Source organism: Aquila chrysaetos, chromosome 12 (genome assembly GCF_900496995.4).
Source record: "Aquila chrysaetos chrysaetos chromosome 12, bAquChr1.4, whole genome shotgun sequence".
NCBI classification, from domain to species: domain Eukaryota; kingdom Metazoa; phylum Chordata; class Aves; order Accipitriformes; family Accipitridae; genus Aquila; species Aquila chrysaetos.
In genome coordinates this window covers 14438523-14510611 of record NC_044015.1, presented here as the reverse complement: position 1 = coordinate 14510611, position 72089 = coordinate 14438523, and the positions used below count along the sequence as shown (strand labels likewise).

Genomic DNA, 72089 nt, shown 5'->3' with positions numbered 1-72089 from the left:
GTGTGTTGTGAAATCAGGGATTTAATTTGATGGATAGGATGTAATCTGAACATGTAACAGCTTAACTGCTATTGAGTTTTACCAACGTTGTGCCAAAAGATTTTTTTCTTTTTTTTAGAGGGATTAAAAGAAGAAATATGAGGCTGCTTTGGATGTATTTATTCTTAATTCCTCTCCAGTATGAGGGACAACTGAAGAAATGTGATTTGTGATCTAAAATTGATACAACAGAAGGAATGACAGAATCACAGAATCATGGAATTGTTGAGATTGGAAGAGACTTACAAAGTTCATCTGGTCCAACCTCCCTGCTCAAGTAGGGTCATTTAGAGACAGTCGCTCAGGAAATTTTTATGAATAAATAAAAATAAATTAAAAAAAGAAGCGAGAAAAGGATTTTCTATCTATTACCTTTTAAGTTCTTTTTGGCAAATTACTTAAAAGTTTGTTTAAATTTGCAATGATAATATGACAAAATGGATTAACTCATTAAGGTGAGGTTTACTTTCGTGCTTGACTTCTCAACCATCCCTGTGATCTCAGGGTAGGTGTTAAGCTTTTGTGATTTTGCAAAGCATTTTAATCTGCAAAATCTAAAGAGGAGACCAGACCTGAATACCTATATTTTCTTAAATAGAATCCTGAAGAAAAATCTGAAATGCGATCTTTGATATTACTGCTACCAGCATCCCTTTTCCTCTGTCCCCTTTCTTTTTCCTTGTTTAAAAATATACCACCTAACAACTGAAAAATATACCAAAAACCTGGGCAAGTTAGATAAAGTGAGCAAGGCATTTCTTTTTGCAATATTGCTCATGTACCTAACACCAGAAATGCAATTAAAATTGATGTCTTGCCGAGTAGGTGACAAAGCACTTGAACAAGTGTGTCCTTCTCCAGAGGCAAGTAACAAGAATGCCAGAAAAAGGAGCTGCATGTTCCGTCTTCACTTCCATTTTCTCTATGTTAATTTTGCTTTGTCTTCAAAATATTAGGATCTGACCTGAATTTCTGACGCCCACAGAAAAATCTCAGGTTTATTTCTATTCTTCAAAGGGACAGTATTTACCATGTTTACAATCTTAGTAAAGACCTCCAGACTTTATACAAAAACTTTTAATCTAAAAATAAGAAAGTAAGTATATTACTAGAAAGCTTCAATATCTTGCAACTCAAATACCTCAACTTCCCTGTCTCTCCCCCAAATATTTTTAAATAGTTAGAAATTGTTTTAATTATTTTGTTAATTTGTTAATAACAAAATATACCATAATCTCTTCCTTGTTATTGTTTATGGCAGATTTCAATACCAACAAAATAAACACTGATAATAAAAAAAACACAAAAAAATGAAAACCAAAACAAACAGATAGTGACAATTAAGGATCTTTACAGAGATACTCCACAGCATCAGTGAAATAGGAGGAAACCTGATAAGGACAGACCCATGGAAGCCCAGAAAAGACAAAATGTCAAGGAAAGAAAATCAGCTGCATGAAAGCCAGACAGCAGGGCGAGGAGGAAGAAAGGACACTACTTTTGAGATAAGCTAGGAAGAGGTATACATGTTTAAGTGATTTCAATTCTGTTATTGGATAGGAGAGGATTTAAGAGAATATTCTAGAAGAGGAACTCAGGACCCTTGTCATAAAGGATTGCCTTAAAATCAGGCACAGCAGACTTTAGGGCTAACATATGGTTTGCTTTGCACATCTGCAGTTCTCTGAACCTCTGGGATACAATTTTCATGGCTTCTAAATTCTTTTTTCACAAGCTGGAAGAGTGGAAATCTTGAACCCATGGCACCCAGATTCAGAAGAGGAAACTAAAAAGGCCCAAGAGTCCTTTTCAGCTTCGTGGTTCATTCTTGACAGCAGGAAGCCTGGAGACTTGAGCTTTTTTCAAGTTTTATTTTATCAAAATTCTTTTTTTATTGAATATATTTTACTTATGGATGTAATGAATAAATCTTCTGTATTAAAACTACAGAGGACCTCCTTTTCCCACTATTTTAGACATGAGAGATAAGATTTAGTAATCACTGCCTAGATCTACAGTAGCAAGTAATTTACTACAACCGGAGGAGACCTGCAGAGTAACGGAAAGGACCCTATGTCCAACAGCATACACACTTCAGGAGATTTTACTTCAGACATCTAGTCTGTGTACACTCACTAGTGGTTGGATCACACTGAGTGCAGTACTGGACTGTACTTCTCTGTTTAGCTCCATCTGAATGAATCCAACTCTAAGACTGCTCTGCAACATGACAGTGAGCAATGCTGATCAGTAGATTTGTGTTAAAAGCATATTCCTTACCCAAACTAAAGTAGTAACGTAGATGCACTTATTGCCAAATTACCTGACTATCAGAATGATTTTAAGATACTTGAAACTTCTATCCATTGCTACGTAGTACACCATTAAGCTTCCTTATATGCAGGTGATCAAAACAGCATGCAACACACAGATTTTTTGATGGATGACAGACTTTCTGAAGCTGAAGTAGAAACATCTAAATGTCATTAAGATATATTTTGTAGAACAAAGGCATTTATAACAAACTGAACTATGCTCCAGTAAAATGAAATGGGTTTTTAAAATAATTTCAATGTTAACATGTAATTATCCTTAAAAGTTTAATGGTTTTAAATAATGGTGTGACACTGCCTGAGAGATGACCATTCAACAGATGTAAATTGGCCCTGTTAAAGAGATTGGCTGGCTCTTACAAATTGACTAAGGATTTTCCTTATTAAGGTGTTATGTTTTCCCCAACAGTAAAGTTAAAATCTACAAAGGGGCAGAAACTGACCTTTGTTTCTTACTGATGCTTTGTTCTATGCTTCCTTGGTCTTGTGAAACACACAACTCTACAGATCCTTTCTCAGACATCATAATTCTGTCCTAAATATCTTGCATTTGCTCAATGCCCTTAAACCTTCCGAAGGGAAGGCACAGAGCACAGACATCATGCTAAAGGCCTAGACCTCAATTTCATTTTCAAGGCTTTTCACAAGGATCTGTTCTTATTTCAAAGTCCATACTTTTGAAATGTTTAACCACATACTTAAGCACACAAAAGATGCTTATAGCTTTCAAAGAATTTAAAAATATGGTTAAACATGAAAATAATTGATGTCTTAAGAAAATACCAATGGGACTTTGCTTGGGATAAATACACTTTTCCAGTTTGTCATTTTTAAGAAACATGATAGATTGGTGTCCTTAAAGAAGAGTTTTCTTGAGAATAAAGTAGAGTTTTCTTGAATCTGTCTGAGCTATTTATGATGTGTTCTGTCATTGAGAAGATTGTATTCACCATTATTAACTTTTATTTTGATAAGCATAAAGTAGTTGTTAATCCCTACCTATATCCTTACCATTTTCTCACTTTTGCCAGTACAGTTTTTGTGGAACTATGTTTTGAATTGACTTGGTGAACTTTTTCAAATCATTAATAATTCATCAAAAAGCAGTTATAAATTATTGTCACTATGAATTTCATTCTCTCATGGTAAATGTTAAATTTCCTTTGAAGAGAAGCAGAATTCATGATGAAAGGACTAAAATCTTGGTCATTGAAACTCCTATTGTTTTCATCTACTTCATTTATTATTCAAATTGTTTAACCTTAAAGAAAGTACTGAGAATGCATTAGGTTTATCTTACTATTCACAAGATTTCAGAAATATAATGGCATATAGCTCTTTCTGTGAAGTAAGAAATGAACAAAGTAAATATTTGATAGTAGAGACTAGAATAGTGATTTCAGCTGAGAGTCAGCTGTGAATAACTAATCCCAGGATCAATCCAGAAATAAAGATGGGGATGTTCAGCAGAGTGAGAGTAGACAAATTAGTGACCGGAGTAATGATTCAGCTGCTACACACTTTCATTGTAATCAGGGATTCTTGCATGGTTGAAAAAATAGCAATCTAGAGAGCAGCACAGGAAATTCAAAATTAATTGAATATAGGTCAGAAATAGGTGCAAAAACTCAAACTACTGAGGGCAGAAAATACAAATAGCATGAATGGAAATAGCATAACAGGAAAAATGAGCTCAAAAGGGAAAATTCAGTATATGAGAGATTACAATGAAAAGAATGAAATGCACTGAGAAATATAAAAGAACATTGGAATTTACACTGTTGCTGATTTGCTGGTTCTGTGGTACAATTAAATGCTTTTTCTGATAAGATCAATAATTTAATACAGGCAACAACTGACAAGACACGAAAAAAATAAGGGAAAAAAAAAAAGGTCACAGCAACAGGAGTTCATATCCTAAGAGTCCTTCTATAAGTAGCTGGAATAAGTTTCTTCATTTACAGGTGAGGAGTTCAATGAAGTCCTCCCAGCTAAAAATATCTAACAAGATTTTTTACTTTATTGATTCCCCAGCTGAGCAGCCTAAAAAATGTAAGACATTGCTTAACAGAAGAAAAACTATCTTATTTTTTTCAGAAAGGAAAATGAAAAAATAAAGTCGATAGATGAATTCTTAGCAGTCCAATTTCACTGGGCTTACTTGCTTACTTAGAGATGATCTTACGGAAATTCATGAGGTTAATTGTATGAATAATATAAAATATGTTGTTACCACTCAGTAGTTTGTTTCTATTTATATGTATGTGTGTATATATATGTGCAATCAGCTGCAATAATTATGAACAAGAACTTGCAAGGTGGTGTTTTGAAGAGATATTGGATTTAGCATTTCAGTCAGTTTCTGAAATCTGTTCACTTCTATCTACTGCTGCCAGCCATTCATTTTTGCCCTGTACTGCAGTTACTTCCCTCATTATAACTCATTAGTTAAATATGAAAAGAAGGAAAAAAATCAAACCAAACAACAAACCCAAAACAAACCACACAGAAAAGAAGCAATCCAGATTAAAAATAACATTTTGGATAAACAGTTATTTTTAACCTTAATCAGTTTGGTAATCTGGTATAGTGTGGTTTCTCAAAATTGCAATAACACATTGAGGCAGCAAGCAGTGATATGAGAAAAAGATCAGACTTAAGTTTGCTTTACTGCTAGAGACTGGATTTCATCAAAGTGCTTTTTCAGAAGAAAGCCTTTTATTAATATCCTTCAAAACAGCTGTCATATTGGTGAGAGTAAATATTTTTTCTGTAAATCAACTGACTGTACTGTCTGACAGAATAGAAAAAGAATTTGATCCCCTCAAGTAATGATAATTTTTTTGTTAAAAGGTAGGGAAAAAATCACTCAAAGATACACATAAAGAAGGTATCAATTTTAAATCCCTAAAAAGTAAGCAGCCTTCAAACAGGCAATCTGTTTCCTGAATCTAAGAAGGTTCTAAGACTTGGTAGGCTCTAAATCACAGAAACCGGTACTTTTCTAAAAAATATTTTAAAGGACCCTTAATGTCACTCTTGTGAACATGTCACTGTAACAAACTCACCTCTCAAGTTCTACTCCATAAGTCCACATCCAGTATTTCTTGTCTCTACTAAACCATGTTAACTCTCTTTCCAAGTGTGTTATAGCTTGTAGTGATCTGAAATTCTTTATTCTCCTCTGAACCATTAATCTGTGTCTTGCTTTCTAAGGATACAGCAGAACACATTTTATAGCCATAATATGTAACATGCCATGATTATCTTACCTATTCCAAAATGAAGGAGAGTAAATGCAATATCACTACATTTATTGGCAAGTCTTTTTCTTTTTTTATGTGTTACCATCTTTATATGTGTACGTCATCAATAAATGAGATTTAATTCCAAATGTGAATTTAATTCCAGAGACTGAGAAATAGAATTTGTGTTCAGGAGACATTTGTTTGTGAGCTACTTAATGCAAATGTTCACTAGATACAGAAATATATGTGAGGATAAGTTAATTATACTTAGGTGATTAGTTTTCTTTTGGAAAATTTGGCTGGTTGTATTTTAACTTTAATATTTCTTCAAAATTATGATAGTTGAGAAAATATCAAACATTTTTCCAGATGGAGATCAGTGACAAGTGATGTCCCTCAGGGTCCATATTGGGACCAGTACTGTTTAATATCTTCATCAATGATACAGACAGTGGGATCAAGTGCACCCTCAGCAAGTTTGTAGATGACACCAAGCTGAGTGGTGCAGCTGACATGCCTAAGGGATGGGATGCCATCCAGAGGGACCTGGACAAGCTTGAGAAGGGGGCCTGTGTGAACCTCATGAGGTTCAACAATGCCAAGTGCAAAGTCCTACACCTGGGTCAGGGTAACCCCCAGTATCACTACAGGCCTGGGGATGAAGGGACTGAGAGGAGCCCTGTGGAGAAGGACTTGGGGGTACTGGTGCATGAAAAGCTGGACGTGAGCAGGCAAAGTGCGCTTGTAGCCCAGAAAGCCAACTGTATCCCAGGCTGCATCAAAAGAAGCATGGCCAGCAGGTCGAGGGAAGTGATCCTGACCCTCTACTCCACTCTGGTGAGATCCCACCTGCAGTACTGCATCCAGCTCTGGGGTCCTCAGTACAAGAAAGACATACACCTGTGGGAGCGGGTCCAGAGGAGGGACACGAAAATAATCAGAGGGATGGAACACCTCTTCTATGAGGAAAGGCTGAGAGAGTTGGGGTTGTTCAGCCTGGAGAAGAGAAGGCTCCAGGGAGACCTTATTGTGGCCTTTCAATACTTAAAGGGGGCTTATAGAAAGATGAGGACAGACTTTTTAGTAGGTCCTGTTCCGACAGGACAAGGGGTAATGGTTTTAAACTGAAGGAGGGTAGATTTAGACTAGATATAAGAAATTTTCTACAATGAGGATTGTGAAACACTGGAACAGGTTGCCCAGAATGGTGGTAGATGCCCCATCCCTGGAAACATTCAAGGACAGGTTGGATGGGGCTCTGAGCAACCTGATTTAGTTGAAGATGTCCCTGCTTATTGCAGGTTGGACTAGATGACATTTAAAGGTCCCTTCCAACCCAAACTATTCTATGATTCTATGATTTCTATTCTCTGCCAGGTAATATAACACTAAATGGCAGTCCGTTTACCTTTAATTAACAAATTATTTCCTTCATCTTTGAAGTCTATAACATACGGATGAAAAGATTAATTCTTATTTTTAGATTCTATATTATATACATATTACATGGTAGCTGTCATAGTCTCAGGTATTCTTTAAAATTCATTAATATAATATTATTGCTGTCTCCTGGAGACAGTAGGTTTCACAGATTAATTATACACTATAAAAAATCACCCTTTCTAAAACTATTGTTAATTAATATTGTTATGTTTAAATTTCTTATCACATTTCTTAGAATGGAAAAAAAGGTGATGACATTTTTGGTAGACATGACATAATTCTGAACACAAATGAGGATAAGCAATTTTGTCCTTCCTAATTTTTCATCTTACACTGTTGTCATCTTACACTAATTGTAAATGTTGTTTTCTTTTTGTTTGTTTGTTTTAAATCTTTTTATCCTTCCCAGTCAGTTTAATTCCTCACTTCCTTTTTCTCTTATTGTTGTTACACATTGCCAAGGAATCCCCCCAGTCTTAATATCTAATTTTTTATATGTGCTCATGAAGACTGAAACCTTCCTTATAATGAATTATTATAGCGAATTTATACAAAGAAGGCATACCACACAGACTGGTAATAGTTAATAGGATAGAAAGCAATCAGACTGGCATGCAGCTGCTTATACTAGTACAGCTTATGTCCCCAGTGGAAAAAAGGATGAACTAAAACCTTTGTGAGGCTGTTACACAGTTATGTCTCTTGAGCATGCCAAGAGTTATACTTGAAGGTCTACTGCAATAAACACCTGCCCCTCAAACCAAATGGAATCAGACTGGAATAAATATTTTCCCATAGCCAGTCCAAACTGTCTTGGCAGTGCAAAATTCATTCCTGACAAAAGAAAGGAAGTAATAGAAAGACTTTAAATTGTCAGTGTGGCTTAAGGGAAATAACAGAGTTGGAGTGCTACAAAATATAATAGGGGATATCCCTTTTCTATTATTTCATCCTTTTCTCTCTCTCCTCTTAAGCATTCAGCACAGAAGAAACCAACCAAGGAACCATCCTTTCTTTAGTCCCTATACACAGTCACTCATCATTCCCCATGGAAATATCTAAGAAGTATTTCATGTAAACCAGCTCTTTGTACTGCTGGCATCTTCTGCCTCTGCAACCAACACCTCCTGTGGAGCTGGATCAGTCAAGAAATAGAGGTGGATTACACTTACTAGAGGACCTTCAGAAGGAAAAGAGAGGCTTCAAGGACTGGAGGTTGTGTAGGATGGAAGCAGGAGAGGGGAAGGGTAACTTCATCCTATCAAGGAACAGCAGCTGCTGTCCTCAGATATTGTTGTCCCTTCCATGACAGCATACAAATTTGTGCTAGAAGAGTTGATCTTCATCTTCCTCCATGAGATGCACAACAGATATGCTGCTGAATTCACTTTTGCTTACTACCTTGAGATAGTTCTGTAACTGCCATATAGAGGCAATACCCAAAGAAATCAGTTCTGAATTTCCACTGCACTGAAAGTTGCACAGCTGCTTGTATCAGTGCTAAGCAAATCTAAAAATGTTGTAAATCAGAACAGTATTAATACCTGGAATTGACAGTAAGAATACCTATTCCTATACCCCAGGTGCAAAAATTAAACAAAAAACCATCATGCGCCTGAAAATTACAAATTCCTGACAAGAGAGAAATGAAAAAAAACATCCTTGAAATGAGCTAACCCCCTCCTGCTCACTCCCACAATTTTTGATAAATTTGAAATGGATTATAACTGGACAAGGTATCCAAATTAAGAAAACTGATGAATATTTATTATATATAGAACTGGTTCCATGTTAAGTTTTGCTAGCAATTGCTGTCACCATGCTCAAAATCTATTAATGACATCAGTACCATGTACAACTATCCCTCTTATTTCAGAAGCAAAATATGTTTGCAGAACTTTATTTCACATTTTTTCAATTCTATGCAATATAGTTTCACACTTTTTTCATTCTCTGTGCTATATGAGATTTTACACTATGATGAGTAAACCTTGCTACATTTTTCAAGAAACTGTCCTGAGCTGTGAAATCTTAAGCTGGCTTTGACAGTAATTTCAAGGAGTTTCTGGCATCCAATCATCCATAACTGCCATGTCACAAATCACACATCACATAGAATAAATAATAATCTTAACTAGATACCTTTAAACCAACCAGGTCTAAAAAAAAAAAAAAAATCTACTCTATTATTCTATCATAACTTAAAAGTAAAGAAGTTATTTTATTTATAAGAAAACTTATTAGAATTAATGATTTTAAAATTCTGACTTTTCAAAAATAGCATGATTGTTTTTTTAACCTGCTAAACTGAGAAATGTCCCAGAAAAGGCTCCTCCATTACACTTTGTACCTATTTCTCTTGTGAGTTGGAAACAGACAGGGTAGCAATGGGGGAAACTTAGATTCACAATTTGGATTTGAAAGACAAGTAGTTACATTAAAATATTTTTCCCTTATATTAGGCCAGATCTTATACCAATTAACATCATAAGAAAAACTCCCAGTAACATTCTGCTTAAAAGGATTTTTTTAAAAGCTGGATTTTTGTAAATCAATGGGTATCTTTGATTTATTTTAAAGAAAAACCATGGTATTAATGTGTTAATCTTTAGCCTCATTATAACTAACCTGTACTTGAAAGACACACAGATCCCCAAAAGTATAAATATGACATCTATTTTAGTATTCATTCAGCAACCTCTGCATTTTAGTAGCTATGCCAGTGAAGCATCATTATCAAAAACAGGTAAAAAACCCAAACATTGTCTCCCTGACAAAATATGTCTCTCCCCCCCTCTCTTCCTATCTTCCTCTTTCCCTCTCCCTTTCTCCCTCTTCCCCGCTCCCCCCCCGGCACCGCCCTCCCCCCCGCCCAACAAGTCCTACTATTTGTAATACAAGTGCATCACTCACTGCATGTCAACCCCATGAACTAATTAATTTGGGGATGTTATCAAAGAGTGATTCAGAGCTTCTGGGAAGGAAGCAATTGGCCTTGGCCAGGTGCTTAGCTAGTTCAGCTAAGCCCAGTTAAGTTAGAGGTTATCACTCCACAGGGAATAACGAGTGATTATAAATTTGCGGATGTTGGAGGCTGCTGAATCCAGTAGCCTAACAGATGTGAGGCTACTGTCCCCAGGTCCTGCCGGCAGTGAGGCTGAGCACACACTTCTAACAGGCACACACACACACACACACACACAGAGCCAGACAGATACAACCTTTCCTTTACCGTTTCAGCACAAAGTGAAAATGTTGGCATGAGGAATGGAGGAAAATGGCTCTGAGGGAAATCTGAGGTTATTCAGTAATACATTTGAGGCAAAGAAGGGGAATGAGAAACACATCACTTCAGTGCCTTCTGGCCAACAGACGAAGTATGCTGAGAAGCACTTCCAAGCAGCTTGCAGATGAGGATGCAGGAGCTACACTCCACTATGTTTACTTCATGATTCATCATCACAGAATATGCACCTTATAAACTTTGAGACAGAATTTATGAACGATAAGGTTTTTCACCTTCTTGATTCATTGTATCATCTGTGGACCACCAACGGAAACAAGGGATTTTAATGAATCACAGAGAAAAATATGTTTTCACTGCCCTAGTACAATAAACCAGACATAACTATGTATTTGCAATGTACCCATTAGGTTATATGAGAATCCTCCTCACATTACACAAAGTTGATAGAACAGACTTCTCTTTTTGTTGATAAGGCTGGTAAGATAAAAAGAAAGCACAGTCTTTTATGCCATAAAGACTTACTTCCTGTCAATATTTTTCAAACAGTTCATTACTGTTTATGATAGCGCAATTTGCATAAAACACTGAATGTACACACATGTAAGACAACCCAAATAATTCCTCTCCCAAAGGAACTGGGATCCAGCTGATAATACAAATGAAAGTAACTGAAACAAATGTGGAAATTAATCGTAAAATTGAAATACATTAAAATATAACAATATCTACATAATACACAGAGCTGATTTTTTAAATGTATTTATTTTACAAATGACCAAAGTGTCAAACGACTTTGTTTAAGTGTCTTATTTCAATGGATCTTTCACTGCCAGCTCTGGATGGCATTTCTGATAAGAAGGCTTTTCAGTGGAAACCTACTAGGAATATGGAGCATTTATGTGGGATGTGGAGGCTCTGAATGGAGGTATTTGCTCCAAAGCAAACGTGTCAGACACCTGAACCCAGGTTGCAGATGCATGCTCTAATTATTAGACTATTGGCTGTTCTGAGAGCTTGTGTAAGGTTTAGGATTTTTTTTTTCTTCGTGAAAAGGTCCAAGACCTGATTTAATGCAGACTGAAGTTGTTTTCAAACATCACTTTGCTTCTGCATCTCTGTTCTTTTCCAGCCAGCTCAACTAATAACTTCTAAAATTATAGCAAATGCTCTTGTAGTTCAGCCAAATTAATGTTTATTCACCAGAGAGAAGAACATTCTGCAGAGACAAGGACAGTAAACATACAGCTTCTTCCCTGTCTTTATCAGAGAAGCTGCAGAGTTTCTTTCACTAACCCGTCCTAAAGGTCTGCATATTTTTTAAAATTTTTTACAGCTATACACATTTACATAGATAGCCTTCCATACTTATAGCTGAATTCTTGGGGGAGAATACAAAAAATAAAAATTGATACTATTAAGCACATAAAGCTTGAAATTGAATGTTTTCTCTCTTAACTCTCCTGAATAGTTGAATTGCTTTTGTATTCTAATGAAATAGAAAGAATCCCCAAACTCTGTCACTTAGATCATTTATCTAAAACATTAGCTGTCAGGATCTGACATGTCTTAGGATTTTTATATTCCTTTTCATGGGGCTATGAGGATCAAAATGAAGGTCATAGAAACATAAGCTAGACAGCTTGTATATGGATGGGGCATGGGAAGAGTAAGGCAGTCTCTTAGTCAGAGGAAACAGAATGCACTCAAGTTGAAAATAAAAATAACATCCCCACATGCTCTGTCAACACCTTATCATACTCATTAGTCCTGCTTTTATCACCACTGATCTAGCACAAATGCAACAAGAATTATGAAGACCTCAAATACCATGCAGCATCCAGGTATTCAGATGAAAACAGAAAAAAACCAGATCTCAACATTCAGCTTACCTTTAAAATAATATAATTTATCATCCTTTCATTAGAACTAGATTTACCTTTTTTTATTTCTTTTTCCCAAATACAGTCTTGAGGAAAGGAATACAAACTTTGTAATTTAATATCTTTACTACTTTGTTTCTATGTATTTCTTGTAAGATTACAAGTTGCATGTTTTCTATGTCTTCTTTGAGCCACATTTAAGCAGTCTCTGTAATAAATCTTTTCATCTGCATCTTCATAGAAATGGAAGAATTTAACTGCACAACTGCCACAATAAAATGTGTGTGACTAAATTTCCAGGCAGTTTTCAAAGACTCAACATTCATCCATTTATTCCTTTCAATCTTCTGAACAGTATAGCCCAACAAGGAAGCAGTTTAATTCCCTTCCCTAAAACACTTGGCTTTGGACTTCAGTGAACATCAAGAATGAATCAACTTAACGATTACAAGAATTTAAAACTAAAATGTTTGAAGTTCTTGTAGTGATTTTTACTATAGAAAGCTAATACTTCAAGTTTTTTTTTTCCATAAATAGTTTTAAAGAATAAGAAAGGTAAGATTTGTCCATATTTTAGCAACCAGCAATGAAGTTATTTATTCCAGAAGGATACTATTTATTTTTTATAATTCTGACTGAAGTTTAACCTCCCATTATCTAAAAGACAAATTTAGCTCATTAAGAAGATTTCAAAGAATTAGGCTTAAATTATATGTGATCTCACTTATCACTGTTTTCTAATTTTCCCATTACCTTACTACTGGCACAGTAAAAGTACTGTTTTAACACGACCTTACAGTACCTGGTATTTGTTAGCTCTTCAACAATAGTCTGCATTGTTTGTGTAATTATAAAATGAGCATTTTTATTTTATTAAGTTGAAAAAAACCCGGTTTCATTCCTACTGTTTGAATATGCAGTAGGATTTTTATCTTTTGTACAAATTTTTATTTTATCCTTTTTAAATAAAATTTCTATTTATACATTATTTCATGTAATATGCCAATGGGGAAGAAATACAGCTTTAAACTTATGTTCTGAAACTTCCAAAATACTGATTTTCTATAATGTTAAAAAGACTGTGCAATGTCATTCACTTTGTTTTGTGACAGCTATCTAGAAGGATGTTTTTTACTTTCTGATTTGTGACTCTTGAAATTTACTCAAAAGCCACAAATTACTGTAAACTAAGCTATAAATAATCTAACTCATAGTTCATGTCTTCTAGTCTTAAGTCATGATTTCGTTAACTGGTTACAAACTATTCTTTGCATTTCCTCTCCAGCGTATTTGTCTGCAAATGCATCATGACAGACATAATTGTACCCCGAACAGATCTGTCATCTTCATTATTAAAAAATTCAAGCATGTATGAGGTAAGGTAAAAGAAACTGAGATACAGTAAAACAATTCAGGGAAAAGAAAAATAGCTTTTTGCTCACTAACTATTATCATTTTAGGGCTTGAACCAAAGATCATGAAAAAATGTGCCTAAATTGAGTTCAGTAGAGTTTGGGTCAGGTCTCTACAGGAACATTAATACTCACACATAAAAAACCAACAAAACAAACAAAAAAAAAGATAAAAGGAATCTTCCAAAAATGTTCATAGTCATTCAGCCTTTTTGTTTGATAATGTAATCAAACTAAGATCCAAATAACCATATTAAATTATTGTACGTTTACACTTCTGAGACCCATGTTATTCTCATTGTCACTGTAATTTGTTGTGATAGACAGTAGAGAGCACGTAGGTTATTCCAACAAAAGGATTTGAGTTTTGCCACTGGCAATTTCAGTTCTGCTCTTGGTGAACATGCACATGAACAGAAAGCCATTAATAATTTCAGTTATTGCATTCCTGCCAAGAAATAAATGTAAAGATTCAACCCTATCCTTCAGAAATAGCCTGTACCGAATTCCCAACAAGGTTGGGTAATGAAGCTTGAATACAGTTGTTTACTCGTTTGGTGGCTACTTACTTCACTTCACACTGCAGACCTTTAAAGTCTAATATTTGTTTGAATAATAAATGGATTAAATGTGTTGTTTCAAACCATTTTTTTTCCTGTGCTCTAGCTGCTTCTTATACACAGATAAGGTATTTTCTAATCATGCTTTTTATATATTAGTATAGTTATATATATTGTATATATCAGTACATAGGTTTTGTCTTGAAGTTCAGACATGAATATCCTAGACAGTAGTCATAAACTCAATATGTTGTGTTGTGTTGGTTTTTTTTTCCCTTTTTTAATATAGTCTACTACTGCATTTAGAAAGCCAGCAAGGTAATAAATATATATAGAAAAGAATAAAAAAGACCAAATCAAGTGCTGTGAGAAGAACCTCCAGCTGGGCTGTGAATTTCATTTACCCTGTTCTCTAACCAACCACTGTAAGAGAACTGAAATGTAATCAGAAAATAGTGGTAGCAGGTAGGAATCCATTACAGTCTTGTGGGATCTTTGAAGTCAAAAGTATTCATAAGCAGTATATAGCTGTGTAGCTCATATTTAAAAAACTTTTTTCATGTTTTTATAACGCTACAAGAAAAAAAAAGGGAAAATCCTTCTCAGTTTTAGCATGGGGAAAAGGACTGGTAATTCTTCTACATGGACAATCGCAGTGAGGTAAAGCACTAAGAGTGGTTTCTAGATTGTCATTTAGATTAATGTTTTCAAATATTCCTGGTTGATAATTTCTTTTCTTTTTCCTTCCTATGTAAGATATGTACCTAAATTTCCCTAACTGCTTCACTTTTCACAACAGTGGTTTGACTAACGTGGCAGAAAACCTTTTAAGATTTTCATAAGAAATGAGAAATAATTTTTTCCAAAAGTTTACATTCAAATGCAGACACAAACTAATATAACGTGGACATTAACCGTCTTTATATGATTCTTGCTGACTCTTTTTTTTCTGTTATTGTTGTTCTGATATTGATTTTTCTTCATACCATATGGACATTATAATAAAAGATGAACCAATAAAATTTGTTTATTGTATATAGCAGAAAGGAAATAAGAGCTCCTGACTATAGCTTACAAAGGGGATGGGAGGATATTAAATTCTATAGAAAGTTGTAGTTGCTCTGCCACTATTGTTAAATGTGTTGCTAATTATCATGGAATATTAAATCTTGGTGTCTATCAGCTTTTCACATGAATCCTCCCCATTTTTAAATAGCTTTGAGATTCATCACAGCATTTTAATGAAATACTGTACCATAGCTTTTTGTTAGCATTCACCAGTAACTTTGCTCTCAAATGGGATTTAAAATACACCAACATGATTCTTTACCCTACCCTGGATGGAAGACACTGGTTACAGATTTTCTTTCCTTGGTTTCACATTCACCTAAGAAAGAAGAGAAAACAAATTCTTGCAGTGAACTATACTTGATGCATAATTAACAAAATAAGACCCTCCACAGCAGTTAGAATGAACACAATGATGAATGTACCAGAAAGCAAATATTTGGAACTATGTACATAGTCTTGAAAAACATAATGATTGCCATCATCTTTCTTGACTGTTGCAGCATATGTTATAGGATGCAAATCCATTTACAATAAGGAGGACACTATTCTCAGGGGGATAATGAAGATGTAAGAAATAGAGCTCATGATGGCTTGTGAGTCTATGGGAGGGTTTACAGGAGCCTTGCTGTAACTGGGAGGCCACAGCCAGGGCTGACCCTTTCCTGTGAGGTCTGCTTTCAGATGAGCCTCTAGTGTCTGGTCCAGCTGAGGTACAGTCATGCTGTGTCATGCCGTGCCTATGGTCTTTCCATGCCACATAAATTCCTGTAAGAATTAAGTTTTCTTCTAAAGCAGAATAAAAAACTACCCAGTAGAAAAAAAATTCAGAAAAAAGACTTCCCAAATATGTCACACATAATAACACTATGACAAAGTAATTGTTTTTTGTCTTCATCTGTAATTTAATAAATAACATAGTTTATCAAAAGTGCTGAAAAGTAAGCAGTAGACTAGACTGTTCCTCAACAATTGATTTTTTTCTCCAGTAACTGATTTTAGACTTGTTTGAAGCAGACTATTTCAGGCTTTCAAGTCCCATTAAAATCCCTGGCAGGCATATGGCTGGTATGTTTGACACTATTCACAAAACACATGAGCAGGTTTTCTGACAGTCCTTCAGAAGTTTCTCACCAAACAAGTACAGTTAGAAAACAAGAGAAACCATACAGTCAAATTGTCTTTTGTTAGGACTGTATGGTGTGTGTAGTGATGACATGAGAAAGGTGCCCAGTGCACTGTAGGGCTCTAAGTGGGGATTTTTCTGCTTTGTTTTCTCACTGACATGGAAGGAACTGTTAGAGTCACAGAGAATTCTGCATTCATACAGCTGGAGGAAATATTAATTGTATAAAAACAATGAATAATTCAACTGAGAGAAATTTATCTAATATTTTTTTGATGAATACAGTCCACTTAGTTTTCATTTGTGGAAGTTAGCAAACAAACCCTGTTTCTTGACCGGGACTGTTCAAATTTATATTAGCATTAGTGGTATACACAAGTCCACCCTTGGTATAACTTTTTTCTGTCAGAAAAAAAAAACAGTGCTAGCAGAGTCCAAAAGACAAATGAAGTTGAAAAACTACGCACATGGAGATACACAGTTGTCAAGAGTACATGGGGAATGGCTCTCTTCCATCAAACACTGGGGGTTTAATTTTTTTTTTTTTAACCGTTCATCAGAGGAGCAGTCTCACAGATTTTTGTCCAAATACTGTTGTGCACATCAGTAAAAATTATGAGCAGTATCATCTGTGTATTGAAGTCATGTAGTACGACTGTCCAGATTCATAACACACTCTTATTAACTTAGTTCAATCACACTAATAAACTGTGAAAATGTTAAAGGAAAGCAAACTCATTTTTTCCAATAGGAAACTAATGCTTAATCAAAAGTGTAGGGCAGAAGCCCTTCATTGATCGGTGCTGAACAACAGTTACTGAGAAAACAATTACTCCTCTCAAAAGCAAGGGGTCATTTGACATAAAGAAGTGATGGGAAGCAAATGCAGGGGAAGTAAAAGATGTAATTGGCAAATGGATCCACTTATGTAAAATTGTTTAACATTATAAATGACTTTGGTAAAATAATTCACTGAGTTGGAACCAATGAATGACAATGATAAAGGATGACAGCATCTTGCATGCACTTTGTCAAGTCACTGTCACACTTATAAACTCCTGAATGAGGACACTGCAGTTGCCAGTCTCACAGGCAGAAACTGGGGGAAGAAAATTCTGTGTCATCAAATACAAGAGGGAAATACTGTTTTCTTTAGGGTTGAGAGATGTGAATTGGACTGTCAAAGCTCAGGTAAGCTCTCTGTCTTCTAGCCAATGAGCAAAAAAAATAGTCACTCTTTCCTGCCACATGGAATTTGCTTTTAAATTTTTCGAAGATTTCCTTAAGAAAAAAAAAAAGGAAAAAAGCTTTTCAAAGAATTCTCTTTTCCCATGACAATGTACTCAGTACATCCGTACAAGATCCTTTCCAGTATTGTCTAGTCTCTAAAAATATTTGTTAAAGGGGCAATCATTTCTTAAAGAAGAGCAGCAGTGGAGTTAAAACCTTACTCAGTTTTTCCACAGCTCCTTAATTTCTTTCTTTAGTTTCTGCAGTATATCGGCAGATAATTTGCAGGTGAATGAATTTCAAAGGTTAAAACATATGATGATACTCAGAGTTTAAGAGTTTTCCTGTATGGGTTCTGTAAATTATAAACCATGCTTCCAGTCTAATTTTGGAGCTCAGCTAACTTATCTATACTGAGTGTGGTAAGGACAGCCATATCCCAAATGGCTATCGAGAAAATGGGACAAAAGCCCCTATGACCTTGATTTGTTACAGTGATCTAAAATCCCTAAATTAAAATAAGTGAAACACAATATCAGGCTATACAAAAGCATATACAGAAAGATATTTTTAATAAGTTTAAAAATTAAACTGACCTTTATTAGAAGACAAATATAATTTGCTGTATTTTCTGTAGCTACTCTACCTAACTGAATTTACTGGGAAGTTCAGCTGCAAGGTAGATGCAAAAGACACTAATGTTATAAAGTGATCTTGCTGTTAACTATGTATTCTCTGAACTCTGACATAAATGATATGTATAAATAACAAGCTGAAAAGAAGCAAACACTACAACCATATTTTCATTTTAGCATTTAGATGGCTATTAAAGATGGTCAGGTAACTGCAGTTCAGGCACAAATTTGATTTCCAGAAGAAGTCTGATTATGCTTCAATTACCCCTGACATAGGCACAAGGCTTTTTTCCCCAATAAATCTAAGCAGATATAGTAGACAATTATGTTCTTACCAGGGCTACAATGGGAAAAAGTGGAAAAGTTTGAGGACCACAGTGGTGGTTCATCCTGTGAGCACCTTTAAATTATTCTTTAAAATTTATTGGTTTCAAGGAACAGAGTTTCATCTTTGTCCAGAAAACTTTTAAAGAATGTAAAAAAACAGAAAACAAATGTTTCATTTGTATTTTAACTAAAAAAAAAATGCAAATTTGTAACAGCCTGACAGATAAGACACTTCTGAAAAATACACTCTGGCTTAGAAGGCTTGTGCCTTTTCGTTTGGCTCCAATTGAACTTCCCCCTCATTAAACAATAATCTTTATGGTGAATTCCAATAAAGATGAAAAAAGAAAGATTCTGAAAAGAATGCATAAATAATTCGGGTTGCCTAGCTGTGGCAATGAATTCCTGTTTGTTTTGCCACTGAAGGGTGAATGCAACCCTTTGAGCAAATGGGAATTCATTATTCCAGTGACTGAGAAATGATCCACTTAAAGAACCTAATTGGTTCTACAACAGTGATTTCTTTCAAAGCACCATTTCCGGAAGAAACAACAAAAAGAAGACAGCTCTTTGACTAGTACAGGGTCTACAGGGTACATTTGCCTTCCCATGTTTCAGCTTTAAAAAGAAAATGTCACACATACCCAGGACAAAGGAACAAAGAACTAGTGTTTTAAAAGGTACAGAAATGTAGCAGGTCTTCCACTTCTTTCTTGAACAGTAAAGCTGAATTTCAATAAATATTAGTGCATACTCATGACATTTGAACTGTCAGTAAGAAAGAAATTGTGTGTATTGACCACAGTTTCAACTCCTTTCAAGAATGATCATTAGTAGCCGAAAGCTACTTGAATATTCTACTATGCAAATGAAAAGTAAATCAACATTATTTACCAGTAAGTGTTATAGAATAGATGCATTAATATGCCCAGTCTGCTGAAGCAAATAAAATACTGTCATTTATTCTTAACCTAATGAATTAGAATATGCAAAAAGAAACTCAGACACACAGGTAGATACAGACAGTTCTCATTTACATCTCAATAGTTACGCTGGAAGAATAAAAATCATGTACTGATTATTGCATTTAAGTGCAGAATCTTAAACAAGAGTTTTCCTGGAGGCAAGGTGCAGGTCAGAAACAAATCCAATTGAGGTTAATGGATGGATATCTATTTACTTCAAAATGAGCTTCAGAACAGGCCCCCACAGAACAGGAAATTCACATTCAGACTGAAGTCTGAGGAAATTCCTCAAATCTGAGGAAAAGCTTCCAGTTCTGTGCAGATTTGAGAAGTGATGTAATGCTATTTTTAGAATCAGAATGAGTGATACAAAAAGAGTTAATGCCTTCTTTACACACCACTTTCAATGTGGGCCCAGTTCCCAAAGAATATAATTGATATTAAATACTCAGATTGAAACAGAAATCTCTCCCTCCCTGTTATTCAATGCACAAGCCAACAGTGTTGTAATACCCCCAAAGCAACAAGAATAATTTCTGTTTTCACAATGCACCTTAGTTTTTCCATTTGTGGCATCAGAGAGTAGTTTGGGTGGGTGGAAACGAGAACAGACCACATCACTAAGTGACATAAAATCTAAAAATTATGTAGTAAGTGCAATAGCAATTTATATACCATGACACACACAATCATGCATGACACACCAACCAAGGCCCTACCCCTCTAGTTCAGTTTAGACTAGCACCACAGACCCAGAAAACACTTGTCTGGGACACTCGTGTCCCACCTGTAAATCTGTCAAGCCCTGGCTGGAGGCTCCATCATTTTGCACAGTGCTTCCACCTTGAGTACAAACATTTAAACAGTTTCACAGGCTCACAGTCGTGTTACTTCCACCACCCCCTACCCCAAGGTGCTATTGTTTTCAGTAATTCTTACTTTCTGCATTAGTTTGTCGGTGTAAGCAACCAATGGATTTGCTCATCCCATAGCTGATCCAATCCCTTTGACTTTCTCCATATTTAAATCCAATTATTAATTGCTTCAGAGGTTTCTCTTACCCTCTGGTCTCCTCCCTGAACATGTTACAAAAAGTGCAAAGTTTGTCAACTGCTGATATGAGCTCCAAACCAGAATAATCTAGTCAGCTAGAGATAGGCAGGTGTTATCAAGGTCTTATCTGGATGATATCTTGACAGCAGATATGTCCTTTTGTCTGCCTCACATCTAAAAAACTACTACACTGTTGAGGGCTTAGTTTTTTCTGAGCTCATTTCTGGACTTTGACTTCAGAGACAATTAATTTAGAGACACTCTGCCAGAAAGCTCATGGAAATAAAAAAGCTGGAGATGCTTATCCTGTAATCTCAGTTATTCTACATAACCAAACTGCTAAGCAAATTGTCTCTTAGAGATCTGTACCTTGACAGTGTCCCAAAATGAGTCTAGCCAATGGCTATTGAAAAGTACATACAGCAAGAAACCAAGAAATTCAAAGGAACAAAGATATGGCAACAGATTAGCTTTATGTCATGGTTTAACCCCAGCCAGGAGCTAAGCACCATGCAGCCGGTCACCCACTTCCCTCCCACCCCCCGTGGGATGGGGGAGAGAATCGTAAAAAAAAAGTAAAACTCATGGGTTGAGACAAGGACATTTTATAGAACAGAAAAGAAGAAACTAATAATTATAATGGTAACACTAATAAAATGACAACAGTAATAATAAAAGGATTGGAATATGCAAGTGATGCACAATGCAATTGCTCACCACCTGCTGACCGATGCCCAGTTAGTTCCTGAGTGGTGATTCTCCCCACCCCAACTCCCCCCAGTTTATATACTAGACATGATGTCACACGGTATAGAATACCCCTTTGACCAGTTTGCATCAGCTGCTCTGGCTGTGTCCCCTCCCAACTTCTTGTGCCCCTCCACCCTTCTTGCTGGCTGGGCATGAGAAGCTGAAAAATCCTTGGCTTTAGTCTAAATATTACTTAGCAACAACTGAAAACATCAGTGTGTTATCAACATTCTTCTAATACTGAACCCAAAACAGCACTGTATCAGCTACTGGGAAGACAATTAACTCTATGCCAGCCAAAACCAGAACACATTATTACTTACCTCACAAAGGATTTTTCCCATTCAGTTGGGTATCTGAAGTTCACAAAGACCTATGATACCACACCAGTGTGGTGCAGCAGTCAGTTAGAAGCACACCAAGAATTTCAACAGCATGTCTGAAATATACTGAGAAATGCTTGGACTAACCATCATGTCTGATATCCTGTTTATTTAGCATGTGGTATATATCAGCCTAAAGTAAATGAAACTTCATTTGTTTTTATACCTACTATCTAAGCATACTATTAGCAAAAAACTCTCATGCTTAAATTTTTCTGCAACTGAAAAGTAGCTCTGTCTAATAGTTCACCAGCACTGTAGCTATATTAGTATTTTTTCAGTTTCCACCTGTTGCAATAAAGTTATAGCAGGTCAAATGAGCTACTGAATATACAGCAATTATAATTTTCTTTTACTTTTACTGGCTGCATTTTGAGGTAGTTCTGTATCAATCCAATATTTTTGAGTAATTACTTCTCTAGTAATTCTCTAGTAGAAGTTTTCTAGGTTTTATGATAGACTGACTTATATCTGTGCCTTACCTGACTTGCTTTTCATTTCTCACATTGCTTTACAGTTATTTACACTGTTTTCAACCAGTTGCTCACCTTAAATATGATGCTTACAGTTACATGTTTGGAAAAAGTGGTGCTTCAGCAGACAGATGAATCCAATTATTTGAGAAAAAATTTTGAAATAATGCTCAAAAACAACAACAAGGTGAACATCTCTGCATGTCTATGTATTCTAACTAAAGATTTAGCTGAAGTTCACTTCAATTCGTATGTCATCCAAAGAGAGTTCTCACTACCCTTTCAATGATTACTTAATTTATGTTTTAAAAAATATACCCCTGAAGACATCATCAGTTCCAAATTACAACTGAGTTATTATGATTTGCCAAGTTACTGTTTTTGTGCAATCGTACACAACCCCTCCCCCAAAAGTGAAATGTTTTGCTTTATCCTCAGTTGTAGGTATTTAAACTAAAGCATTTTAACTAACAATTGCTAGCTAAATGCTTTGTCATCAGTTTCCATAGCTGACCTGACATATATTGCAGGAGTCTGACTGTACATGGACATTGGACTAAACAAGAATTCCCTATTCTTTATAAATCACACAATAGTAAAGAAACATTAATTACAGTTTTATTTCCACTGTATTTCTGAATAACACAGGGTATCTTCACATTTTATTATTATCATACTAACTCTGATGACTCAATTTAACAACAAGCTTAGTCCTTGGCACATAGCAAGTTTAGAATTTTATAGACTTTGGAAATATGTTTGGTGTTTGAAGCAGGATTCTGAACTCAGGGTACCTAGATTTAGTTTCAGGTTTTGTTGCATAAATTTAAATAGTCGTTTCCAGTGTCTCTCAGTTTCCCTTTCCCTTCAGTGCCCTGATGATAGTGAACGTCCCAAACTTTTAAAGTGGATTTAAGATCCTTACACAATAGAAGCTCTATAAACATTAAATACTATTAATAATGCACTCATTTAATATGCATAATAAATGTTTCACAATCCTGGCACTGGCTTACACTCATCTAGCATTTAATTGGCACACAAAGCAAAATCACAGCACCAATTAATTAGGTGTAACAGTGGCTGATGCTGGCACAGTCACTTTTATTGGAAATAAATTGAAGTAAACAATTTAAAATACACCACAAGTCCCTCCTGGACACTCGATTAGCAGGGAGACACTGTCATCTCTCCATCATGAAAACCCAGGCAGCTGTGCACAATTAAGCTTTCAAACAAACTGAAGTGAAATCACATTGCAGTGCAAACACATTATGCAGTCATTAGCACGCTTACTCCGCAGAAATGTAATAAAGCAGCTCTGATTAGCATGCTTTGATGCATTAAAAATCTTTTCCCTTAATACTGTTTCACAGACTAATGAGCAATTGTACAAAAAATCACAGTATCCAACTAGTATCCAACTGTTAGTGACCATTTTAGACACTTAAAAGACAAACATTTTTCGAAAGGACTTAGCTCCTAGGGAGATTAGTTGAAACTCTTTAATTGGTTTTGCTCCATAAACATGATAGATGATTTCTGTTTACATTTGCAGAAGATTTTGATTTACAAATGATGTTTTGTGTCTTCCTCCTCAAGGAGTTAGCACATTTTCAGCCTCCATGGAAATAATCTTCCTGAAGTAAAGGAGATGTGCCAAATATTTACAGAATTATAAAGAAAATATCTGGCTTTTATTCAACTGTTCCTTAAGTAAAATTCCATTTCCTTAAGAAAAATTCTAAACCCTTCAATGTTATCCATGCAAAATGGTTGACAAAACAATGGTTACACAATTAAGAAAGCACAGGAATCAAATTCTTCAAATGGCACAATGCAGAGTGGCACAAGCAGTTAATAGAAAGATCCAGAATACTAGCTGTTGGAACAGCAGCTAGAAGAAACTGTCTGAAAAAAAAGAAAAAGGAACTATTATACCACTAAATTTCTTACATTTTATGGAAGACAAAATGGACCTTTTTCCTTTGTGATTGTTGAAAACAGAATTTGCTAAAATGTGACTGATTTCTGTCACCTAGCTATAATAGCTGGAAAATTTTAAAGGCTATATACTCAGAGTAGCAAAATCAGTTATAAAGCACATTACATGAAGCAATGATAGAGTAAGACTCTCAGCTTTAAAATGGTAGATAAACTATGGTATGGTGGCAGGTGTTACTTAGGTGAAGGCTGGAAAGCATTTGCATTACCACAAGTCTCACAGAACTCGTATGAGTTTCACAGATTTACAAGTTTCACTGTCTAAAATTAGATGCTGTGAGTATCTGCCTTTTTAATCATCAAATCAGTACAAAACATATTAAATGAAAACAATAGTTTTTATTTTCTTTAAGGTTGTGTTCAATTATTTACTGTGAAGAACAAATGGTTTCCACTGAACCATTGGCTTTGAAGTACTTAAGCTCCAAAGTGATAATTTTACAGTGCTAATTAAATGCAGTTGGAAACAATTACAGAAATAAACAATAGAAACATGCTCTATAGAAAAGAGTTTGAACTGGAAAACAGTTTCTCTCCATCAGTATTGGCTAAAGACGGTTCTTAGGTGCCAATATGGTCCATGAACAGAGCTAAAAGTCTTTTCAAGAAAAAGTTATTTATGAATATACACTCTGTTGTTCTACTAAGCTTCTCATACTTATTAGGAGCATTAATTATGATGTGTTCTCCTAGAAATTGAAAATTACACAGATGTGATTATCTCTGAAGTATACAACCTGTTGATCCCTGTTCTGCAGAGATATTAATTATCAGGAACTGTTACAACAAGTCCAACTGGTGATATAGCTTATGCAGATTTCCTTCACACACTCTCCAAAGGACAGAAAATTCATTTCCTCTTACCTGTTTTGCTATGTTAATTAACAGCACTACAGAAAGAAAGATCTTAAATATGAAGCTTTTATTTTGTAAACCCAAACATAAAACAAAAAAAACCAAAAAAACCTTCCTTTTCTGGTCTCTTTCACATACAGCAGTGCACCTAGAGTTACTGAGATCATGCAAACAACTGAAGTTGTAAAACCATTTTAAAAGAGAGAATGCACGTTCCTCTAAGTGAGGAGCAATGTTTGTCTACTGTGTCGACACAATATATTGCCTGAAGTAATTTATTGTCTTATAAATGGGGCTTTAGGGCTTCTTCTTTTCAAGGACATTAATTACCATGTTAGAAAACACATTCGGTCTTTAAAAAATTGCACTATTGTGCATAGTGCTATTCTCAAAGTATCATCCTTCTAATCAGTTTAAAGAAGAGACCCCAAGGAGTTTATAACATTTACCACTTTGAAAATAAGACCCACTTAAGGCTCAAATCTGTTCCCATTTAAGACACCTAAAAAGTACTGTTGATTTCTATGTAATCAGGCCAGATCCTACAAGATTTTTTTTTCTGTAGCTGTTTTCAGAAGGTACATGAGGATATTTGGTTGAAAGACAGCGATCCAGTTCATGGAGAGGCATATGTTTTTCAAATTTGATTTGGGGCCAGACTTTTAATTGATCAAATAAAAGTAATTCAAGGCAGGAGAAAATCCTGTAGAAATCCTGGGGAAATGGGCATTCTTGGTTTAATCTTAATTACTTTCTTCTCAAGTCACTCCTGCTCATGGAGACCACCCTTGGGGATTTTAAGATATACTGATTCCTCAGCCCTGACAAGTCTAAAGACTTCCTAATTTCAGACCAACTCTACAGTGAGCACTGCAAAAATTTAACATTTCCAGGGCTTTTAGACACCAGGTTCTCCATAAGACTCCAGAAACACTGGGACCTATGTTCTGATGCTAGCCCCTTTATGTCATGGACCTAGATGCTTCCTGAATCTAACTCCAAGTCAAACTCAGAGTCTGACCCAGGACTTCCAAACTTCACTACTTTGTTCATGACCACAAGCCTAGAAAGCTTACCATCATGACTGCTCCAGAGTCCCAAATCAGAAGATATCTGAGTCCTGCAGCAATCCACTTCAGTTTAGTACTGTTTCTATGAAAATCCTGTCTCAGATTCAAGGAAATCTTGGGATGTTTGATATATATTTCCATTTACAAATAATAATAAAATGTTTTAAACGTAAATTTGCTTTGCTGAAAATTTTTCTTTGGTAATAGTTTGACACCAATTCTGCTTTAAACTGAATTTCTCTATCCCTTTTAAAGCTTAACACACAGACAAAGAAAGAAAATTCGAAGGAAAGTAAGGGATCTGTTTTAGATAAGGGAAGGGTGTAAGGCTACAAATAGGTCACTACAGTGTTAAAGCAAATGGTAAACTTCACTTTATACTGTTCTCTTAAATGGTGTTTTCATAACAGTGCCAAGATAATCTTATTTAAAATATATAACAAGTCCTTCAGTATTTTAAAAATCAAATACCTCCATTACTATGTTGAGTGTGATCCCAGTAAAAACTCATTACAAATGGTTACAATTAGAATAATTTATTTTTCCTGATGTTCAGACATTTCATGGTCTTTTCCCTTTCCAATTGCCAGTTTCAAAGTTTATTGCATTGTGAAGTCAAGGACAATGTTAAAATTCAGCAACTTACGACGTTTATAAGTACTATCCAACAGTATATATTTACCTTAAACACATATGTACAAAATTAATAGGGCTAAAAGATTGTGCTAATATTCTTGAAGTGTTCTCAAGTACTTTTTAAAATGTAAATAAAAGAGGCCCATCATCAAAGCCAGAAGAAAAGTCAGTTCAATATTTCATATGGACACAGCTCATATCTGATTGATCTTGCTCAGGAAAGATTATTTGGAAATGTGATACCTATTGCTGTGTTCAAACTGACACAGAAGGAGATTATTTTTTTTAACCCCCATTGGCAATTGTGCCACCATGTCACTGCAGATCAACGATGCTGGGATTTAGTTTCATGCCCCTGAGATAAATTTCATCTCTTATATGACAAAACAGTAAAAAAGAGAAAACAGCTGGCAGAATGTCTGACCTACATGGCAAGCAGGCTAACTAAACTCCAGCCAAGACTTTACTGAGACTGAATGCCAAGACCTACATTAGCTCTGCTTACCCTTGTAGAATTTCTGGTAGCTTGCAGCTGGAATTATGGGACCATACAATTTCTTAGTGTGCTGATAACCCCCAAAGGTGCTAATAACTTGTGTATTTTTACAAGTTCTAGAAGGGAAATATTTTCCCTGGATTTGTCACTGTTGCTTACCTTGCACTCAAGGTAACCCTTTGGCATTCAGAGGAAGAATAATGCTTCATACTTAAACTACTTGATAGCTCACATTATGAAGATCTGCAAAGCAATTCTTTGTTCTGTCATTTAAATAGATAATTTTGTAATGCTTTCTGAAGTGATAAATGCTCAATGGAGAAAAAAACCTTTCTTAGTGAGGTCAGACTATAGCATGTGAGGGATAGAATTATTCATTTTAATGGAGAAGGTTAGGAGATGCATATTTGTTCATTTTCCCAGGAATAATTTGAAAATGCCCACTAATTGAAGAAGTTACAGAAATGAAGGGAAAAAACCAAACAACCTGCTTATGCAATATTAATTCAAACCGTTTTGAAAGTGCCTTTTCTATGTCCTGTTCACTGTCATTTGGGAATGGAGCAGGACATACATTAAGGAAACTGAGACATGCAGAAGTCAGATTTTTTCTTCTACCAATCTGCAGACCCAGACCTTGGAGAAAGTAGAGTTAGTCAGTGCTTTGGAGATTAATCCTGAAGCTGGCGTGGTAGCAACTTGTGTTTTGTTCACTATTTCAAGCTGAAAATCTCAAAGCAATTGAAGAAGAAGCATCACTATGATAAAACATTTCAGATTTTTTTTTTAAACAAAAACCTAAAAAAATTCACAGATTTTTATAGATATGCATACATATATGCTAAAAGGAAAGAGTATTTATAGTTTGCATACATTAAAGTAGCCTATATTAGGATTAATTTCTTTAAGATATCACTTTTTTTTCCCCTGTTTTTTTGATGCACAACTGTGGTGGGTTGACACTGACCAGCAGCTAAACACCCACCCAGTTCCCTGCTCACTCCTCTTTCCCACAGGATGGGGAAAAAAAATAGAAGGAAAGCAAGAAGACTCATGGATCAAGTTTAAAAGGGAAAACAGTAGCTGCTTGTGCAAGCAAAGCAAAAAGAACTTATTCACTACTTCCCATTGGGAGGCAAATGTCCAGACACTTCCTGGAAAGCAGGACCTCAGCACACATAGCAGTTGCTTGAGAAGGCAAACACCATAACCACTCCCCTTCTTCCTCCTTTCCCTGAGCTTTTATTGCTGAGCACAATGTCATATGGTATGGACTGTTTGATCAGTTCAGGTCAGCTATCCTGGTTGTGTCCCCTTCCAACTGGCAAGGTTCCCAGTGACTGGAGAAAAGGGAACAGCATACCCACTTTAAAAAGGGTAAAAAGGAGGACCCTGAGAACTACCAACCAGTCAGCCTCACCTCAGTGTCCAGTAATGCCTAGTGGCCTTCGACAATAGAGTGGCTGCGTCAGTGGACAAGCAAAGAGCAACGGATGTCATCTACCTGGACTTCTGTAAGGCATTTGATATGGTCCCCCACAAGATTCTTACCTCTAAATTGGTGAGATATGGATTTGATGGATGAACTGTTAGATGGATGAGGAAATGGCTGAAAGGCTTCATCCAAAGACTTACAGCTCAGTGTCCAGGTGGAAAACAGTGAAAAGCGGTGTCCCTCAAGGGTCCATTCTAGGACCAATACTATTTAGTATCTTTATTAATGACATAGTGGTATTGAGTGCACTCTCAACAAGTTTGTGGATGACACCAAGCTGCACGGTGTAGTCAATATACTTGAGGGAAGGGTTGTCATCCAGAAGGATCTGGTCAGGCTGGAAGAGTGGGCCCATGAGAACCTCATGAAGTTCAAAAGGCCAAGTACAAGGTCCTGCACCTGGGCAGGGGCAACCCCTAATGTCAGTACAGACTGGGGGATGAATGGATTGAGATCTGTCCTGCAGAGAAGGATGTGGTGGCACTGGTGGGTGGTAAATTGGACATAAGCCACTGTTGTGGTTTAACCCCACCCAGCAACTAACCAGCACGCACCCAGTGGGATGGGGGAGAGAATCAGGGAAAAAAAAGTAAAACTCGTGGGCTGAGATAAGAACAGTTTACTAGAACAAAAAGGAAGAAAATAATAATAATAATAATAATAACAACAACAACAACAACAACAACGACAACAACAACAATAAAATTACAATTAAAATAATAAAAGAATTGAAATATACAAAACAAGTGATGCACAATGCAATTGCTCACCACTCACCAACTGATGCCCAGTTAGATCCTGAGCAGCGATCCACCTGCCCCAGCCAACTCCCCCCGCTTATATAGTGGGCACGACATCCCATGGTATGGAATATTGCTTTGGCCAGTTTGGGTCAGCTGTCCTGTCTGTGTCCCCTCCCAACTTCTTGTGCCCCTCCACCCTTCTTGCTGGCTGGGCATGAGAAGCTGAAAAATCCTTGGCTTAGTATAAACACTACTTAGCAACAACTGAAAACATCAGTGTGTTATCAATACCCTTCTAATACTAAATACAAAACATAACACTATACCAGCTACTAGAAAGAAAATTACTCTATCCCAGCCAAAACCAGGACAGTTCACACTGTGTGCTTGCAGCCCAGAAAGCCAGTTGAATCCTGGGCTACATCAAAAGAAGTGTGGCCAGCAGGTCGAGGGAGGTGATTCTCCCCCTCTACTCTGCTGTCCTGAGACCCCCACCTGCAGTACTGCATCCAGCTCTGGGGTCCTCAGGACAAGACAGACATGGACCTGTTACAGCTGGTCCAGAGGAGGGCCACGAAGATAGTCAGAGGGCTGGAACAGCTCTTCTATGAAGACAGGCTGAGAGAGTTGGGGCTGTTTAGCCAGGAGAAAAGGTGGCTCTGGCAAGACCTTTTTGTGGCCTTTTGATATATAAAGGGGGCTTATAAGAAAGACAGAGAAACTTTTTTACCTGTAGTGACAGGACAAGGGGCAATGGTTTTGAACTGAAAGGGTAGATTTATATTGCACCTGAGGAAGAAATGTTTTATAGTGAGGGTGGTGAGACACTGGAACAGTCACTCAGAGAAGCTGTGGATGCCCCACCCCGGAATTGTTCAAGGCCAGATTGGATGGGGCTTTGAGCAACCTGGACTAGTGAAAAATGTCTCTGCCCATGGCAGGGGGGGTTGGACTAGAAGATCTTTGAAGGTCCCTTCAAAGCCAAACCGTTCTATGATTCTGTGATTCTATGATTCTATGAACTTCTTGCCTACCCCTGGCCAACTTGCTGGGGGGTCAAAGTGAGAAACAGAGAAGGCCTTGATGCTATGAAAGTACTGCTTAGCGATAGACAAAACATTTATGTGTTATCAACACTGCTTTAGCCACAAATGCAAAGCACAACACCGCAGGGACTGCTATGAAGGAAGCTAACTCCATCTCAGCCAGACCCAGTACACTGACTTAGTTATGCATTTAGATCTACAGGCATCAAAGACCTTAAAACCACCAGTAGAAATGTCTAAAAGACTGTTTGACCTATGATTATTTAATATTCTTCCATTTAGAAGAAAGAACTCTCACTAATGTATATATGAATATGAGAAACATTACATATTGATAGCAAAGCTAAAAGTCCAGAATTCTGGTGGCAGCCTATTTTACAAAACAGAATTTAAAAAAACCCAACAAATCAATCCCAACATACAGCAATGAAACAAACCGTCCCTCCCAGAAAAATGAATAAACTACTATGGTCTTTGTAAATTCAGTAAGGTTAAAATATCAACTCTGAAGTTGCAAAACAAACAGTTTTCAACAGATTTCTATTAAAATTAAGGAATACACAAGATACTATTACCATAAGTTGCCTAGAGGAGTGGGAGTGTGTGAGTTGTTTGGTTTATATTTTTTCCTTTTTGACAACTGGGAATAAGATTTTTTTATGTCTGCATAAAATATAAATGAACTGTAACATTCTTATAAATAACAAAATTCTCAAAGGCCTCTCAACAAATTGCCTACAAAATGCAATTCTTAGAAACCAGTAGATTAGTAATACATGCCTAGCTCCTGTGGGCTTTTCTGTTTGGTGGTTAATTTAAAACTTTTGTCCTCCCAAGAAAAAAAAAAAAGAAAAAAAATGCCTAATATATCCCTGTTGTGCCTGGTAAATAGCTCTGCAAAGTTTGGAAACAACCTGATAGAGAAAAGCACTTGACTTCAACAGGACCGTTGTGTAATCAACATTAGATTAATGCAAGTGAGAAATTTAGTAATTGCATTACAAGCTTTGGCCAAAAGTGATATTTATCAGGCAGAGCATGTTACCAAAAAAATTGGGAGGAACGCATTTATGGTAGCAAAGTTTATTGTTCAGAAAGGGAGGAAGGAAAGTAGGAAGGAGGGAAGACAACTAAGGAGATATTGCTTGAAAGTCCCTTAGAGCAGCCCTGAAGCAGTTGGATAAGGAGGAGGAGGGGAAGAAAAATATTTACTGGCTATAACAGTAACAATTATGCACTCCTCCCCTCTATATCATCCCCACAAGAAGGGAAAAAAATGGCAATAAGAAGAAATGGCTGATTAAGTGGGAGTATCACTTTACACACAGTTGTACCTAAATATGTCAGGAACCATGTACAAAAGAAGCCAATTGTAATTAATTACACTGTAAGGCATATAATTTCAAAAGAACCTCAACATTAGTCATGTTCTATTCTGTGTTGTTTTGAAATTATTTCAGCAGATGTGTACTTACCCCAAATGTTGAATGATTTTTTTTAAATATCTATGTACAGTTAATTCTAGAATGATGATGTGAACATCATATATTGTTAATTTACATCAGCATTTTTCTTTTGCAGTTAAACAGGCAGGAAGAAATTGTGCACTAGGAAATGAAGCCAGTAAAAGAAAGTTTTATCTAGTAATTTAGACTCCATATTTTTTCACACTTAATCATCATATTGTTCCTGCTGTTTTACCACCAAAATTAATTCCACACTGATGCAATGTTTCCTAAAAGGGACAACTCACAAGATACCCTTTTTCGGAGACATGATAATACAAAATAGAACAGGGTTGGTAGATCACATATCTATAAAGAAAAGTGAAAAATTGTGACTCTCATCCATGTCATCAGCAGTACTTTGGGCACAGACTACTATAAACAACACCTGACCCCCCAAAAAAGTAACAGCTACGATCTTATCAATTTCATTCACTGTACTTGTACATTTTAGAAAAAGGAAAAGTCTACACAAACATTCTTGGTTCATTCAAAAGATGCTTTTCTACAGATTTTTAAAGTTAATAACTAGTTTGTCATAATTTCCTTATTAATGCAGAGATAAAAAAATTTTTGCTTCAGTTGGCAAAATTAATTAGACCTGAGTGTTCTCTCTGAAGTTTTAGGTGAGTTTTCCCTACCAAAATTAAGCCCAGTAGAGTAAGTAAGTAAGTGGTGTATTTGAAATGGAAAACATCAGATTCAGATGACCATTTTGCCCTTTTCTTCTTTATGCAGCATGTGAGTAAGCTGGTTTTGTAAAGGACTAAATGCAGGACTGATGAATCAAAATGCCACTGTTTTCGAAAAAATGCTGGCTGCAATGTGACTATATCCCATAGCATATAGGATATTAAGAGAAGGATGGAAGCTCAATAGAAAAATTCACCTGACTCACAACCTGCTCTTTGCCCATATCTGCATGAGACTCAGAAAGATCGTGACCTAAAGGAGGCTAAGTAAACTGCTTTGCTCATGCCTCACCTTTTTTTGAGGGCAACAAAGCATTTAAGGAATTGTATTTTTGTAGGCAACTATGCAGGACAAACTGAATTCCTCCAGGAAATATTAGATCTTCCTGGCATCACATGGCAGGTCCTTTAACAGGAAAGAGGTTGACACTGCTGTGTAACACAGCTATGCCTTGGGTACCAGCTCACAAAATGAGGTCTGCAGAAATGGATTTAGACATTACTCTGTCCCATGCAGAAAGAAACATTGCTTACACATTCGTTACACATTTAAAAAGCCAATAGGACTACTGCTAGGTTGATCTCATCACCAAAAAGCATTCCTGCCTGCTCAAAGGAAGATAGCAAAGGGTGTCTTTTTCAGTCTAGAGACTTCAGCATACTAAGTGTTTCTGCCTGTGAGGCTTGCCTGGGGCTGGCAGGACACAAGCCCATCTATAGCCTCAGTGTACTGCAGGGTTGGACCAGCCCTGGCACGTGACTGCTGCCTCAGGACTAAGTTTCCTCCGCTCCTCACCCCAAGCATCTTCATCCTCCTTGGTTGCACAGTCTTTATATTGATGCTTAAATGAATTGTCACATAGGATACCTAATTAGAAAGGAAACACAGCTTGGTCTCAATAATTTACAGACCACTTTGCCAAAGGAACATAAACCTATATCTTTATATTATGCTCATCCCCAGTGACTCTGAGGGCTCTACTGTGCTTTTTGTGCTCCTTTGGAATATTAGGCCATTGCTATTCAAAGGAGCTCAAACCCATGCACCCATTATTAAGGTGTAATTCCTATTTCTTTCTGTGCAATCAGTTCATCTCTGCTGTGAAAGTCAAGGTGTAAGACTTGGAAATGCTCCTTTTGAGGTTTGGGTCCTGCTTTTCATGGATGCCTGTAAGAGACTGTGTTGGACTATGCTTGTCTCAACATTGCTGACCATTTGCTAGCCTCAGCATCTTGTTGCTGTGGGGGAATACGTGCTGAAGGCCCTGAAGAAACCACCATATCCGCCTGAAGCTAGCAGTCTCTGTGGAAATGGCTGGACTCTTCGGAAAAACTGCGTACTCCTCCCTCGAAAAAGGAACTGCAAGGGACTGGAAAAAGGAACTGAAAGGAACTGCAAGGGATTGGAAATCAGTGCTTGAAACTGGGACTTTGTCATCGTCTGTCTGCTGGAACCTGGAGCTTGGACCCCCATCACCTGCACCAAGACCGAGCCAACAGGATGTTGCTGGCTTTGTGGCGGTGGTAACTAGTCTTGCTGAATCTCTTCCGTTCTCTTGCTTAGGCCTGCCTCTTTTTCCTTTCTTCTTTCCTTTGTCCTGTCGCTATTATCAGTTGTTATAGAAAATAAAACTTGTAAGGTTGTACGGCATCTGACCTCGTTTGTGTCTTAATCTCGCTCTTGGGATCGTTTAAGAACCCTCCCCGATATTGGATCAGGACAATGCCCTGGTAGGTTTCTCTGTTTAGATAGCTGATACAGTTATTCTTGACAACAGTGTAAAATGAAGATATCCCTTTATCTCAATATCAGTAGGTTTAGAAACATGATAAAGTCCATGCTTACCTCATATTACACTTCCAGTGAAGTAAAAGGGACCACAAGGCATCATACATATATGTACTAATTAATAATAAGCTTTATAGTTTTACAGTGTTGCAAATTCAGCAGTGCTTGAGTAAACAAACGCAAGATTTATTGTTGAAATTGTTTCTGGATTAAAAATTTTGACAGAAGAACAATAGAGTAATTTACAAAAATTACAATGAAATGAAGAAGAATTGAGTAGTTAATATATTTCTTCTTCAGATGAATTACAAGAAAGCACATCAGTGAAACAGATGAACCACTGATATTGTGTTTTCGTAATACAATAGAATTGTCTGGGGGAGACAGAAATAGACATATTCATAAATATGTTCATCACAGAGTTAGTTAAATATCATCTGATATATCAGATACAGTATTCACAATGTTATGACAAATCCTACAAAATCTGAAAACGTTGATAATTCCTGCAAGTTAAATAAAATTGGCTTATGAACAATTTAGCCAAAATGGGAATAAACCTTAAATAAGTATTCAATGTTCATCTGAACCTATTCAGCCTAGAAGAAAAATATGACCTGCAGTGTTTGGGTTTGCTGTGCAAACTGGAAGGATAAAAATATGAAAGCTTCACTTATTCTTAGGTGAAAACACAACTGGGCAGATGTTTGAAACAAATGGGTAACTCACTGTATGTATACTGCTAACAAAGTATTGAGTAAGACCAGCATGAAAGAAAAACAAAAAATGAAATGAGGGAAGAGATCCTAATTCTGGGGTTCTAAGTACATTTAAGTATGAACTTTACTTGAGTAATATTTCATTTTGTGCCTAGCTGCCTTACTAAGTCAGCAACATAAATTTGACCTACAAGACTAATAAACCAAATGCAAGGAGCCAAATGCTGCTAGCCTTATTCTGGCGAGAAATCATGCTAACTCCATTGGGAATTACTTAAAAAAATCAGGTGGAATTCATAACCTAAAGTTAATTTTGAACATCTAAGGAGTAACACAGTTATTATATGACACTATAATTGTAGCACTCGACTCCAGAAAATACTGGAATGCAAACAAAGATGAAGTCTTATACTGTCAAAAAATGTGCAGAATGTATCTACAAAATCTGAAGATGGAGAGTTGTAAATAGAAAATGTGGCGGGTGGGGTTTTTTTTGCCAAGAATAGCTGTAAAGATAGGAGAGCTTCTGATTTTATTTGACATATGTCAGTAGCATAAAAATGCTCAAATAAAACAGACTATCATCATTCATGAAATGTCAGTCTGCTTCAGGCATACTCTGTGAAAGTACTCATTCACATCAGCTAGGAGTGAGTATTTACTGATGGTGAACTTAATATTTTAAAATACTTTCAGATTACTTGAATACCAAAAAAAAAAAGTATTTAAATTCTCTCAAAAATCTGTCTTGAAAAATGTCTTGTGCCCCAAAAAAGAAGTTAAACAGTAGAAGAAGAAAACAGTTGCACAGTAATAAAGCTAAATATCTGAATAAATGAACTCTAGCTTATGAAAAAGGCTAGAAGAAATCATATAGCTCATAATCTCATTAAAAATATTGCTATAGTTATGAAGAGTATAACATAATGTCTAGAAGTGTCTAAAAACCAAATTAATCCTCCAAATTTCAATATATACTCAGTGAACCACTAACTGGTTGAACTTCACCTACTGTATTAAATCAACTATGAACTCCACAGCACTCTACAAAAATCTACAAAATCTGGATTCCTTTTAGCAAAAAATGCTCTCTGTTAAATAGTGACACTTCTTATGAGACAAGGGGAGTCAAAAGAATCTCAGTAGACATAATAAAGGGGGATGAAAGATGATGTTTAGCGCTTATAACTATGTTGGTGTTTAGATTCCATACACTTCATGCACGCACAGACTTGCAACTACCTTCAGAATTTGAATTAACTACTTAAAGCTCATTCAGGTTGTTGGTGGTCACCACTTCCTTTCTCAAGGACACACATGGGACTAAGAGATAAACAATTTTTTATTCCGTCAAAAATTTAGATGAGAGAAATAATATAAAATGGCACATAAATTCTTTCACCCATGAACCTAGCCTGTACATTGCATGTATGCCAGGTCTCTTTTTGTCTTGTGAAATCTGTGATATGTTCTACTGCATAAAGAGTAAAGATCTACAAGTTCATAAATGTGAAAAACTTAATTTTACTTTTAATCTGTTGAATTAGTCCTGTGAATCTCAATAATGGTAACGTGGTAAATTGAGGAAAACATTGGGGTGGATTTGTCTTTAACCTATGTTGGGTCGCTCCCTTTGGTCATCACAATGAACATAGATTTTTGCTGCTACTGAAAATTAATGTATCAAATTGACAATTCCACAGATTGTGTAATTTCTTACAGTCACTTCCTATTGTATAGAAATCTAAACATATTAAGTTATTATTTCTACAGATTACTGAAAAGCAAAAATCTATTCTGACATATAAAAGGATGTTAAGGAGCCGTAAATCTGAAGCAATCAAAAAATCAGATTTTTTTTTAATTGAAGAATTAATTGTTCTTACTATAATTTATGACGAGAGGTGAAATCATTATTTGATTAATCAATCTTATTGGGACAAGTGTACAGAGAGATGTGAGGAATGTCAAAGCTGCATAAATGTTTTGTATATGCAAATCCAACTAATTTTCTTAGATGTCAGGAAGAAGTTCTTCACTGTGAGGGTGGTAAGGCACTGGAACAGGTTGCCCAGAGAGTCTGTGGATGCCCCCTCCCTGGCAGTGTTCAAGGCCAGGTTGGATGGGGCTTTGAGCAACCTGGTCTATTGGAAGGTGTCCCTGCCCATGGCAGGGGGGTTGGAACTAGATGATCTTTAAGGTCCCTTCCAACCCAAACCATTCAATGATTCTGTGATTCTTAGGGACTATGTATTTACTCATGCCATTGTGACACCTCTTGCTATCATCTTTGAAAGGCTGTGGTGACTACGGGAGATTCCTTATGCCCTGAAGTTTTCAAAGGCAAAATTACAATCTGAGGAGTTCGAAGTCAGTCGGACTCACCATCTGCTGCAGATGACATATGAGGAGAGGTTGATTCAACTGACTTTGTTCTAAAGATAAGACTAAGAGAGATCTTAGTGTTTCTTCAGCTACCAGATGGAAAGGTATAGAGAAGATGGAACTAGATTCCTCTTGGAAGTGCACAGTGGTGGGAAAAGAGGCAACGGACATAGGTTGGAAGGCAACTGACACAGGTTGGAGCACAGGAAATTCATATTAGAGAGATATATATGTAAGGTTCACAATAAGATTGATCAAACATTGGAATGGGTTGCTTGGAGAAGTTTTGGAAACTTTGTTCTTGGAGATACTTCAAACTTGATGGAAAAGGCCCTGAGCTATCTGACCTAAATTGTCTCTGCTTTTAGTGGCAGTTTGGGCCAGACAACCAGCAAAGGTCCTTCTAATTTGAGTTATCATAGACTGCACCTAGTCTATGACACAAACTGGCTTTCAATTCTAATAATGTAATTGGATATCTGATGAAGAGAATTTCTGCTTTTAATCAGTTTAATTCTCTGTTTTAAAAGATTAAATATACATAATGGAACATTCGGTCAATTTTATAGAACAGATTGATCTGTGTCATTTTGGAAATTTGGTACATTATATTTATTGAATGACAACTATTAGTGAAACAGTTACCTTCAGCTGAAATACACTTAAGGTGTCCTCCCAGATTGAGTCACTATATGGTTGTGGCAAAACATCTTTAGAGAGGGACATGTTTCATCAATGGTGTTCTGTAATTTATTGTTATAGATGAAACAGTCATGAGCACCATGGGAATGATCCAAAACTTACTGAAACCCAGACTCTTTCAGACTTCATTAACATCAATTGATCTGTTAAGTCTTAAAACTATAATATATTCAAAATTTTTAATATCTTGAGTTTGGTGGCCCGTGTGATTCAATATAAAACTTGATCTACTTTGGGGTTTTATTTTTGTCAGCAAATGCAGACAATGAATGTCATAAAACATTTACTGCTAGATTGGCTATTGATATTTTTTCTAAAAGGCATAATTAACTGTAATTGATTGATGCATTGTAAATCAAGGCATAGGCAGATACTGTTAAATGAAGAAAAAAATAATTTAAAAACTGTTAATTAATTGGGAAAAAAAGGCTAAAGCCCTTGAAACCATAAACTACATTTGTTCATAATGTCTATTATCTCTTCAATGCGTTTCTTATTCAAGAGAAAATTAGTTTACCAGTCTTTGAACTGATTTTATTTCCTGTACATTCCTGTACATGTGTAGGTGAATTGACTTAACTGTTTCTTAGCCTGAAAATCTAGATTGCTGCAAGTTTATGACTACGGACCAAGATTAACTGTGAACCTTTTATTTCTGTAACAGTCTTGATCCAGCAACCAGGCATCAATCCATTGTCTATCAAGGACAAAAAAAATTGTGAATATGGTCATATTTAGACCAGGCCTAGATAAGCAAGTAATTACAAATTCAGTTTGAACGGAGCTGACGACTAAAATTCTTTCCTCTGGATGTTTATCTCCAGTGGAATACACAGGAAGCCAATGAATAAATGTACTATTTAACAGTGGGGACATCACATTTTGAGAGAGTTCTAGAGTATGCAGTCATTTTACTTAAGGCTTGTAAGTAAAGATAGTCAAGGAAGTCTTGAGATCATCAAGCAAGTCTGGACTTGTTACTGTCCTTTGCCCTTTTGTGATCCAGGCTTTTCCTGATGATATTGTCTTTTGTTAATAACTCTTAAGTGTCTGCAGATGGTATGTTATTTGTAGTTCTTCTCTTCTTTTCTCACTTTGTTTTCCACAAATCCCCCATTAGATTAAAACAACATAAATGTACAATAAGCTACCAAATAAACTTTTCTACACTATTCACAAACTCTTATGGAACAGATCTGTTTCTATCACATCCAGTACCTCTCTGGAAGTTACTAGGAGGAGTCTAAGTTTATATTACTGCCATTAAAGGACAGTAGGGGGTTAAAAAAAGAGTATAAGGAGAACAAAATAAAAGCAAGAACAAAAGAAAACGTCTTATGACAGGTAGCACACTGGTTTGTTATTTGAAGAGGCTAGCCTGGAGGATCTATTTCAATGAAGCGACTGTAGTGCAATTCCCAGCAATATCTTTTAGGTCAGATATTCCACACACAGAAAATAGGACAGGCTTTGCAGATCACAATGTGTCATGTAGGACAGTTGATTCTCTGAGTGACTTCTCCTGCAGGGGAAAAAACCCGAAGAAAATAAAATCCCACAACTTAATACAGGTTAGTTTGAAGTGACTCTAGTGAATACTAATGACACTTTTGCATTATTATTTCAAAGCATGCATAAAATTCCACTCCAGGAAGAATACTGCAGAAGTCCTGGTGCATGCAAACAGTAGCTGTCTGTGATTGCTTGCACTGAACATTGAGTTAGAAGAGTAGGAATGAAACAAGCCAAGGAGTGAAAGCAACTCACTGGAAAAATGAAAGCTACTACTCCTGATAGTTTAGTTGTACTGTGATGGCTTCAGAAACTAAAATATCTCTTGCCTGCAGCACAATCACTGAAGATATGTAAATTGCTGACAGAATAGCTCAGACATTACAGTCTGCAGGTTTGGTACCTAAAGTAATAATCTAGAAAGATATGCCTAAAGTTTAATTGATTATTCTGACTCATCAGTATAATGCAGCTTGACCGCTTCAGCACAAAGGAGAAAACAATCTAAACAACACCAGTGCTGAAGACGAGAGGTGATAAAAGCAGCGATATAAAAGATCATGTTTCCTAACTGATCTGAGGAGGAGGAAAGGAATGTCAGCTCACTGATTTATGATGGAATATCCAAATCATTGGATATCCAATGATATCCACAGTATGCCCCTGTGCCCTTGGTACCTTGTCCATGCTGCTGCTTCTGCATATGAAATTAACAGAGTGATATAAAATTCTGCATATTTTGCTCATCCCCATAAAGTAAAAGTTCTTTCCAATAGTGTGACAGTTTGGGTCACTGCCAAGCCTTTATAATTAACATTTTGATATGTTTGCCCTGTTTTGAGGACTTACATGGTACAGATCTTCTGTAATGGTCTTTTCATCCATTATTCCCACTTGAAAAAAATATAATTTAGAGTTGCAAAATATTATACTCATAAACTGACTATTGGCAAAAGGGAAAACAATCCCAGATATAAATCTAAGAATTTACTGTTTATTCAAGTAATGTTTTAACAGTCAAATTAAATTGACAGTCCCTCTGTGACTTAAGGTTTCAGCCTTACAGTCAGCCTTCCTCAAGCAGAATGGATGGAGTGAGATAGGTTGTGAAAAGCCATCAGCATCCTGAGATCTTTGCTGCAAGAATATTCATGGTAGGGTTTCTTTCCTTTTCAGTCTTGAGTGGGCTTGGAGTTATTTTGGTGCAAGTCTTTATCCCGGTCTTCCTTCTCCCAGTCTGCTTCCTTGTACCCAGCTGAAGTTTGAAAGTTGGACATTGGCCTCCCCCAGGCTCAGCTGGTATCAGCTGTGACACTCAATGCAGTAACTCCATGACTTTGTCAGGATGGTCATACATGTATATTCATATATTCATAGAGACAAAATGTGTTAGGTAATAAACACTTTACCACTAGAAAATTGTTATAGCAAGCAAAAACCAAAAGAGGTCAAGGTATGCCCAAAAAATCCTGAGACTGTCAGGTTAGTATAAAGATTAGTGACTTACTAGTAATAGCAAAAGTCATATTTACTCAGCTACAAAGAAAACATATGAAATTCCTACTCCTTTTTGTAATATTTTTCATGCAAAATCATGAACAGGGAAGAAATAAAGAAGAAATAAAGTATAAGTTATTTATCTAGTCCATAAGATACTTCAAGAGATTCATTATTCAGATATGTTAGACAGGATATAAATGAATAGTTAAAATGGCTGTTGTTAAGATGTCTCAGATTACAAGTGACTGACAACCATATGTTTTAAAAGTATAGGATGATCACAGGGATTAGATTTTGTATCTGGACAAGTATTCAGAATTTAATGAGAATAAATTAAGTCAGAATTTACAGTTGATGTGAAGATATCATGAAGCTAGATATTGTTTTAGAAGGGAAGTCAAAGCAGTTTTTCTGGATTTTAGCAAGGCTTTTGATACTTTCCCTCACAGTATCCTTCTGGACAAGTTGTCCAACTGTGCGATGACCAGGTTCGTGGTGCACTGGGTGAAGAACTGGCTGAAGGGCAGAGCTCAAAGAGTTGTAGTGAATGGGGCTACACCTGGCTGGTGACCAGTCACCAGTAGTGCCTCAGGACACAATTCTAGGGCCAGTTCTGTTCAGTATTTTTATCAACAATCTGGATGCAGGAGTTGAACGCACCGTTAGCAAGTTTGCTGATCATACCAGACTGGGAGGTGCTGTTGACTCCTGAGGGATAAGATGCCTTGCAGAGGGACCTAGATAGATTGGAGCATTGGGCTATGATTAATGGGATGAAATTTAACAAGTCCAAATGCTGGATTCTGCACCTGAGATGGAGTAATGCCAGGCACAGGTCTAAATTGGGAGAGAAGTAGCTGGAGAGCAGCCCTGCAGAAAGGGGTACTGGTTGACAGCAGGCTCAATAGGAGTCAGCAGTGTGCTGTGACAGCCAAGAGGGTAAACAGTATCCTGGGGTGAATTAAACACAGTATAACCAGCCAGTTAAAAGAGATGATTATCCCGCTGTATTCAACATTGGTGCAGCCTCACCTTGTCTACTGTGTGCCATAGGTCCTTGAATGTGTCCAGAGGAGGGCAAGAAAGTTGGTGAAAGGGCAAGGGCTGGAAAGCATGTCCTGTGAGGAGCGGCTGAGGAATCTGGGTTTGTGTAGCTTGGAGAAAAGGAGTCTGAGGGGGGACCTCATTGCTCTCTACAGCTTCCTGAGGAGGGGAAGTGGAGAGGGAGGTGCTGAGCTCTTCTCCCTGGGATCCAGGGACAGGATGCATAGGAATGGTTCAAAGTTACACCAGGGGAGTAACCAGGGGAGGTTTAGACTGGACATGAGGAAGCATTTCTTTACCGAGAGGGTGGTCAAACACTAGAACAGGCTTCCTAGAGAGGTGGTCGATGCCCCATGCCTGTCAGTGTTTAAGAGGCATTTGGCCAATGCCCTTAACAACATGCTTTAACTTGGTCAGCCCTGAAGTGGTCAGGCAGTTGGACTAGATGATCATTGTAGGTGCCTTCCAACTGAACTATTCTATTCTATTCTATTCTATTCTATTCTATTCTAATGCGTTACATTGTGTTGTACGAGGAGCCCTATTTCTGTGCATTGGAAAACTACAAAGTGAAGACTCAAATAAAGTATAATAAAAAAAGAAAAAGTATGGATGACCTATGTTAAAGGGCAGCAAGATGTGGTTTTACTGGGTGTGAAGGGCAAGGTTTTGGCAGTGGAAAGATGTGGGGGGGCTTCTGTGGGGAGAGGTCAGAAGCTGCCCCATGCCAGACACAGCTGGTCCCAGCCATGTTTGTGACAGCCCACTATACTACATCTGAGCCTGTGAGTCTCACTGGTAGCACCTCTGGGAAAACATATTTAAGGAAGGGCAAAACATTGTACAGCAGTGAGGAGTGAGGAAAAAAGTGTGAGAAACAGCCCTGCAGACACCAAGGTCAGAGGAGGAGGAGGGGGAGAAGACACTCCAGGCACCGGAACAGATTCCCATGCAGCCCATGGAGAAGACCACGACGGAGCTGATATCTACACCACAGTCCATGCAGGACCCCACGCCACAGCAGGTGGATATGCCCTGAGGGAAATTGCAGCCTGTGGAGGACCCACACAGGAGCAGGTTTAGCCTGAAGGAAGCTGAAGCCCATGGGAAAGACCCACGCTGGAGCAGGGTTAAAATGTAAGGAGGAAGGGTTGGCAGAGAGCAGCTGTTATGAGAGCAGAGAGCAAAACCCCCATTCCCCATCCCCCTGTGCTGCTCAGAGCAGAGAGGGATGTAGAGGAGCAGGGAATGAAAGAGTGAAGTTGATGCTGGGCAACAAGGGGGAGAAAAAAATTTGCTTTAATTTGTCTTTGTTTCTCAATATCCAAACCTATTATAATTGTCAATAGTTTAAATTAATTTTCCCCAGGCTGAGTCTATTTTGCCCATGACAGTAACTGGTAAGCGATCTCCCTGTCTTCATCTCAACCCATGAGCTCTTTCATCTTATTTTCTTCTTGTGCCCTGTTGAAGAAAGGGGAGCGGCAGAGAGTTGTCAGGGAAAGAGTGATCAGAGATAGCAATATAACTGTGTTAGTTGGAGCAAAAAAAGACTCTTTTTTAAAATGGAAGAACATAGCAAATAATTCACCAGTTGCCATGGGGCTTGGACAGCTTTTCATTAAAAAAAAGTATTAACAATATGAATGCCCTGGAACAGGATTTGAAAACCATTTTACCATAATGTTATCAACAAAAATAAACTTAAACATTTCTATTAAAATGGACATTAGTCACAGTCTAACTGGCAAAGGCACAAAGAGGCTGGGGGACAGTCAGATTGCAGCTTTCAGGAATGATTGGGAATGCTGGGAATACAACACAGCCAGCTGCATCCCGCAACAGAACAGGAGTGGGCGGTGCAGCCAAAAGGATTATATAGTTATAAAGGTGAGATTATTTATTGCAAATCTAGTAGCTAAAGAGCGAATGGACACCAAACTACTGATGGACTATAATGGGTAGAGCAACATTCCAAACTAAGTAGCCACAAAACATGAGAAACGGTAAAGAAATTAAGTCTTAGAGGAATGGTAGGAATAGGAATAATAAAAATAGGTCTGGCTTTTATCCACTATGTTATATCTATGACAGGTATGTCTTCCTACCCACTGACTAACAGCTATTATGGTATCTTCTCACAGGAAAGTTTGAGCAGTTTAGCATCACTATCATAATAACTTGAAACATAATGGGCATTTTTTAAAAGAATTATACCTATTTATTACTTCACATTTGTGAACTAACTTTTCTTTCCCGTGATACATTTATTACTGTTTCAGAAAAGATAAAAACAACATTCAGAAAGTCCATATACACTGTTTTTTAGCTCTCCTTCTCATTTAAAAAACCTAGGCTCAATTTATATTAGGTAAGATTTTGGAAAAAAGTTATGTCACTGTCTCCTACAGCAGCTTGTGCTGGAGAAAAGAAAAAGGAAAAATAAAACAAACTAAATCTTTCCTGGAATGTTCTTTTTTTCCATTTTCTGCAAATTGCTGAATAAAGGACTCATTGATCCAGAATCATATCCATATTTTTATGTTAAATAATCTTCAGTGAACCTTTCTTCTATAAATTTCTCTAATCATTATATTGTCCTAGGTATACTATTGGTATCCAAGGCATCTATGATAATGAAATCCAAAATGTATTCAAATATTATTTCCTTTTTATTGGTTCTAGAACTTGCATGCTGTAGTTTCATTGGATGCTTCCTATTTCTTACATTATAAGAAATACTGAAAAATGGGTCTGTAGTCACCTTTGATTTGAGATTTGAGATTTTTTTAATGTCTTCATCATAGTCTTCTTGGTACCTTTTCCAAGTACAGTGATATCTTCTGTCTTGTTCTCTATTCTTTTCCTGATTTTTAACATAATGTTTGCTTTCTGAACCACCACTAAGCCCTAGAGCTGACATTTTCATACAATTATTCACAATGATTTCAAGAGCACTTTTCTGAGTGCTAATACTAGTTTAGAACCTACCGTGTACACAGACAGAGCTGTTTTGCAACAACTACCTTATCAGCACCTATCAGTGCTGAACCTTATTTGCCACATTTTTGTTCAATCACACAGCATTGTGGAAGCCTTCTGAAACAATTCACTGATGTATTCATTGTTCTCTGTGTTAAGAAAATTTGTATCACTCAACCTTTGCTACCTCTATTTTCCACAGTAACTTCTATTCTTCTGTGTGGAGGCCAATCCAAGAAGCAGATTAAATAACAGATTTATATCAGTGAATTACCATTTCAGACCTTCTAGGACTCCTCTTTGGACACTGTAAGGTATAGTGACTTGCTCAGATGTACTTTGGCCATTTGTTCTGAAATGAAAGTTCAGCTTTAACTAAATCTTCTATCTACTGCTCTGTCAAGAAGGGTCCAACGTAAGAGACAAGACTTGCATATTTTGAAGCACATGTATTTACTTCTAGTACACTGCTATTTCACTATACCAAATTTATGCATATGTATCCATTTATATTTTACATTGTTATTGATAAATGAATTGTTACTGCATTTTTCTTTATCATCACAAAAGAAAAGTATTGATATTCTGGGTGCTTTCTTTTTTTTTTTTTTTTTTTTTTTCTTTTTCAGTACTACAAACAAAGGAAATTTACCCTAAAATCTGAAAGTAGACTTGGAGGTTTTGCCCTCCTTTGTTATATTATCACTTTTAAACTGATATTTCTGTCCTTGTAGAAAGTGACAGATTCTGAAGTCATCTTATTGCCATTTCATACCACTTGGTAGCCTAAAAGTGCTGTAGTAGTTTTGCAAATATAGAATGAGATTACCTCAATGTTATAAACTCCTGGCTGGCAGAAGTATAATAATGCCAGCTCCCGCATGGGTAACCGGACATTTGATGTTATGCTTTGCCATCTGGACTCGTTGTTGCTAGCGCTGCCTGCAGCGGTGCCCTGGAGCCAAGGGATGCACTGACTCCTCCTGCTTTCCTTCTGCATCAAAAGATCTGCTACAGGAGGGAATTGTAATGGTGCATTAGATAACAACGGAATTAGCAGAGCTACACAATGCAGTTGAAACAAGAAAATTTTTACTTTCCCTGTAATCTTTAATAGACCATCAGAATAGCAGCAGTACCTCTGCAGAACTGTTCCAGTCTCTACTCTAACTTGCTGCATATTTTCAAAACACAACCACAGATGTATTTAAAAATAGAATTTCTTGAATGGAAGATCAATTATTTGTCTTTTATTTCATATTAATTATTTTAAAAGAGATGAGTTTCTAATGAGATCTTCATTTTTTCTTCTCTCCCCGTCTTCATCTTGCATAATTTTAAACACCTGCTGTTTATTTGATATTTATGTTTCTCCTTTTCACCTTTACACAGACTACAGTAGCATATTTTTTTTCTTACTTAATAGTAGTTCATTGGTCTAGAACTTGAAGAATGTTATTATATTCACTTTTCAGCAACACCATTAGCTATCATCTGTATTATGTTTTCTGTTGGGTATTACTGGGATATTACTCAGTAATTTCTCTGATACTTCAGATTTCCATTTCTGGCAGCTTTAATGCTAGCTTGTACTATTGCTCTCCATTTGCTAAGGTGAAAGTCATTAATAATTATGATAATTATCTGATCGTCCACTTAGTGTGAGCATGACTGGAGTGTGTGGCAGTGACAAATTCATGAGCTATGTGACCCGTGCTCGGGAGGCCTTCAAGGAATTTGTAGTCTTGTGAGGAGGGACCTGCCAGGGATGGAAGTCTTACACAGGAGTGGTAGATGCCTGTGCCCAGCTTTGATTTATTATTTAACTGGCCCTTAGAGATCACAGTGACCTGGAACACTGCAATGAGGGGCTGAGACAGGTCATGTGGAGGGTCCCCAGGGTACTGATCAGGCTGCTGTTCATGGCTGATGCTTGCAGTCTGTGCAGCAGTCCTCATTTCTGCTTCTCGAAGTTCTCAGGGGATGTTCAGAGCTAGGCTACTGCTGGGAAAGTTTGACTCCTGGTCAAGAAATGACAAGAAAACTTTAAGCTAATGCTAGACAGAGAGAGGGGAGGGAAAGAGAACTGCCCAGTCCTGAGCGCAGCTCCCTGGAGCAGAAGTTTGCAGGGCAGGTTGTATAGAAGGGCACACAAAAGGCAGCTGCAAACTGCTGAAGACACTGTGGGACTGCGCAACATTGGTGGTGATATGAAATGAGGCATGGTCTCCAGCACTGATAGGAGCAACTACCACAGCAAATCAGAGGCTTTTATTCAGTCCTATTTCTTGATGGAGGATGCTTTTGGATCACTAGGAATGATGGGGTTGGGGGAGACTACAGCCTGCAGCAGCAGGAGTGAGGCAGCAGTCAACAAGGGTCAAAAGCAAAGAGTGATGAGAAGAAAAAGGAATGGGAACAATCATATAGGGCAAAGATGCATTCATCTCAAGTGTGCTCACATGACTGGAGTGCTGCAATGGACAAGCTCTTCAGGAATGACAGGCAGGGATGACAGGGAATGAGCAGTGAGGCCCTCTTGTGTGGTTGGTAAGCAGCAAGCTGAAGATGAGCCAGCTGTGTGCCCTGGTGAGGGCAGCAGCATTGTGGGTGGCATGACAAGGGGAGCATTATCCTTCTCTGCTGAGCACTGCTAGAACACATCCAGATACTGCACCCAGTTTTAGGCCCCCCAGTACAGGAAAGGCATTGACAAACTCAATGAGATAAGTAAGACCCACAGGGTGATCAGGCCTGGAGCACTTGCCCTAGAAGGAGAGGTCGTAGGAGTGGGGCTTGGTCACCCTGCAGCAGGGAGGGCTTCAGGGGGACCCACAGCAACTGCCCTGCCTGCAGGGGGGGGATGGAGAAGATGGAACCAGGCTCTTCACAGAGGTACATGGAGGGAGGATGGGACACAATGGACAAAATTTGAAACACAAGAGGTTCAGATCAGATGTTAGGATAAACTTTTTCTCTGTGAGGACAGTGGAGCAATGGAAGAGGCTGCCCAGTGAGATTGTGCCATCTCCATCCTCAAAGGTTTTCATACTCCAGCTGGGTCAAGCCCTGAGCAACCTGGTCTGACCCCAGTGCTATGAGCAGGAGGTTAGACAGACACCTCCTGAGGCCCCTTCCAGCCTGAACTATCTGATGAGTCTATGACATCTTTCATCTTAAAGCACACTGCAGCTATTAGACAAATCTTACCAACACCCCTATGCACAAGAAAGAGAAAGAAAGGGAGAATGTTGAAAGCATTAAGCATAATGTATTTCAGTTTAAAGCAGAGATCTCTTTTTCCAGCTGATAAAAGATGGGTAAGGATAAGGACATACACACACAAAAAAATTAATTCCTTCTGAATGGAAACTAGAAATTACGTATGTAGAAAATAAATTACTTTTTTAACAAAACAATCACCAGGAAGCCCAGAATACCAAGTTTTGGTATTATAAAGCAAATTTGTAAATTCATTCATTAAATTAAACATCATGCCTAGTTTCATTTTTTTGAACAAAGATGTTTTGTTAAATTTTGATAAATTTTGAACAAGATGTTGAACATTGTTTTCTATTTTCTGAAGATTTTTGTCCCTGTTATAAATAAAAAAAACCAAAAGAAAAAGAGTCCAGGACATGAAAGATTATTCCCATCTCACCCACTCTCACCAGGAACATTTTTTGATAAATTCATTTCCTTGAGCCAGCAAAACTTTGCCCCTTCCCATAAATTGTATTGGAAGTTATCTGTAATCATGGGTTATGTGTCCAGCCAGCTCTAATCTCCTTTCAAATACTGAATCCCTCAATAAAATTTATTCACATCAACCTGCTTATGTTTAATGATGACACCAATGGTGATATCATTCATCAAAATTATTTTTAAAATTATGATAAAATCAAGATTTTAGAAGAATGATGACCTGATGAACTGTTGACCTGTACTTTAACAGCTTACAGGCAGAAGAAACCAAGATTTGTAAAAGTCACACTAAACACATTCATACAAAATAATACAGAATACTCATTAAGTTCCTTCAAACTCTTACTGTATTGATTAGCAATGAGACTGTCAGGGATCTGACCTATTTGGTCTCCCATATAGCATCCTTCTGACGTTTACTGTAAGAAAGAGAAATGTGGCTCCTCATCTAGTACTACCTTTGTAGCAAATGAGGAAAGTAAGTGCAGCAGCAAAGAAAGTAGGAAAATGGGAGGAGTGACAGACATATCCTGGTTTGCTCTTTTGCTGATTTAAAATAATTTTAAATTATTAAACACACACACACAAGCTATTCTTTTATTTTTTCTTTGGACCATGGAAATAAGAAATGAGAGTCACACTTCCATCTTTTATTTTCTTTGGCTGCTTGCACAGCAGGTTGTACTTCACAAATGCATTCAAAGACTTCACCTGAAATCATAACACAAGTGGTTCTACATGGGTGAAGCATCATTATTGTAAGCTAGTATCTATTTTATGTAAACCAGGCAGGTACTGGCTTATGTTTCTGGCTTTACAGAATAGAAGAGTATGATAGCATTCATATTCATTATGAATGACAGTTTAGGAAATATAAAGACATAGAAAGCAATTGTTCTTGAGATAAAACATTTTTTCCTCACACTGCATTTCCTAGTGTCAGGACCAGAGGGATGCATCTGGTTCTGTACAGCATACAATACCGAACAGTTTAACTGTACATTTTCTTCTCTGTCAGGTCAGATATTTTTGCCCCAGCGAGGATGAGGCATAAAGGAAAAGCAGTAGGATTGCAGTTAAGAGAGCACCCTCTCAATTGCACTATTCACTTTAAACAAGCACACCAACTGATGCAAAAGAACTGGCTAAGACCAATCAGTCATGCACTCCTGTGTATGGCATGAAATTGTTCTGTCTATTGGAGGCTGGAGTGTTCTCTCTGTACTTTACATGTAAAAGTACATTAAATTGGGACTATTGTACTGTGACATTTCTATTCTAGACAATTGCAAGTTAAATAAATGCATATTTTATCATGTCTTTGTCTAGAAATAGTTTGCTGCACAGTGCCTTGTCAAACACTTTGGCATGAATATTTACGCAGGAGAGCTCTGTAATTCTGCATAGGCTAACTTAGACTGTGGTAAAAAAAAATCATCCACTTCAGAAACAATGTTGTTCATATACTACTCCTGCTCCAGCATGGGAGTAATCTAGTAACCCTCTCTAAGTCCTAGCAGCAAACATAAAATTGGAGTAAAGTTCTTCCCAGTCTTTAACCATCACTGAATTGCACAGGGCCTAGAAAGAGGTCTGCAGAAGACAGCATCAACTTCTGGCAGCAGAACTGGATTCAAAATCTGAGTGGGATGAAGAAGAATCTGGGACTTTACCATCTATTCATCTTGTTAAAAAAGCAGAAGCAGGGCAGCATTGAATTCAGGACTTAATCCTGATTTAGGACTTAATCAGAACAAAAAATATAACAAAGAAAATAAAATCATGTTTCTCAAGTAAAGCCAAAACACTGAAATTACAGACAATGCCAAGTCCATGATACCTGCAAAATGTACAGTGTATGGTAGTTCTTATATTAATGCATTTTCTGTCAGAATTTAAAAATACCTTCTAAACACATATCTAAAGCCTAACCTATAAAAGCCAAATGACAGTGACAATGTTGGAAGTAGGTTGTAAAAAAGAAAAGCAACTGACTGATTAGCTAACTAACTAACAATAATCATGTAGGTAACCTAGGATTAAATAGAACTGGCTCTTGTTTTCCAATTTAACGTTTCTCTGCCTGTTTGATATCATAGTAATAAATATAGCTTTTGAAAGTCAAATAGAACTCATTTATTAATTTATTCTTAGCATTTTAAGAATAATTAATGATAATGTTCTAGTTTTATTTTGCCAGTGTTTAATAGACAGCTATTAGAAAATCAGTGCATAATGATACTACTAAATTATTATCTGTTCTAATAGCAACAGATACTGGAGAGAAACATTATTGACTCATCAGAATTTGTTCACATGTAGCAATTAGCTATGAAAGTTATTAGTGAAATAGCTAGATTCTTTTTCTTTTTGAATAAATGGAAATAATATTTTGGGAGGAATATAATTCCTTTTTGAAACTACAGACATTCTCACATAATCCAAGTGTGGTGGGAAAATCATATAAATGTGAATATAACATTTGCTGTTAGAGACTACAACAAGGCATCTAAAGCTCTTAGATGTTTCTTCAATATCAACAACTTCTAATAAACAATAGAATGAAAAGACAACAGATCTTACTGCCAGTCACTCACGTTATCCATCAACCGATTATGTGTATGATAATTGAGTAATTTCCTTTCTTCTCCCCAGAAATTCTAACAGCCCCCAAACACTGCTTTGTATGATTACAGTAACCAACTGTATCAAAGCTGTTTCTTGGTCTCAGCACAGTATTAAGAATATCACAAAATTACACTAGCACAGTTGGTTTCCAAGTACTCCTGTTCAGTAACTTCGCACAAAAACACAAGAGCTAATAATGGATAGTGAATCACTACTTTGGCAGTTTCTAGTAACAGAAGACAGAGAGACTCTATAAAGTGCTTCCAAGGTATTTATAGGAGTAACACACACCTCCAGTACATTACACTCAACAAGCCTCTGCCACTTTTTTCAAAGTTCGGTCAGTCATCTGTTAATGTAATGATGTTTATGGAGGGCAGGGCAAGCCAAGACTTGTGGCAAGTGTTTTGCTTACGACAAATAGAACACAGAAAAGTTCCATTAGCAGTTAATTAAGAAAGAAACATCATCTGACACTGTGCATAAAAAAAGATAGTCCTTTCTACTTGCAGTTTTGAGCACATCCAAATTACATCAGTCAATGAAGGAAGACAAGGAGTATGAGAAATACTGCAAGCTCAAACCAGAAAATATGCCTTGATTTACCCTTAAAGATACTTAAACAGAAATAATTGACATCACAAGTGCAAAATGGGGAGCAGCTAACTGAAACCAGCTTTTTAGGAAGGGATCTTTGGGTAATGAGAATATTTGTATGACTCCATTACAATGTGTCCTTGCTTAAAAATTAAATAAAATAAAAAATTAGGACATGGAACAGATTTATATAGGTTTCTTTGGGCTTCCTTTCCTAAGGTTTTCTTGATGGCTTTGTGGGGTTTTTATTATTCAAAGTTAAAATAAATCAATCACAAACAGAACAGGAGACAATAATGTCATTGTAGTGGAAAGGCAGACATCATACAGGAAATATAAAGATGAATATTAAATGCACATGAAACAGTTCTCCTCTCAGCCAGCATAAAGTCACAGCTGAATGACTGTAGAGTATCTTGAGAAAATACAGCAGAGGACAGCAATAATGATCAGAGATCTGGAAACCATGACTCAAGAGAAATGACTGAAGAAAATGGGAAATTTAAGGAAGTGGCTGACATGACTTTTAACAGTCCTCAGCTACTTTTGATATAGGAAGGGGAATTCACTTTTCTATATCCACATAGCCAGGACAAAAAGTAATCTAGAATGAGAAAAATACAGATGAAACATCAAGAAAAAAAAAGTCTGCAATTATTTATTAGAGATGGTCATTAGCAAGGAAATCAGTTACCTAATAATTGTGGACTCTCCCTTACCAGACATATTAAAGAATATGTCTTGAATCACATACATATTACTGATCCCAGTTTACAGGAAAGGAATGAACTTGGTAACATCTTGAGATCCTTTTCAGTCTTGCTTTTTCATGACTCTATTAGAAGAAAAACTATAGTAGAAAAATTATTAGCGTGTTTACTGGAAAGCTGATTTGAAAATCATATATATCCTGATTTTCCTTGTAGACTGGCACACCTTATTTTACTAGGATTAGTAGAGATCAGTTACAAGTCCACAGATTGCCTCACTTGAAAACACACATGCTGTCTCTTTCCAGCATTTTCTTTGTCTGTTTTCTCAAGATATAGTTGCACGTGTGTGTGACTCTGTATGGTGTTTTGGTGTTGTTATAAAAAATGGCAAGACCAACTACATAGTCAATGAGCAATGTAAGAAGAGTGAGACTGTATTTCCACTGGTCTGATTAATTAGACTTGATTAGATTTGACCACTGTAAATATGGTTAAAAATTATTTAGGTCTAAATGGACAGAAATTAACTCTGTGACTTCATAAACACAAATTTGTTCTTTATCTTTATTCAGGAATAATGTTGTTGTTTAAGCCCAACCAGCAACAAAGTACCACAAAGCTGCTCACTCACTCCTCCCCCACTGTGGGATGGGGAGGAGAAAATATAAAGAAAAGCCATGGGTCGAGACAAGGACAGGAAGGGATCACCACCAATTATGGTCACTGGCAAAAGACAGACTCAACTTGGGTAAAGATGAAAATCAATTTAATTTACTACCAATCAAATCAAAACAAGAATAATGGAAAGTAAAACCAAACCTTAGAACAACTTCTCCCCACCCCTCCCTCCTTCCTGGCTCAACCCCACTCCCGATTTCTCTTCCTCCTCCCCACTCAGAGGCGCAGGGGGACGGGGAATGGGGGTTAGGGTCAGTTTGTCACACGTTGTCTCTGCCACTCCTTCCTTCTCCGGGGGAGGTCTCCTCACTCTTCCCCCGCTCCACCGTGGGGTCACTCCCATGGGTTGCAGTCCTTCACAATCTTCCCTAGTGTGAGTCCTTCCCACGGGCTGCAGTTCTTCAGGCACAGACTGCTCCAGCGTGGGCTTTCCCATGGAGTCACGGCCATCTTTGGGGCTTCCCCCTGCTCTGCCATGGAGTCCTCCCTGGGCTGCAGGTGGGCATCTGCTCCACTGCTCACCTCCATGGGCTGGAGGGGGACAGCCTGCCATCTCACCACGGGCTGCAGGGGCATCCCCTCCTCCCCCACTCCTCCTCCCCCTCCTTCTTCACTGACCTTGGTATCTGCAGAGGTGTTCCTCTCACATTCCAATCCCCTCTCCCACTGCAGGTTCCCCTTCTTAAATCTGTTATCCCAGAGGCGCTACCACCGTCACTGATGGGGTCGGCCTGGGCCAGAGGCAGCTCTGACTTGGAGCTGGGGAAGCTTCTAGCAGTTTCTCACCAGAATCACCACTGTAGCCCCCTCCCCCACTACCAAAACCCTGCCACACAGACCCAAAACTAATAGAAACTGGAGGGAACAGAGAGAAAATGCAATGATCAGGAAGCGAAGAGGAGAGAGTGAGTCAAAGTCCACCTTGAGTATGGTTCATTTTATGTGGTTCTTAAAGCGTAGACAAACTTTCTGTTGTGTACTTCTACAGTGCCCAGCACAATGAATTCCTAATTGAAGAAACCATTTAGTAAATAAATGCAAATACAATTAGTTAGAAAACTAACGCATAACTCTTGGATGTGTTTATTCTACCAGCTGATAAATTACAGTATGAATAATGTATTTTCTATCAATATATTTTGGTTAGAAAGGACAAAATTTGCTTTAATGCTTATTTTCCCTCAGTTGAATGACAGAAAAATCCTGATAATATGCTGTCAAAGTATTTCAAGTCTCATTTAGCACTTGTCTACTGCAATCAACTGTCGTCTTTACCTATTGTCATGAAAAAGTGACACTTCCGGACAGTGTATTTTCTAAATCAAAAATGAAATGCCAAGATCATCTAAAATGGAATATATTTTTATACCCTTGACTTTTGAATGATGGCAGTAACTTTGAACTGTGATTCTCCTATTCCTTGTAAAGGGTAGAAATATACAAATAAAAATGTTTGGATAGACAGTAGGATGGCAGTATTCTGGTTGCTTTACCTTTGCTTTCTATCCATATACATAAACCCTAGTTTTTCACTCCCCCAGTCAAGCTTTTAAACCATTTCTCATCAGAAGAACAAAACCATAATTTCCACTGAAGAAATTATAGTAATTCAATGGAGAGTATCGATAGTTAAAAAGATATACTATCTGTCAGAATCCACATCTTTGATCGTTGTAAAGCTTAAAACAGCTTAGGAAAGTTGCCAGAAATTTTTCCTTAGACCTCAATGATGTATGAACAAAACATGTATTGGCTGGCATAGCTATGAACATAGACACGTTTATAACTTGCAGCAGCAAAGCAAAATCCCTAACAACAGCCTTATGCATATTCTAAAAGACACTTTTAATGAAGTTGACCATCAGCACTGAAAATATCCTCTCCAGTAACAATGAAGCAAAAATTGCATTTGAGGGAGCAACTTACAGCATTACATCAAGGAACATAACATAATCTTTCTCTCCCTCCGTCATGTAAAAAGGTAATTTGGCAGAAAATAAACCCCCTTGCATTCCAGCTTATCCTCAGATATCAGAGGGGCTGGAGGCGGCTAGGTTTAGATTCTGAGTGATATCCAATTTGGCACTATTAATCCGGTCGTATTCAACTGATTGAACTCTCATGATTACAGATTCACTAACAGAGCTTTCAGCTTAGTCACGCTCCATGGACTCACATGGCCAGACTTAGAGCTGGCGTCACCCAATGAGAAACTTTTATGGCTAGCTTAACAAATAGTGCAGTTTATTAAAGCAACAGATATACAGGTTCTTATGGATTGCCAGTGATACAGTCTGCAAAAGCACGTGTTAGCATTAAGATTATGAATAATACAGTGTGCAAAATCAGAAAAGCGACTTTATATAGAGAGATTTCTGAGTAAGCAGTCGATATAGTCCAGATCTTACCCAAAGGGGTCCCTATGGGGAGGAAGGGAGGCTCAGCCCACCGACTGATCCCAGAAGTCAGGGGTAGTCTGCGATGGTATCTTCCCTGATTTGTCTTCGATGATACCTTCCCTAACATTCCCCCTTTCTTAGGCCATTTTTATACAATTCTTTACTTCAGGGTGGAGCTTGAGTGACTCTAGTCATACGTACCTTTATTATGATTGGTATAACATTCTCTCTCTTCACTTTTAAAGGTATACATTAATGAAAATTCAGGCTGCAGGCTCAGTGAGGGGGTGGTCGCACCTTGGAGGCAGGTAGTCTTTGGGATGGAGGTGTGTTTTGGTATTATAATGACATTGTAAAGAGCAAAGTTCGCACGAATGACAGCATTTTGTCAAAACATGACAGACTGTTGGCCCAGGGGGTCAAATATGCAGTTTATCAGTACCATAGTACCATGAAGTTCCCATCTCTGCAGTGATTCACAGAGCCTGGCCATGGAGTCTTCACCCGGTTCCACCCTCCATGCCAGTTTGCAGGCAATGTTGTCTAGGGAACCACTATGGAATGGATTCCTTGCATATCAGTTGCATTCCACCCTGAAAGCTTCTTCTGTGTTATACCTTTCCTGTATGTGTGAACAATGCCGTACCTTTAATATAGGTTTAATTTCTAAGTCACCTCCAGTTATTATTCCACACCCTCTTTCTCCACAAAAGGAAAAAAAAAAAATAGTGAGCTGCACAGAATAACTGTAGATTTTCTATTCTTTGTGGCAAAATACATGCCACTTCATAAGTTATAGTGACAGTTTGAAATTTTCTTTTTATACTAGACATGTTCATTTATAATTTGTGATCCATAGTTCAAGCACCTGTGATTTTATGTTATGCTAGTTCAAATCATACTGAATGAAACACTTGCACAATTGTATGGTTATAAGCCTTGATAACAGTCTTTTTTGCAATGAAGGAAAATTCTGAGATTCACTTCTAAAAATCCCTACACATAGAAACCTTTGCAGGAAAACAACAACAGCAAATGGTTCACTGAAGAAACATGCCTGCTTTCTTGCACATCCATATTAGTCTGGTACAATATTCCTGCCCCACTGAAAACCTCCACTAAAGTCACTGTGAGTTTGAATGCCTGCAGACTGGTGGATTGAGCCTTTATTACATTCTTGGTTTTATAGTCTTTTTAAAATTTTTATTTCTTTGTGCTAGACCCTCACAGAACCTTTCTCAACTGTTTGAAATCTTAATTTCCTTAATAAATGTTGGATGATATACATGTGCAGTACATGACATAACTAGAAGATTAGTGATTGTTAAAAATAATTTTAAGACATGGTTGAAAACAAATAGCTTAGTTATCATTCTAATGGATCTAATCCATTACTAGCTAGGGTACAACTTCTATCCATGAGTGCTTTCAATTAGCAGTCTACTGAAGAAAAAAAAGAAAAGACAAAGAGATCTGCTGGTGTTCATCTACATACATAGTTAAACAGCCCAACTCTTTTCCAGTTAATGTCTGTCACATCGTCAAACACAACTTACCTGAGAGTGATGGCCAGAACCCCTGTAAAGTGTATTTTTGCTCTCAGTTTTCCTGTTTTAATCAGGAAATCGCGATCAGCACATTCTTGGCTGGAGACAGGTTGAAGGCTAATGCTATACAGCCATGGGCAAGCTCTTACCTCTCAGACAGTGCTGTAAAATGTCAACATATCTTGGTTTTGTCCATCTTGTTGAAATATTCAAAGATGGTGGCTTTAATTCATTCCTAGTAAGAAAGTATTGAACATTATTTTGCTTTGACAGCCTATTTAAAAGTTGGTTTAAAAGTTCTTTCCGTCGGTTGTTTGTAATTTCTGAAGCATAAAAATGCTAAAAATGGTTTTAAAAGCCCTGGTTATTTCAGAAACCAATTTGCCTTTTAGCCCATGCCTGGGCATGTTTGTACAGTATGCCTAGAACAGTAAAAATGGGCTTAACATTGTTTTTGGAAAACTATTGCTTAGTCACCAAATCTGCTGCCATTGAGCATCCATATCTGTCACAATAATCTTTAATGTCAGAAGCTGTGCCATACACGTATCTACTAACACATGCCCACCACACATAGATCAGAAACAAATTTAACTCCAAGTCAAAGAAACTTCAGTAGTCAGTTATCTGGGGTGACAGCTGGCAGTCTGACATCTCTAGACTTTTTGCTTTTTGTCCTTCCATGCTGCTATATCTGTGAAAGATTATCTATACACGTATAAAAAACCATACATATAACATTCCATATTTTTCTATGGTCTTTTTTATATATTTGTGTACATAAGAAGAGTTCCTCATCCTAAGGAAACGGGCAATGAACAACATGGCGTTCAGAGATGATGTGGAATAGAGTGGTCACTTTTAGCGCAAAATAGCTTCAGCGGGATCCAACAGCCCAAGAGCGGCGAGGCTGCTGCCACCGCTCTGCATCCTCTCATCCAAGCAGTCACAAGGCTGAAGATGTGTTCCCAGCAGACACATACACAAAGCACAAGTACACACTACCTATATACAGAGATATAAACAACACCAATGGCCTCATCCTGTTCCCCCTTCTGGCTGGACAGGGTGAAAGTCCACTAGTGAGACTGAAAGTACACATGTGGGCAAGGTGGAGCCCTCCAGCAGCTGGGCTCAGGCTCTCAGCCTGCCCAGTAGCTGGCCCCCGGGTCCCAGTCTCCCCAGTTGCTGGCCCCTGCGTGTAGGAGCCCCCGAGGCTGCAGGCCCTGTCCTGCTGCTGGTACAGACCGTCCCACACCCCCCTGAGCTGGACGGGACTCCCCTGGTCCCATAGCCGACCCACCGTGCTCTCACCACTAGAGACACCCAGGGTCTCTCACAGCCAGGCCACGTCACCTGGTCAGTGGCCCATGCGGCTTGATCTTTGCTGGTGCTCACACTCTCTCTGGCACACCCGCACTCACTTCAGTCGCTGCCCCAGGGACACAGGAGCCCTCCGCCCCGTGCTCTGACCCCAGCTGCTGCACTCACAGCCCCCCCCCCACACACGTGCACACAGGACAGACAGCCCTCCCCCAGGACAGAGCCAGGAAGGAATTTAATAGGGAGACAGGGCAGACTGCGCTGACCAGGTGCAGGGCATGGCCAGGCAAGCACGCTGACCGGCCAACTGTCAACAAGCAACTGGCCCTTTTTATCCCCTTGCCCCTCTGTTTTTCCCTACTTCTGTTCCTCCCCAAACCACCCACACCTCTCTCTTGTCCCACCTTTGGTTCCTCCCCTAAACATCCCCAAAGAAGTCCTGTGCCACCCGCAACTGCTTTTGCCATGCAGCCCAGAATGTGTCCCACTGTTTGGCAGCAACTGCCTCAGTCTGAGAGATGATCTAGAGAGCTGCTCCCCATGGCTCATGGTGGTGGGTGTGCTGCCTGGACCCCAGGGCTGAAGGCTTTGCCAGGACAGCCTTGGCAGGAGCCCAAACAAGGTGATTTTTCCTCAGGAGTCCTTGCTTTGGGTCCCCACCTCCATTGTGAGTCCCTGCACTCCTCTGGGCTTGTGCAGATGGTTGGGCCTTTCATGAGCTGATGGCTCCTGTGATGGGCTTGGGAGTAGCTTGGTAGGCTACAATTTGAGTTCCCCCTCATGCCATTGTCTCTCTGAGTTCCATGGAGCTTTGTCACATAACCTAACAGTCACTTTTAATTCAGCAGAAACAAAGTGAGAATTCTGAAAATGTAACTGGAATTTCTGTAGTCCTCAGTTGAAAGATTCTCCTTCAGTTGAAAGGAATCTTTGAGATTAAGGAGAAATTAATAACTTATAAGGAGAAATCAGTAACTTGTTAGTAAATAGCAGGAGAAACAAAATATAAACTGTTGATCAATCAAGACTAAATTTCTTCGTGAAAACTAAAGGCAGAGAGGTATCAGCAGAAGTAAAATGCCAAAATATTGAATTTCTTTTAAAATCACTCTTTCCTAAAATACCTACTACTTGGACATAGCCTGTCAAACTGATAAAGAGAAAAGATCTCATCTTTGAAAAGGACAAAAAAATCACACACCCCCCAAAAAAAACCCCAAACAAAACAAAACCCCCAAACCAAACCAAACGAAACCAAACCAAACCAAAAACCAGGAGGGAGACTACTTAAATATGTTAGAAATTTTCATATCAGCTGGGTCTGATGAAGCTCCTCCTAGAATACTTAGGAAAAATTTGTAAAGTATTTTCTGTTGATCTTCAGTTGTTATCCTGAAGAACCCATACAGTGAGGTACATCCTGACAAACTTTGACATTTTTTTCTAACACCTACAAGCAACTGGTTTAAACATAAGCATGTGAGGCACAATTGCTGTGCACACATCTCTACTCCTTAATACATCTAGATGTTCCAAGACATCCCACCCACCATCTAAGTTTATATTGCCATTTTCTATGCTTCACAGGTAGACAGATGAAAAAAAATGTCCAGAAGTGAAGTCATTAATCAAAGAGGAAGGGGAAAAAAAAATTTTAAAACCACCAATGATTCCTTAAGTCAATGAACACTAGAATCAAATGATTAATAATAATACAGTAAAATAAATGCAATTAAAGAATCACAAACAAATCTTTCACTTGGCAACTGTTAAAAATTAATGTATGTGTATGTGTTTTTAAACTGCAAATGGAGTTAAAAATACACTGAATAAACGTCAAGGTTTAGTTAACGAGGTATTAGAAACTTTCAGAAAGTGGGATTGTGCACAAGAACTATTATGTCCACACAAAAGTACTGATAGCATAAAAAGTGTTTATTATGTATTATTTATATAGTAAAGACACAGAGTCTTTGTAGAAGATGCATGGAAGAAACTTCTCACCAAGAGGGAAAGAAGATAAAAATTTACAATGAAAGTTTCATTTTGATGTATTAAGTTGTAAAATTTATAGTCATTCTTCTCAAAGTTAAAAATCTGGAGTGACTAGATTTTGTAATTTATTTGGCTGTGGAATCTGTGCAGGACACCATATCAAGAGGTTCAGATCCAGGCTTTGAATGTAACACCTGATAGCTGCAGTTAAGTGTCATCTATTTGCATGAAAGAATTGTGAAAAATTCCATTAAACAAAGGGAAGAAAAGTACTTTCGTAAGTTGAGGATTGTCTTTTTTGCTGCTTGGTTTTCTGTGGACTTTTATCACCATTTCCCATTTAATCACCTGCTCAGAAAAATACTTCATGATATCACAGTGATGATGAAGACAGAACCTTAAATACAGAACAACACTGCATGGAAATAGTCACATTATGAGTGGGACTGTAGGCAATGTCTGGAATTAAGCAATCCAATGCCTCTTTCTACCTACTTTCACTGTGCTTGTAAGATCACTGTAGGTTTAAGAATAACCATTATTTTATCCACTGTATCTATAGCTTTTAGTGAAAACTGGTAATTAATGGTCTAAAAAAAATGGACCAAAATCCCCATGCTTTCTATCATTTCTGTCATTTAATTGAAGAAAGTTGAACTGAATTAAATGACAGAAAGCATGCTCTTAGGGTGGCATTAGGAGTTTATTGTGAAAATGCCTAGTCTATCAGGACTCATATTGCCTTTTAGCCCAGCAATATTGCCAGTTGCTATCTCAACAACTCTAATATGGACAAAAATGGAGAATGATAATGTATCTTCTTCAATTAGTTGAACCGGATTCAACATCAGAAATCTCATTAAAGAGCAATTCGATTTGCAGGTGAGGCCTGAATTGTTCCAGACAATTCAGCTGCACAAACAAACCACATCTCTATATATTTTATATCACATCCTCTATTATATCATGGGCTCAGAGGGAAAAAAAAAAAAAAAAAAAAAAGCGAAACTCCCAAGTAGGTGGAAGTTGCTCAGTTTGTACCCTGGGAGGTCATGATTCACTTATTGCTTCATAGGGAACGTTAGGTCTGTGTTCAACACCGTGTTGTTTGATAACTAGGTGTATTATAAAAAATGTGTCTATATTAATGTGATAATCAATGCTAAGGTCATAATTAGTGCTATTGTCACATTAGTTTAAACCAATGCTAGAAGGAGGGGAGAAAGAAATATTTGCTTGGAGCAATGAAGAGTATTACTAGTTGATACTCTTCAGCCTCTACCTAAGCAAATTGCCTTCATGAGAGTGAAACACCCAAAGGCAGTAAGGACAATTCATATATTAGAACCACCAAACGTAAGACCTGAAAGGAAGCCAGGGCTTCCACATTATAGATTTTCTATTTTTTAAGTCTATTTGACATTCCTGCAAAAATGCTGTCTTCTATGTTATTGATTATTATTGCACAGACCAAACAGAGAAAAGCCACATCATTAATTCAGTGATCATGGATAAATTTAATCTCAGTAGCACTTATCCATAACAATGTGTATTTTGTTGAACATAATTTATTTCCATTTACATAGATTGCCAAAGTGCAGCCAGACTTTTAGAATACTCTTTCACTAATTCCTAGCATACAATTCTAAAATAAAAACAGGTAGTACCTCACACTAAATATATGGAAGACTATGTGGTGATGACAACTACTCCTCATCATAGAAAACTATGTATTTTCCTCAGTAAGATTAATACATTTCTCTTTACTATTTTCAAAAGCTGAAAGTTATGTTCTTTTTAAAAAAATCAGTCCTGCTGTCAGTGTTGAAGAAAATGAGTGGGTACAAAGTGAGATACAAGCAAGCAGACTGCTTGGTCTTGTAAGGTAACGAAAAAACTGTATAAAACTGAGAAGTATATGTACTTCAAGAATATCAGTAATGGATTTTTAGTTCAAGCTGCTAAATGTCTTTTAATCATCAAGAACAAGGTTTATAAATTCTACTCCTTTTACTTTAATTCCAGGGGTTTTTTTCACACAGATTCACTTTAATGAGAAAAAGCTGGTATGATGCATTGTATTTTATCATTTACTGTAACTGTGTTTACCATATCACAACTGATTTTCCTCTGAGAAGTTGTTTTTGGAGAAACAAATTTCCAGTGGTTTTTTGTGCAGCATGTTTTCTATATCCTTTAGCTTTGGTGATTTTGCTGACATACCTTATTTCTGGCTAGTGCTCTATTTTTCTTATCTCTTAAGTTCTCACTAATATTCAAAAACTCACACCGCGTGTTGAAAAGCAGACAAAAAGACAAGTAAATATTTTCCTTTAAAATATATAACATGAATTTTTTTATCTTCTAAGAAAATGAGCAGTTTATTAAAACTTTCTGACAGTAGATGTCCTAGTGCAATGGTAACTTTTCCTTGGAATCTTCTTTGCAGTAGATGTAGTCCATCTATGCTGAGTAGCACAAGTGAAATGTAGACAGTGGGAATAGAAAGTTTCAAATCTTTAAAAGCCATTCCTTTTTAATCCCTGTTAACAGGAAAATAATTCTGGGTGGATTCCCCACCCTGTCTGGAGGGAAAGAAAAACAAAATTTAAAGACTATTTTATTTCTGTGGTTACTAGGTTATATGCATCTATCCTGAAATGTCTTAAGACTTGAGTTTAAAGTAAGCTTCCATAAATGAAATGAGTATTGTTTGAATTACTAACCTTGTACTGGAAGCAGAAATAAAAGTACAGCAATTCATATAGGCCTTTAAATACACCATACCTTTGTGCATTATTATTCACTTTAATCCAATCTGAGCCAACACAGGACTATCCAAATGCAGAGATGCTAAGATGAATGATCTTACCACACTTGTATCATTTCCACATTTGACTCCTCTGTATACCTTGAAAACATTTCCTTTACATTGATGCATATCACGAAGAAGGCTTACTGAGCCTCTCCAATATGCTTATCAGTGACTGACTAACTGTCCAGAACATGGAACAGAGGCAGTCAGGAAATTTCATCAGTCTTAATTTAGGATTGGAACTTGTAGTGCCACTCAAGTCATGGTGCTAGCTACGATTTTGTTATTTCCTCATTCTGAAAGTTAATAAGGTCAACAGATACCAAGCAATTGTTGGCACATGGCATTTTTTGAGGCAGTAACCCAACACCAAAGTGAATGCAGTTACCATCTGTGTTTCTCTCTGTGTATCCAGAAGGCTGGGAAGCTCAGAAGCACCCTGAACTGAATCTATGTAATGAGAGACACACTTTCTGCAGATTTTCCTCCAGAGCTTTGTAGAAACATTCTCAGAGTGAGTATTAAATTCATTTCATTATTATATTCTGTTATATTAACAAGGGCAAATATTTAACATTTCTGAAAGTCATCAGTAATTAATCATAGCTCAGGTGACAATAATGAATTATCTCTTTGCTTCACTGAAACTACCAAGCAATAAACTGGCTGCAATGATCTCATGATCTTACCACGGACTAAGTTATAGACAGGTGACCTACACTACTCTTATTAACAGCTGGGGCATTAGAACAAGCTCAGATACTTTTGCATCTAAACTTTATTCAACACACAGATAAGACTGTATCTAACAGTCCCTTGGAGAGTTTATAAAAATAGAATATCTAGCTGGATACTCATGCTTGCTACATTTTTTTCTTTCTTTTTTTTTTTAATTAAGCATGATTAATGAATAAGCAAGAAAAAAATCTGGATTCAGTACCTGAATAACATCAGTAGCAAATGTTTTAGTCATATAGTTTCTTGCTTTCTTTTACTTTCAGTCTTATGCTGCTATAGTCTTATTCAAATATAGTTGAAAAAGCTTTGAATCAAAATTCAGAGAGCATTGGAGTCTTTAGATTAATCTTTGGATTACTGTGGTAATCATTACGTGCAATTTTCTTTTTCTTTATTCTTTTGGAATAGCAAAATAATAGCTTCAAAGGAAACAAATGACTGTGGCTGAGGTGGATACTCAATGCCAGGCAGATTTGGCAACTACGCAACAGTTTTCCAAACACAACAGTGGTATGATGGCACATTTGAAAACATATGGACATATTACAGATTTACTCTAAATAAATGAAGTACATTAAAAATGTGATATCACAGTATATTATTTAAATGTTATTAAATGTTTCTGCAGGCACTTATCCAAATTAAAGCCAATCTTCAATGATTTAATGCTATTTAGAAACAAATTCAGATTAACTTTCCTATTTTCTTCTACAGAAAAACTTTACAGTAATCTCCTATTTGCAGTAGACTGAGATGTGCACACAAACACAAAAAATCCAATCAAAGAGATGCTAGTACTATTACGTTGTAATAAAGCAGTTATTATTAAATGCAAAGCAGGAATTTGGAAGCAATATTTTGGTCTAAAGAGAACTGAAACCAAAACGGTTCCTAAAAGGAATTTCAAAAGACTGCAATATGTATGTTCTCTTTTGTTTCTAAAAAAGACAACAACAAAATGTTTTCCATAGGACAAATAGATTTCACATACAGTGATTCTAAGCTTATTGATTTATTTACCTTAGTCACCATTTGTAGACCTAAAACCACAATAAAAATCTGTGGATTTAGGCACATCTTTCCTCTCCTTGTTTGGTACTATCAAAAGTAGTTCATGATCATTGACAGAAGACTCTATATATGACATAGGATTATGTAAGGGTGAAGAATGCTAAAATGAACACTTAACTGTGGATTTTACATATATTTCCTTTCAGATCTTGCATGCTATGTTAGCAAACAAAGGTGGCAGTGATCTGTAGGGATGGTGTTTAACAAGGGAAAAGAAAGCAGAAACAGAGTGTCCAGCCTGTCACACAGAGACTGCCATCAAGCTGCACTTAAGCTAAATCAGAAAAAAACACCCTTAGGGAAAAGAAATATAAAAAAAAAAAAAAAAAAAAAGCCAGTCTTTGTTCGTGGCAACCATGTGAAAAGGCACTATTATTTGTCAATAGCAAATAATAACAATTTGATACCAGGACTTCATGAATGTCAGTTTGATATGGACTAACTTAAAGCCTGCTAACTTCAAGAGAAATGTAGACAAAACAGAGATAACAAAGTCTAAGTCAGTATTGACTTTAAGTCCATCTTAATTCTAATCAAAGTTTTGATAGGAATGGTCAAAAAGAGGTCTTTGCAAGCAGTGAAGGATCCTATAAAGCAGTTAAATGCATGAACAATAGCACTTCCTCAGCAACTGCAGTTTGCTTTATTTCTTGTGATCAACCCACCATTGTGTACCTCTCCCTCTGTCTTTCCATACCCAAAAAATTTCAGCGCGCCCCTGAGAGTACCATTCCAGCAGGATGCTATTTTTAGTATTTTTGATGACCCTTTAATGGGGTTTCTAGCTTTGTTTGTTTGATCTGGAACATACAAAAGTTGCCACTAGACTGAATTCAGGACTCAATAAAAAGGTTTCCTGAGCTCTTTTTTCTGCAGTGAGCAATCAAAAGAAGGAAACTAATAAAACCTGATTATTATTCTTAAAAAGCTTAAGGTTCTATGACACATAAATGTTATAAATACCCTCTGTGAATGTTTATATTTTCCTTCAGTATTAAGCAAGTGGTTTCACTTAATAGAATGATTGATTGATTAATTAGAGGTGAAGTTGTATCACAGCAGAACTTAATACCTAGGAGACTTTTCTTACTAAATCTACATTAGCTTTGTACTACCATCAGAACTTTTAAAAGAACTCTCAGTTTAATGCTCAGATGTATTCTCCCACAGAATGAGGAATGTACAGTAATGTTTTTAAGGCTTGGAGCTATTGTCAATATTGCATATTATGGTGTTAAAAGAAAAATAAACTAGAAATTACAACTTTTTTTTCTTCCCCAAAGGGGTAAAAAAGAACTACATTTAAAATAAAAACATAAGGGGCATGAAATGTGGTTGAATTATCTCAATTAAATATTATGCACATTTTTTCTTATCAGAATGTTTTCATAATTGAGATACAGAAACATTAGCATATCAGTCATTCTTTTGTGTTGATCTAAGATGATTTCAGAGCATGTATGATTCACTGATATACTCCATATAATTTAATGCAAAATTTCCAATGACATTATAATAATTGCATGACAATACATTGAAATTGTCATACAAAAAGCTGTTAGCTGTGTTTCTTTTATAATCTATATTATTAAGATGCTGATATACGAAATTATAATTGTTTGATTCTTAAACACAAAATTGACATCACAGTTGGTCCTACTGATACTGGTGATTCATACTACTTGTTTTGGCTTTCAGCACCTTGATATAATTCTACATTAATGTTGTTTTGTGTTTCCGCCAAGTTTCCATCTGCCCAGTAGTAACCTGTCTTCTTGACTTTCATGGACATTTATTTAAGAGGTTAGATTTTCACAGGAATTATGTGATGAATTATTGCTAAAAGGCTATCCTTGAGAATTTAAATGGCCTGCAATAGCATAGAAAATGTTGCTTAGGCCAACATACGAAGAAAATTCAATAAAACTGGAATTGTTCTTCACCATTACGAAAGTTCGGCTTTAAGGTCATGTTTCAACTTACACTTCTTTAGTGACAATGATATCACAGCAGCTTTTGCTCTCACCTCAAACTTATCAGTTTCTAATCTTCATCCTCACACAGCACTATCATCAGAAAAAAAGTATGTCAAATCTGAGAATCCTATACTATTTAAATGATTGGTTGTATTGGGTTTATGTGGCAAGGTTTTGGTAGCAGGGGGGCTGTCGGGGTAGCTTCAGTGAGAATAGACCAGGAGCTGCCCCCATGGCAGACAGAGCCAGTTCCAGTCAGGTTCAAGATGGACCTGCCACTGGCCAAAGTTGAGCCCATCAGTGACCCTGGTGGTACCTCTGTGATAACACATTTAAGAAAGGGTAAAAAACACTGCACAGCAGCTGAGAGAGAGGAGTGAGAAAATGTGAAAGAAACAATTATGCAGACACCAAAGCTGGTGAAGAAAGAGAGGGAGGGAGGACACTGGGGGGAGACTGGAGCAGAAATTCCCCCACAGCCCATGGAAAGACCATGGTGGAGCAGATATCTGCACTGCAGCCCATGATGGACCCCACATGAGAGCAGGTGGATATGCCCTGAAGGAAGCTGCAGCCCATGGAAATCCCATGCAAGAGCAGGTTTTCTGGCAGGCACTGTGGCCCATGGAGGACCCATGCTGGAGCAGTCCATTCCTGAAGGAGTGCGCTCCATGGAAAGGACCCAAGCTGGAACAGTCCATGAAGAACTGCGGCCCGTGGGAGGCACTCAGGTTGAAGTTTGGGAAGGACTGTGGGAAGGACTCCACATGGGATCAGAGGAACATTGTGAGGAGGAAAGTGGCAGATACAAAGCTTTATGAACTGACCACAACTCTCATCTGCCATCCCCTTGCACCACCTTTTAGAAGAAGGTAGGGACATTGGGAGTGAAGTTGAGACTGGGAAGAAGGGAGGGATAGGGGGAAGGTGTTTTTAGTTTTGTTTGAATTTTTTGCTATCCTACTCTGTTTTTACTTGGTAATAAATTAAATTAATCTTCCCCAGTTTGAATCTGTTTTGCCCATGACAGTAATTGGTGAGTGATCTCCCTATCCTCATCCGACTCATGAGTTTTTAATCTTATTTTCTCCCCCTTCTTGCTGAGGAGGGGGAGTGAGAGAGTGCCACCTGTTAACCAGTGAAGGTCAACCTACCACACTGGTGTTTCTAAAATGAAGTGAAATGTGCGTTCAGGGGATGGCTTGTGTTGGGTTTTTTTGCTTTTTTGCTTCTTCATTGAGCTGCTTAAGGGCACCAAGCTAGTAGAAAGCTCAGTGAATAATAATTTTTTTCCCTGGGTTCCTTTTCTGCCAGATAAGCATCCTGAACAGCTCACTGAGAAGTCAGGTGGGCACCCATGCTGAAGGTGTTCAGACTGTGCAGATGTTGCAGCATCAGCCAGGCCAGGGCTGAGGCCAGGGCCTTGTTGATACCGATCAGTTCAGGTTGAAAGTGTTGTGAAATCACATAAATGAAAGTGATGTCTGAAGCACTAAAAAGAAAGGAAAGCAAACACTATGAATAATAGGATTACCAATCTGTATATAAAAGAGAAATGTGTAAGTGTATTGTCCAGCATAAAATTCAAAATGACATCTGCACACTTGTATGTCCTGCTCAGACTCTTCAAGAAGTCTGAGATCTACTTCAGACTACAGTGTAGCTGAAAGACATTAAATAATAATTTTGTTATGTCACAGGGAATAAAAACCAAGTAAGTCTGGATCTCACAAGACTTTCTCCAAGGTCTTCAAACTTGATAACAGTGAGCTAATAGTCTCATCTTTTGATTTCTTCCATGAAACTGTTGCTGGTTTGTTATGTCTTTGATCCCAAAGCATCAGTATCCATGTTTCTTCAGCCTAAGCTTACTCCCGGACTTTAATTTTTCTTAGTTCAGTGAAGGGAACTTAAAGATCTGGTTAAGTAATTTGTGAGACAGTATACGTTAGTTAGAATGTACTAAAGTGAAATTAGGACTATGAACTTAAACAACTGTGTTTAAAAGTATCTGAATATTTATTAAAAAATGGGCTCATGTAGGTGCAGATGTCTGCCTCGAACGTTGTCTTAGATTTGTAACTCAGAACTGAACAGTACCAGCCTGATTTCTAATTCACCCTTTGTGTTCAAGTTCTATACCTTTGTAGACATTTGTCAGTCTTCCTTAGAAAACTGATGGCTGAGCCTCCCACCACCTCATTTCACAGATAATGACCCTGAGGATTAGGCCCATAGACACTGTGGTTGCTGGGAACTCCAGAAGCAGCTGTTGCGATCTTTCAGACTCTTAGTCTATGCCTTGGGACACTGCAAATAGCAAACACTGGTTGATGGTACCTCCTGTGAAGCAGGGCTTGCTGCAGCAAGCAGAAATGTGACAGTTGTATCAAATATAATCATAGGACAGTATCTGCTGTACAACTTTTTATGAGGCACCTGAAAAATACTTTAGGACTAATAGAACAACAGCTGTTATTTCCTAAAAGTAATTAAAAACGGTACTTAGCCAAAACCAAAGAACAGACTGCCCCCAAGTCTTTCTCGAAAAATATTGCTAAACTTACACACACATATTTACCACAACTTTCATTCTTTGCAGGATATTTAATGTTTCTGTAATTAGGTTTCTTAGATATGTGCAGTGTAAATGACAGAAGTTACCTCAAGACAAAAGAAAAGACTTTTTTATTCTCTGGCAGGGAAAGGAGAATCAAGACCTTTTTTTCCCTGTGATTTTTTTTTAAATCTTTTAGTCTTCTTTTAAAGTAGTAGTTGGATTTAACACATTCCTTTTGCATAAACACAGAGAAAAAATATACACAATAAAATGCTAAGCAAAAGTATTATGTTTTCTTCAATGCAGAAGAAATGTCCTGACTTCAGCTCAGATTTAATGTGCATTCTATGGATAGGAATAATCATTGATACTGTTCTCCACTAAATATTGCTTGAACTGTTCAGAAAGTTTTCAACAACAACAAAAAAGTCAAAGTCACTTCTGACAATAAGATAAACCAAAGTGTTCTCCAGAGTCACATGATCCCATTTCATGGGATAATAATGGGATAATGCCATAGAGGTTCTGTTGGTGTGTATGCCCAGAGAAAATAAATTGTTTACACTCTGGCCTAGAAAAATAAGTATACAATGAGTTTATGCTGCTTTTATAAAAAACTAAAGGGAAAATTCTGTGTTCCCATTTTACAAAATAACTGGGGACTCTACACTGATGCAACTGGGAACAACACCTAGAGAAACAAATTTAACATTTTTGCTAGCTGCAGAACAGAGTGTCTGACCTGATGCCACTAGTCTTTTAGAATCCAGCACAAATGTCCTTTACCATGTGGCATAAACGCCATCAACCATGTATTCAGAAACAAACAAACAAGCAGACAGACAAACCCCTTGACAATCAAAAAGACTTCCCTGTGCAATGATGAGTTTCAGTGTAAAACATTAATATGTAACTATAAATATATATACAAATGTATATAAAATAACATCAATTGACTTCCTAAATGTGTCTCAACAGAAGCCCAGCAATATGGACAACATGATTTACATAACAGCTTGAATATTTTCAAGAAAGCAGATTAAACTACTATGCAAGCAATTAAAATTACTGTATTTTTGTTCAAGGAATAAAGCAAGACCACCCACTAAGTAGTCCAACTCATACTAATTCAACTGTAGACATCCTTAATTCATTTAGCAACAGGAAACAGAATTTTTCAAAACTTGTATTTGCAATATCTCACTGCCTGTCTGCCATGAAACCTATCTGAAACCCAGCAAAGAAGCAATTGTATATGGTGGGGACCGTAGACTGATTTCCCTTTGTCCACAACTTCTTTTGAAGTCCTCTTCTCTTTCATGGAAACAGGGGGATAGGGACCTAGGAATGGGAAAACAGGGATTCTAGTGGTATATATTTCAAGCATAAGGCAATCTACATATAGATCCTTGTGTACCTTTTCCTCTTCATTTCTCACTGAGGTTAGCATTTAGAGAAAGCATTGGAATTAACAATCCGTTGTACAACTCCAAGGATCAGATGCAGCAAGGTATTCAGGACATAGATTGGCGTGGTGATGTCATCCAGTGAGGTCCCAGTAATTCTAATATCTTCTAAACAGCTTCTCATTGTTTTAGCTATCATCTTGTTATTCCAATAGAGAAAAGAAAATTGTTTATCATTATTGTTATAACAATTCAAAGATTCATCCAAAGACTAAAAAATACTCTCTGAATTTTGTTCAAATCTTTATCAGTTAGGAATAAAAGAGTAGTAAATACATTTTAAGCACCGCTTCAGTTTGCATAGCCAGATATTGGCATAGCTCCAGTCACTTGCTGTACGTATTTGTATTAAAGATGGATTATCACCTCCTCATATTCCCTATGTCTTTCAGAGTATAGTTAATACAAACAGATGCATCTGGACATTGCAATGAATTAAGTGGTATTTTTTATTCCAAATACCTTAAATTAGAATGGCTGTAGAACTGGTCATTGAAAGGAATGAAACCATAGTCAAAAAAGAAATTAAAA

The 72089-nt window shown here is 37.3% G+C and overlaps 1 long non-coding RNA gene across 1 annotated transcript; it reads left to right on the top strand.

Moving 5' to 3' along the window:
* The first annotated feature begins 17428 nt into the window (after positions 1–17428).
* Positions 17429–55053, top strand: LOC115349179. Its single transcript, XR_003926019.1, has 3 exons — positions 17429–17547; positions 45550–45661; positions 54854–55053. It is a non-coding gene; the product is annotated as an uncharacterized LOC115349179 (long non-coding RNA).
* Positions 55054–72089: the final 17036 nt, after the last annotated feature.